The sequence below is a fragment of the Magnolia sinica genome, chromosome 18 (assembly GCF_029962835.1).
Source record: "Magnolia sinica isolate HGM2019 chromosome 18, MsV1, whole genome shotgun sequence".
In the NCBI taxonomy this organism is placed as follows: Eukaryota; Viridiplantae; Streptophyta; class Magnoliopsida; order Magnoliales; family Magnoliaceae; genus Magnolia; species Magnolia sinica.
This window is the reverse complement of record NC_080590.1, coordinates 20,450,084-20,522,172: the sequence shown is the minus strand read 5'-3', so window position 1 is coordinate 20,522,172 and position 72,089 is coordinate 20,450,084. Positions and strand designations below refer to the sequence as shown.

Genomic DNA, 72,089 nt, shown 5'->3' with positions numbered 1-72,089 from the left:
GTCTGATGTACTACAATAACATCATGGTAAGCTGCAAAGACGTATGATCTAGTGGGATAAGTGTATGGAAACTTTCCCATGCAAATCTGGACTCATTATCATTTACATGACCCATCTTGACCGTCCATTAACTCAAGACCAATCATTTTCCTCTCCAGCGCAGAAATCACAACAATCAAATGGTCCTAAACATCCCAAATTGAACTCATCTGTATCAATCAATGCCACCAAATGGACGATTTGGATTATCTGATTACGATGATTTATTATTTTTTTTTAAAAAAAAGGGATTCTAGGAAGAGCAGACAGGGCTTGGATGGTAACAAGCCCAAATACAACTACGTGCATGTGAAGGGCCGGCCCATTGAGAGGAAGAAATTAATTGTGTATTATGGTCTCTATACATCCACTGGAATCTTTGAGGGCCACCTTCAGTATAGAAAATATGTGACTGGATTGAGTAGGATTCGGTTAAGTGAATGTGTCACCTGGTTCGAGTGGGAGTAGGTTAAGTGAATATAAAAGCTTATGGATTTCGTTTCTATTATACTTTGTACTTTTGCTGCATATTCTCTGATTCTCTACTCTTCTGAACATGGACATGCACCGTGATCTTAAGCTGCAAAAAAAAAACATCCCACGTGCTCTTTTTTCTTTGTTTTTTTTTTTTTTTTGCATTTATTGCTTCTTGATTGCCTGTCAATCTAGACTATCAACTATTGTTTTTAATAGGTTAAGTTGGCTGAGATTATGGATGATAGAAATAACAAATTAATTATTTATCTCGTTGCAGTGAAGAAAAGGTAATTAAATGTTTCACTTATAAGCGAATACGATATCTTGATCAACGGATGCAAATTATGCAGTTACAGTGAGTGTTGATGGCTTTTCCAAATCTCAGCATTAATAGTTTAAACACATTTAGAAGCTCTCCATGTTTCTTTAAAATTGAAGTTGTTGGCTATGTCCAAAATACCTTTTTTTCTATTTTCTTTGCTTTTCCTTTCTTTTCTAACAATAGTCAATAGGCAAGTTGGCAGGATACCTGTTTTCTAAACATGGCCAACATGGCATTTAAAAATAGTTATGTAAAAGCACCGGTGGAGACATCATGCTATGCGGAGCTTTAAAGCCCGTTCTGTGAAAAAAGAATAAGTCTGTAACGGGCTGCATTGACGGTAACAGAAGATACATGTTTTGTTTAGTAACAATTTGACCATGGTAAGGATGTAATGACCAATATCTTAATGGCCATGAGACTATTCGCTATGGCTATTGTTGATGTAAAAATCTGATCCATCCTTTTTAGACTTTCGAGTACCTACATAGGAAGAAGACAAAGGAGACCCTGGTTAGAGTCGGGAACCCTCCGATGATAAAGTCAGGCTAGGAATCTAGGTCTGATAGTATTGAGGGGTTTTTGGTGAGAGATTTTACGTACCTTTATGTAATGGGGCCCTTATTTATAATGTAGGTGGGTTGGAGACGGTTCATGATCTTGGGCACAATCTTTGTGTAAGTTTATCAACCGTTACGTGGGATTTATGTAAGTGATAAATGTTGACATAGTTTACCCTAGAATCAAGCAACGGGTGGTCAAGGCTGACCTAAGCTGAACACTCGAAGGATGAAGCCAAGTTGAGCCATCGATTGATCGGGCAGATCTCCGCGCTTGGCTTGGAATTAGTTCCTACACTGATCGTCACTAGTCAACTCTTCGCGTATCCATCTAGGCTCTGAGCATAGGGACTTGACCCATCTCCTCGGTGATACTTGCCGTTCTTGATAAACCATCCCTTTGATCTTGCCAAGCCAATCGGTCTTCTGGTCATCCTCTGATCTTATATGTCTGAATGACTCTTAGAGATATCCAAATAAACTTGCTTGAAGCTCAAAAATACACAATACCGAGAACTATGCTTGGGAGAGCAAAGTCTACCCGCTGTCCAGAATGATCTGAGATGGTTGCTCAGGAACCCTTTGGTCGAGATGTATATGCTCGTGAGTCCGACCTGACCCCATGGTGTTGAGGGTCAAATATTGTATATCAGACCCCAGTTATTGACTGGATTTATGAACATGGTACTGTTTAACGGCCCGATTTAATCGTGTTTGTGATGCAGTGTGTATTTACGAGCTTGGATTGAAATAGGATGCTAAAAGTATGGATTTAACGCTCATGAGTCACCAAAGCAAGGGACGGACCCCAGGGGACCAAGACCAACAGATTTACATGCTAGAGATCCGAGAAAATCGAGAAACTAAAGTTTAAGTGGCCTAAAAGTTGTCTAGAATACAAGATCACAGGGTTACCACCATCCTTTCAGCTCGAAACTTCATACATGGTCTAAGGATCATAAGTTAACCGTACACATTAAATTTGAGCTATCGGATCCCTGTAAAAGTGGCCCAACGGATGAATCAGCCCATAAATCAGTGAGTTGGGCCCACCTGATATCTGGATATGGTTCAAATTTAGTATTTACCCCTTAAATATGGAGAAAAAACTGATGGATGAAACGGATTTCTTACAAACATCACAGTAGACCCCACGTGTACATCGCACGTACATGGGGTACACGTGCGCTGGACTCGCACCAGAATACAAGAGGTCGGTCAGCACTGACTCGCTGCTTCAAAAAGCTCATAACGCACAGTGTCTCACCGCGACCGCCGGTTCGTGCTTGTGGGCCCCACCCATCAGCCATTTTCATAATCTGGACCGTCCATTGTGTCCAGATAGAGGGAATGACCCTCGCTTAGGACTTTTGTCCCTATACACCTGTATGCACGTGAATTTTCGAAAAACGAAAGATTAACGGTGAGTTGGTTTGATACAGTGGACCACACCAAAACCCGACAAAAACCACTCTTACCTAGCTTTTTTTTCGCCAGGAATCTAATGAACGAGTCGGATTTCTCCGAAAATACCAATGTGAGGCCCACCGAGCATCTCAACGTACGAATTCCCCTGCTTTCGCACGTCACAAGATCCGGGATTTTCGGGCAGTTTTATGATCATGATCTTGGTCGGATCCACGATCTGGACCGTCCAAGTAGAGCTCAGGACATCCACGACCGTCCCAGAGAAGATTTTTTGGAAAAATATCAAGAAAAGACCACTCACCGTTCTCCAAAACGTGAGTAGTTTCGCATGGTTCTTGCGCACGCGGCTAGAGTGCGTAAGATCCTTACGCACGGTTTTTTCTGCGGAAACTCTCCACATAGCCACCGTCCTCCCTTGCCTATATAAAGGGGAGAGAAAGAGGGATTGAGGAAAATTTCTAGGGGCAGCCGTGAAGGCCAGAGACGTGAAGAGAGAGAGAGAAGTGGAGAGGCTGACGTTTCCTCTTTCTTTTTCTTTTTATGAGATTTTAACATGTACATGACAGGCTAGGATTAGAAGGGATTAGGTGGGATGGGATTCATCTGGTCTCGTGCCAATTTCACTCCATGTTTGGGAAAAATGGAAAAGCTTGGAATTAGATTAGGTGGAATTGCATTGCGTCCCGTGCCAATTTCACTCAATGTTAGCATTGTGTAGGTCTCACCATGATGTGTGTGCTATATGCACACCGTCCACCCATTTTTCGAGATTATTTTAGAGCATGTGCCAAAAAATTAGGTAAATCTAAAACTCAAGTGGACCCCACCATAGAAAGCAATGGGGATTGAATACTTACAGTTGAAAACTTCTTTGGAGCCACATAAGTTTTGGATCTACCTCATTTTTAGGCCCATGCCATAAAATGAGGTTATAAAAAAAAAATGAACGGTTTAGATATAACACGTGTGTTATTCTTAGTAATTTCAAATGACGATGGGTATATCTATTCAATGTACCACCATATTACCAACAAAGCATGGCATTAATCTTATCCCATGGCAACAGGGAACAATCCCACGACAGCGGACAATCCCTGCCATGGATAATAATTATGTTTTTTGAATCCCGTTTTTTGAATCCCATCCCACCTAATCCCTTCTAATCCCACCGCCCAAACATGCCAAGCTTGTAGCGTAATTAGGATAGTAGCTTTGCTTTGATTCATGGTTACTGAACTCTTATAGATTCTAGCTTGATTATTAAAAAATTCTTTTAGTTTTTAATGGTTTATTGTGACTCAAATTACAATAGATATGCAATAGCTTTGAATATATTTTTTCATTACGAGGTTGTGAACTTAGGAGGCCCTGTTGTTCACCATTGTCTCTTGGGCATGGTTGGGTGATGGAACTCTTCCTAACTTTCACAATTCTCTCATGATTGGCTGTGAGATTGGTAAATTGTTGTTGTTTGCCATAGTCTCCTGGGCATGGTTAGGTAACGGAATCATTTCCAAATCTACACAAATCGTATCTGTTGATTATTAGATCCATAAGACATTTAGATATCTGATAAATCTCTTATTACTAATTGGATAAGATAGAACTCTGATTCCAGTTGCGTCCTTGAATCAATGCAAGGTAGCTTCCCAATTGCTACAAGTGGATCCTTGGCACCCTGGTTCCCTACCTTTGAATTCTATATATTTTAGTTTACTATTTCACCATTATTCCCTCATATTAAATTAATTTAGATTTCATATTTATCTAGTTCTAATTCTGGTTAGTTTCAGATTACGTACAGGTTTTCAGTCCCTTGGGATTCGACCTCGGTCTCACCGAGTTTATTACTACATCACAACCCTATACTTGGAGAGTGAACACATGGGTAGTCAAACCATTTTTACCCACAATAGCCACTGTTACTATTATTAAATAATTGAATGGGAAAAATTTTAAAAATAAAAATAAAAATACATATACTTATCATGATGTTATTCATTTGTAAATTAGAATGGGCTCTTTTTAAAAAATTTATTTATTTTTAATTCAAAAGGCTATAAAATAGCAATAAAATAGTCAAGAACAATTTCATGATGGACGGCTTACATTCTAGTTAAAATGTTGGGTATAGCATGGAATGGTTCTAGTATTTTGAACAATGCTAAAAGAAATGCCAAACCCTAGAGACCTTTTACAAAATTCTCAGAAGATTAAAAAAAAAAAACACAAAAACCTGAGATGACATGAAATAGAAAATGTTAAAAGATCAATGCAACATTTCTTCTAATAAAAATGCTACCAAAACAGACTTCATTGTCTATGTTTCAAAAGCTTTCCAATACTCAATACTTCACTCCTCTCTCTTAGTCTTTTTTCATATTTCCTTCACATACAAGAAAAAGCAACGTGCCATAGAAAGATCAAACCAAACACTCCAGACCCAAGATGAAAACAACAACAAAACCACCTTTTCCTATCAACAAGAGCAAGAAGGAATCTTCCTCATCTCACTCATCTCACTCATCTCTAATTCAGAACCTTGTTGGCCCACCACAATCTTGGTCCCCTTAAGCATCACCACATCATTCCCATCCTTCTTTACTTCAACACATTCCATGGCCTTCTTAGAGATCACCCCATGTATCTCCTCTAACAGCCTAAAGAAGGCCTTCTCCACATTTTCGCCATTGAGGGCCGACGTCTCCGAGAAGAAAAGTTCTTGTTCCTCAGCGAACTCTACTGCATCCTCCGTCGGGACAACCCTCAGATCCGTCAGATCGGCCTTGTTGCCTATCAACATGATGACAATGGAGTTGTCGGCATGGGCCCGCAGCTCATCAACCCACCTTGCGACGTGATCAAATGATTGGCGTTTGGTGATGTCATAGACCAACATTGCACCGAGCGCTCCTCTATAGTATGCACTCGTAACAGCTCTGTACCTACAACCAAAAACAGATCAACCCATGCTAATGAGATGAATTGTACAGCTTACATCCCGGCAATGCAGAAGGTTGGCCACACCTCAATGATCACTGGGTGAAAGTTGGGCTTGTTCATTCATCAGGTGGTCACACTATCTGATTCAACATACAAGTGTAGTCCATATAATGAGTAGATAGGCCTGATTTTCACAGCGGATAACTCTTTTACCAGCACCTTGTTTAATGTGGTGGCTTTGATACCAAATAACCAGCAGGTGTGTATCACCTTCTTATTAAACATAGCCATTGGATATACAATAAAAGAAATCTTTAAAATGTAAAAAAGAAAATTGATATAGGAAAAATTAACATTGGACCCTAATTCAATTTGAAATTGGATACTTTCTTTAAATAGTAAAAGGATGTTTATTCTATCAAAGCCCATTTGGATTACTAAAATAAATACTTTGGATCATAATTAGACTCTGAACTCCCTAAATATAGAACAAAAGAACTTACTAGAAATAGTAAATATTAACTTAAAATCTTAATTTAATTCCTAAAATGAATGAATCTTAAGAAAATATTTTGGAACTAAGAACCTTGGGTTGTTGATTAAGAGTTCATCAATAGCTTTCCAATGACATAATATACACACCAAACGAATAACCAGTCATAAAATTACAGCTGTAACAAACTTGAGAACACGTTAAAGCTATTTTTCAGTATTTCAGGACTTCTAGCCTTATTTATTTTGAGCTTGACTATCCATGAAATCATCTTGATCGTTAATTAATCATATAACAGTTAAACTCTTATCCTACCATTTGACCTGACAATGCACCCATGGAACTCGCTTGAATCATTCATAGCTCAAAATCTATATGATGCGATGATATGCTGTGGCGGGGGTTGTAGAAGGCAGCAACCCAAACCCAATGTGACTGAAAACGATCCAAGTTCTTTAGGCCGAAGCCCGACACGACTGGAGATGGGCTGACAAATTAAAAGTTTGGAAAGGCCATCACTGGCTTGTTAACCAATTTCTACATGTAAATTAATGATATCTACTATCAGCATACATTTTTGTTATCATGGTCCCTTGGGGTCCGATAAACCAATGACCTCGATCCACTTGAGATAGGCCCAGTACTAATGGGGAGTGAACGTTCGACTCTTCCTGTGGAGTTTTGGCTTAGCGCCGACCCCATGGGATTACGAGTAAGGTTCGAGCCCAACTCGTAATGGGCTCAGACTGAGACAGGACGGGTGGCTGAATCAACTGAACCCTTGCAATTTGCCACCATACGCATTTCCGCTACTTCACCTTCTAATGGCTTATAACTAGGACTGTCAATGGACCTAGAATGCAAAATTTTGAATAGACCCATGCCTGACAATCCAGCCCAAACAGGTCAAAAACCGGGCCTAAGATTAGCATGAAGTCCTAGCCATTGATCTGTATGATAGCATTGACATTCCTATAAGAAAAAGAACACCTACGGGCAAGGGACCACAACTTGTGGTGAAATACCATCTTTCCAGCCAACATGTCACTTGTGTAGTATGCGAAACCAATACGTACGTGTCCCACTGTGAAGTTATCTGGCACAAAAATCAGGCCGATCTGCTCGTCACGTGGGCTACAGCGGTGGATCAATTGTTCTTAAAATATATACAAAATACTGAAAATTTTAAAAACAAAAGTAAAATTATGAAATACCAAAAATTTTAAAAATAAAAGTAAAATTATTATTTTTTTGTTTCACCATGCTGAATCATGTAAAAAAATTACACTACCCTTAAAGGGTGATTAAACTACTCGCACCATCTCACGTGAGGTCGCGAGAGAGCAATTACATGTAAAGTATAAAGTGCACCAATTAACGCCACTACAACTACACTGCTTACATCTCTGTCCAAGTATCTTAATCTATAAAACTTCAAGAATACTACACAAACCTTTAAACCATAACTTTTTTATTTTTTTTTCTCATTTATAATGTGAGATAGAAGCAAAACCCATACTTTTTCATTTAAAAATTTCAAAATCATTTTTACAGGAAAAGAAAAAATCTAAAATTTTGATTTTTGAAAAACCAAAATTCAATATCAATGGACAATGAACGGTATATTCAACGTACTAGGGTGTCCCACTTAATGAGACAATCAGCCTGAATTTCAAAAAGGGTGATCGTTGTGGTGGGGCGGTTGTTTTCATGAATGATGTTACACGAACACACTAGTTGTGCTCTATTGTACGCATATATTGAGCTGGATGTACTAATTCATCGAGCCATTGAAAAGGTGGGCCATACCAATTCATCAAGCCGCTTAAAGGTAGGCACACCTTGAAGATCGTCAGGTGCCAAATCAGGCCAATCTATTAGTTAGGTGGGACACATGTATACCGGTCCATTGTTATACACGGACGGAGATTGCCTGCAACCTTGACAGCACGAAGTTCCTGCGGTTGAAGGCTAGGTGGGCCCACCATGATGTTTTTGAGAAATCCACCCCATTCATCCGTTTGCCAGCTCATGATAGGACGAGCTCAAAAAGAAGGAAGATGCAAAACTCAAGTGGGCCACAATATAGGAAATATTCGAGATCGAATGCACGCGTTGAAACATTGGTGGGGCCACATAAGTTCTGGATCAGGCTAACATTTTTTTTGTTTTCAGTTCATCCCGGTGTGAATGACCTCACGAACGATTTGGATGGCATATAAACATCACGGGGGACCTAGGAAGGTTTCAACCGTAGGCATTTCCTTCCACACTTTTTTCTATTGTCTGGCCAACTCGAGATTTGAATCTACTCCATTTTTGGGTTCATATCTTAACATGAGATGGCAAAATGGATGGACGGGGTGGATTTCTCACAAACATCATGGTGGGCCTCCCCTGGCTTCTCAGCGCTGGAATCCCATCTTCTTCAAGGGGTGGCCTACCCTGGCCATAAATGATACATTTAAATACATAACTAAATCCTGATATAGGTGCCTAAGACATGCAATCCGTCCAAAAATTTTGGTCCGACATGTATATCACTTGACCCAAAAATCAATCCGATCCGTCCATCAAGTGAGCTAGGCATTTACAATCGTCCTTCCTTTCACGGAATGTGGCAGATCTGATCAGTGGATCGGCCTGAATTGCCGTGCATCATGTCTCCCATCTTTTGGACGGTCCGATTTCGCGCGACTTTTGTCATTTATTAGTAGGAGAGCACGTGGAGCGCAAGCGGATTGGCTGGTGTACCACACACTAGCCATACAGTTGCTGTTGGTACGTGTCGTGCGAAGACGAGCACTGACGCTACTCGAGCTCCGACTTGTACGAACGGTTCAAAGGAGATCAAAGTTACATGGGTTTTTATTATATCTACACCGTTCATCTATTTTTAGAGATCATTCTATAGCATTATCCAAAGACTGAATCATATCCAGAGATCATCTGGACCACACCACAAATAGCAGCGGAGATAATGATTTTCACCGTTAAACAATTCATAGGGCCCACCATAACGTTTATTTTCCACCCAATCTGTTCGTAAGGTCACGAAGGCCTGAATTAAGAGATAAAACAAATTTCATATTGATACAAAATTTCTGTGACCCCAAAAAAGGGTTTCAATGGTAGAGGTTCAATCCCCCACAGTTTTTTGCAGTGTGGTCCACTTGATAGTTAGATCTGTCTTATTTTTTGTCTCAAGACTTAATACGATCTCTCCAAATGGATGGACGGTTTGGATATAACACATGCCTCATGATTAGACCCACGGAACTTGCTAACATCAATACAGCAGCTATATAGCTGGTGTGAGGTACACTGGCCAATCCGCTTCCACGTTGAGCAGGTCTTGAAAGTTTCCGACGGATGTTGCATTCGTCACGATTCTGACCGTACAAGGCACGTGCTCTATTCTATGCGAGACTTAAAGACTGAAAATCGAACTGACAAAACGACTAAAACGCTTGATTATGCCGGTTGAATCTGGACCACTGATCACTTTATTTCTATCTATCCATTTAGTTAAGATCTTCTGACGAGTTTAATGCTGTGGCCCTATCCCTCCAGAACTGGGCCAAATGACACTCGGCATTGAAGTGGGGTTCATGCCACGTGTACGGTGGATGAGTTTCGAAAAACTCAGCAATTGAAGGCAAACGCACACTATAGGAGAGCGATTTTTTTTGGTTATTCCTACCGTTATATACAGATCACCGTCGATCGGCACGAGAGTAAGAGGCAGATACTTGCATGGCCTCGTTTTTTATTTAAACCCCCAAAGATTGAGATATTTACCTTTCCTGCCCTGCAGTGTCCCAGATCTGGGCTTTGATGACTTTGTTCTTGATAGTCAGCGTCCGAGTCTGGAACTCGACCCCTATCGTAGACTTGGAGTCGAAGCAGAACTCGTCCTTGGTGAACCGGCCGAGGAGTTGAGTCTTCCCCACCGCCGAATCGCCGATAACTACGATCTTGAAAACGTAGTCGATTTTCTCAGGATCGCCGAGATTTTCCGTTTCTTCCTGCATTTTCCCTCTTTTCTCCTTTCTTCTTTGGATTCTGCAGTTGTGCAGTGTGTAGTTAGTAAAGGAGGGGTGTCAGATGGTGGTTTTGTAAAGCGGGTTTCTGGAAACCACCGGCGGTTTTGATTTAAAGGAAAATGTCGCGAGCGGGGATTTTGGGCAAAGCGGTGTTGTTGCCATGATTGTCGATTTGCTGGCTGGTTGGGATCGGAGCCATTTGCGGAATTTGCGCGCATGCGCGAGTACGACTCGTTCTGCACGTGCCAACTTTCAGGCATGAGCCTACTTTCAGCCGGGAAAAATGACCGATGATGGGCATCCAAGTTACTTGTGTAATGGCCCTCTAAGTAGAATGGCATTGGTCCAGGGAATCTAACGGTGGGACCTGTTTTTGAGCCGTTTGGATGGTGCACACTAACGGTGTACAGACTGCGGGTTTGCAATACTGCGACATGCAAACTGACACGTGGGAGTCGAATGGCAAGGGAATTCGCCTTTCCTCGGTTGCGACTCAGGATCTTAGCATGTGTCACCTGACTCGGGCCCACATGCCTAAATGGTCCATGCTCTGAATTCTGTGGATACACAGACCAACATTGGATATTTATAGTGAACGGAGATGATTCTGCCTGTGCATGAAATGAATTTGGAACATTAATTTGAGGGCCCGTTTGGCCGGGTGGATTGGAAGGGATTGAATGGTATTAGGGTGGATGGCATGGATTTCTAGGTAATGATGGTGTTGTCAGTGGATTATCTTGAGATCTATGGGATTGCTATATACCTGAATTGCTATGTCCGTCTGTTTGGCAGGCCAGGCCAATCCTAGGATTAAACCTTCCCATCCCTTCCAATCCCTTGAACCAAGCAAATTTGAATGGATTAGGGTGGATTGGATGGGATTTAAAGGTAATGATGGTGTTGTCCGTGGATTGTCTCAAGATCCATGGAATTGGGATCAGATCACCGACTCTGTTTGGCACACCCGGCCAATCTCGGATTTAACTTCCAATCCCTTCCAATACCATCCAATCCCTTCCAATCTGACCGGCCAAACAGGGCAGACTGGATGGGATTATAAGGGATTGGAAGATAGATCCTAGGATTGGCCAGGCATGCGAAACAGACACGGGATTATGATCCCGGAATATAACAATCCCATGGATCTTAAGACAATCCACAGACATCACCATCATTACCTTTAAATCCCATCCAATCCACCCTAATCCCTTCAAAATTGCCTGGGGCGTGTTTGGTTAGAGGGATTGAAAGGGATTGGAAGGTTTAATCCCAGGATTAGTCGGGCGTGCCAAACAGACCGGATATAGCAATCCTGGAATTATAGCAATCCCATAGATCTTGCACCAATCCACTGACGTAGCTATCATTACCATGAAATCCGTGCAATCCACTCTAATACCATCCAATCCCACCCAATCTGCCCGGCCAAACAGGCCCTTAGGGTTTTAGCTGGTCGGATTCAATATATATAGGGGTGTACATGGAGTCGTACCGAGTTGAGCGGGCCTCGGCTCGGCCACTAGCTAACCTCAGCTCGAACTTGGCTCGACTCGGCTTGGTTCGGTCAGCAGCTTGGACCAATTCGAGCCAAGTTCGAGCCCAGTTTGTCTCTACTGCATTTCCATGAATACCTAAACTGTACCTTCAAAAACTTATTATATGTAAAATAGTAGCAAAGTTTTTCAAGTATTTTATGAAACAACTTTTAGGCAACATAAAAATCAAGAAAAAAAAAAGAATATTTGTTTCATATACATATCTTCCTAGCCACCGGCCACACTTTGTTGAGTCATTTCATCAAACACTTGATAAGCAACATCAATATCAAAGTAACTAAGTGACCGAACTGGTTCGATTCAAGCTAGGTTTGATCGTAGTCGAGTTGAGTTGGTATCAGCTCGAACTCGTTTTCAAGCTCAAAAAATCAGCTCGAACTCAACTTTGAACCGAGTCGAATCTAGCTTTTTCGAGTCGAGTCGAGTGACCTAATCGAGCTAGCTCGATTTGTGTACACCTCTATATATATAGATAGAGAAATAGTTCTATGCCACTGAGCTCATGGAAACTTCCCATGAGGTTGGGCTGTGTGGGCCTCACCAAGATGCCCGTCAAACATTTACCCCATCAGTCAGATGCACCATTCCATGGTTGGACTCACACTTAAAAATCAAGTCAATTAATGACTTTTGTTGGCCATGCCATGTACAAAGTTGAGAGGTGTTACCCTCCTATTAAAACATTCATAATCATTTGTTGGACCCATTGGGGTGTGGTTCACAAATCCAGCCCATCCATTATGTGTGTCCCATGTGGATTATGTGTCAAATCAAGTTTCAAATGCATCCAAATTTTAGGTGAGCCCCTCCAAGTGCTTTTATATGTTTTAGGCATGTCTTTACGTGATTTTAGATGGTATGGCCCACTTGAGTTCTATATACAACTGATTTTTGGAATATCACATCATTTAAAGGAGACTCATCAAATGCACAATGTTGAGCTTCGACACACATCTCAACCTCATGGGAAGTTCCCATGAGCTCGACCGCATAGAATCATTTTTACACACACACACGCTTCCAAAGGCAAAGTTGGTACACTGGGATATATCATACGGTCAGATTTTACTTTTTCTCACAGGCACTCAAACGCACATCCACGCCACACCCCATGGACACTTGATCTCAGGACCTCGTCACTCACTGTGCCATGGATCCAGACCCAATGCGGCAAGATTTTGATTCAAATGCAAGCGGTTATTAAAGATCTCTCTCCGACAACAGTCATCTAATCGTGGAGTTGAGATCAAGGCCAAACAAAGGCTGGCCTACCTAATGCATGGAGTTGATTCCATACACGTTGAATCATTTCCCCGCACCAGATAAAGGTTACTTGGTTATGCAGGCAGAGGAGGTACGCGAGAGTTTTCTGGGTCGAAACCATCGAACCATTCCGACATGTGGACCCGAATGGGACCTGAACAGAAACCTGAGTGACGAACTAACTGTACAATGCTTTCTTTGATAAAGGTCGATCGAGTTACAGAACCGTGATACACACGCACTTCGAAATGCACGTCTATCAATCGAAATTGTACAAACTAAAATGTGGAACTACGGGTACTATGGGTACATAAGCTACACTACACAAATCGGGTTTTTAATTGGTAGATACTCGTTCGCCGACCACTGAAAAAAAAAAAAAAAATCAATCTTAACCGCCCATTGAGTGTCCACCAACGTGATAGTGTCAGGTAACGAAATAAGCCTAATTTTTTGTTCCTATTACATCCAAACTGCACCCAAATTTTGGACAGTTTGATTTTAATTAATTCTATGCCATATATGCAATTTATAAATGCCCATATATCATCCGTCAGGCTAGAGAGTTTTTCTGTTGATAAAATTCTCCAGGCATGATAATGAATGCTGGTCAAAGAACATCATTAAAAGGTTTACTAAAGAAGACATGGTATTGTATAAAACCATAAGGATATCCCTCCTTTCTCCACACGAATCCTACGTTGTCATGGATATCTATCTTGCTAATTAAAATTGAAAGGGAAATAATGGTCAAACGTGGTCATAATATATTCTATTTTATTAAAATGCCTCTTCAGATAGGTCAATAGCCTTTAAAGCTGGAAATAATAGAAGTACCCATTAAAGGGACCATTTAGCTACTAGAGAATATAAAAAGGCCGGATGGTTGGGGAAGGCTACCCATCTTGGTGTTTGCCAAAAGTTAGCTCTGTTTGTCAAAAGTAAGCCACACGCAAGGTAGGGATGAAAATGTTCGCCATTGAAACCTTTCTAGGCGCACCATGATATTTATATGACATTTAAACAGTTGGTAAGATTAATATAACTCTAATATTCAATGTTCCCTCACATGTGTATATCTCTGACTTCTTCTCTTGCAAGTCATCTACGATACAAATGATATGACTACCATTTGACATCTACTAGATCGTTGGATTTAGCTGGGTTAAACCACATGTAAACTGTAATGAAATGCGCAAGTAAAATTCCACTCATGATTTAGTGGGTAATGTCCATACATGGTAACGCCTCATTAGTTCACGTACATGTGCTAAAAAGGAATATAAATAATATGGTCCACTTAAGTTCTGGATTTACTTTAGTTTCCATGGGGAAAATGAAGTGGTTCAGTTGATGGATGAATTAAATTTAGTGCATGGTCCTTAGGAGTAGCACTTAACTATGGAAGGTCACAGGCCTTCCATGCTTGTGCAAAGGAGGACAATTGGTCACAGGCTATAAATTTAATTATTTCCACCATGTCCTCCTCGTAGGAGTGAGTTCCACATACAACCACACGTGACTATATATAATACGTGTGTTAGATCTGAGCTTTCTATAAGATTGAAAATATTTAATACCCATTTTATCTAAAAAAATCATGCTGATATAAGCATTAAGTGGGAGTCAATGTACCATGCAATAAGACAATCAAAACAACTAATTTTAGCCAACCGCTTGCTTTGTATGTTGTAGCCCACTTAAGGCATGAAACGGCCCCAATTTTTAGGCTAAAAGATGCAAATCTTTTACTCATGTAATAGAAAAGTCAGATCTCATGTATGATTAGAGGTGTACACGAGTCAATCCAGGTCGAGCTTTGTCCAGCTCAGCTCGACTCGGCCAGCAAGATACCTCAGTTCAAACTCGGCTCGGCTCTTTCATCGAGCTTGGATTGGCAACTCGGCTCAGCTCGGTCCAGTTCAAGCCAAGTTCAAGTTCGACTTTGGAGGAGAGTACTTGAAAGAGGGTTGCGCAGTCGGACGCTGTAAGGTGTAGGTTGGAAAGAGGGCAGTCGCCTGGGTGAGCGGGTCCACCGGACAGGCGAGCAAGGCTGCAGGGGCGACCGAGCAAGGCAGGGTCCATCAAGAGTAGGTGAGCAGAGACGGCCGACCACTAGCTGAGAGAGAGAGAGAGAGAGAGAGAGAGAGAGAGAGAGAGAGAGCTTGGGTGGGGCGGCGTGGGTTCGTTTGAGTTGAGAAAGGGGGAGGGTTTAGGGGTTTTTAAAAAGAGTATTTATATACCTTAATCAAGTCGAGCCAATTCGAACTATATATCAAACCAAGTTGAGTCGAGCTCAGGCTAACTTGAACTCGACTCGAAAATTTTTCAAGCTCAAAAAACCAGCTCTACTTGGATTGAACTCAATTTCGAATTGAGCTTTTTCAAGCTGAGTCGAGCAAGTTGACCGAGCTTTTTCGGATCATGTACAGCCCTATATATGATCTTCACATCCATAGGGCAGGGATGACGCACAGATGTGCTCAAAGCATTTTAGAAAAGTATTAGCATTGTATAAACCAAAATTATCTCTTGATGCACTTTTATACTTTTCATATTAAAAAAACAAAAAAAAAGAAGAAAGAAGCTATTGACTCTAGTCAAGAGGATCCTATGTTCTCTTTTGATTTCTCTCCATTCCATCATGATGTATGTATGGGTTTTATCTACAGGAGTGAAAGGTTCCCATTAAAAACTTGTTGGGAGCCGCAGAAGTTTTGGATCAAGCTAATGTTTATGTTTTTCTTTCATCCAGGTAAGTGTGACTTTATTAAGTGTTGGATGGCAAATAAGCATCATGATAGACCCTAGAAAGGTTTCAACGGTGGGCATCACTTTCTCGGCTGCTTTATGTGGTATGGTCCACTTCAGCTTTAGATCCACCTCATTTTTGGTATCATATTATAAAATGATCTGAAAAATATGGATGGATGGAGTGTATAAAACCCATACATCATCGTGTGCCCCACAGCCGTCCAGGCAGGGGCAGGGCGATTAGCATCTATGATTCATCAAGATCGCAATCAGATTCAAGCCGGTCCCTCCTGTGGGCCACATGTGATTAGTTTAGTTTTATTTAATTAGTGGATTGTTATCTTAATTGGATAGGTGTTGTCTTAAGTTGGAATGAGAATAATAAAACTAGGATTATCTAAGAAATTGAATTAGGTTAGGATTTTGAACTCCCAACCAATACAACTCAATAAGCAGTAGTAGCCATAAAATTTCTCAATTAGTTAATGAATTGATTATATTTTCCAAGCCTGATGTGTCTTTTCTCATTCTACACGTTGAAGGAGATGACATGTTACGTGATCAGAACCATTGGGCTAGTGGGCCCTACCATGAATGGCCAACACCCCTAAGATATTCCAGATTCAACTGTCTTAGCCATCCAATGTGTTATCATGTCTCTTCTAACCTGCTAGATTTTTGGAGCAACGCCGAGTCAGGACAGTGAAGGGAGACATTAGATTGACAGTTTGGATCGCCTGAGATGGGCCCCAGTAGTACAAATCGACAGATCAGATACTATTCACGTTCTGAGACACTAGGACCTTAATAACATCCATCATTTCTACAAATGATCATATGGAAGAAATGTAAGGACATGGCATGTGATTTTTAATGTACAGCTCTGCTTCTCGCTAAGGTGTCCTTTCTGTAGAACATGCCAGCTGGGCAACAGGTGGGCCACACCATGAATATCAAATGGGCGAAAATAGAGTTGGTGTATTCATCAGGCAGGCCACACTGTCGGAAACAGTGGATAGACAAAGGTCAGAGTCATCATACAGGTGTGGCCTATTTAATGAGTGGATGGCTCTGACTTTCATGAAAATTAATCGACTGGTCTAATACTATGGGCCAATTGCTTGTTGTATATCACTATCTGATTGAACCAGGACCGTAGGGAGAGTTTTCTAACAAGAACCTTTAATGAGTGTCTTTAAATCATTACGACGGTGGCCTACTTAGTGATTTGGTTGGGCGAGGTAGGGCCATTCATCAGTGGCCCTGGCCTACCCTAGCTTGAGCATCAGGCCTAGATTTTGGGCTTGGGCCCAGCTTCGGAACAGGTTTAGGAGTCCAAACAAAAGCCCTATACGGCCTGACTGGGCCTTGCTGGTGGGAGCACTGGAGGTGCTAGGGTGCATGTGATTTGGTTCATTCAGTTCTACAGTTATGGGCTTTTTATTCCAGTCAAAATGCATGATTTGTTTTTATAATCCAGCCCAATTGCATAGGTTATTTGTAATCCAAGAGAGAGAGGCCGCAAAAGATGAAGAGAATAAAGAAAGATTAGGATTATTTTTAAAATATATATATATTTTTACTTCTTTTTTTTCTTTTTCTTTTTTTAAACTTTTTATGTTTTAAAAATTTTTAAATTAAAATATTTGGTTTGGATCCAAGGTTCGGCTCAACGGTCCGGTTCTTTGTTCAACTTGTTTTTATGGAGCCAAAACCTCAAACCAAACCGAACTTATAACCATTTTTTTTAAAAATGGGAACCAGTGCGCTTCAGAACTAGACCAAACCATGCGGTCTGGTCGGTTTCAGTCTGGTTTACCAGTTCCACCGGTTTTGTGTGCACCCCCAGGAGGTGCTGGTCCAGCTCTGGTTGCTTCACATAAACTGTTTATCCTAGTGGACCCCATCGTGGATGGGGGACACTGAACAAGACTCCCTTGTCAGAAAAAATAAACTGTCCAATGATATAGCTGCATATTATCCGTTAAAAATAAAATTTAGCAGACAGTTCGTACGTACACAACGATGAAATCCTCATACCCGATGGTCGAGAATATTATTCGAGAGCATTGATTTTTGGTCCATAAACGGGGGGAGCTGAATCATGATCAGCCTACATAAACAAAGCATGTGGTCCACTTATCCAAAATACTGGCTTCAGTGAGAACTCCCACAATCTGGGCCAGCAGCGTACCTCAGTTAGGAAATGGTATTGTCTTGAGGATGTTGACTGGGGTGACATGCCAACACATGTATGTATGGCTGGAGACCCAAGCTTAGCCCATTCACCCAAACATATATGTTTCCAAATTGTTCAAATAGTCCATTGAAGTGTGGTTCTCTACTGGTGGTTTCAGGCCGAAAAAGTGTGGCCACGATTCAATAATCCTCTGGGGCCATATAATAGTTGGATCATGCCTTAAATTCTTGGAAATAGAAAGACCTTAGCCATCATTCTAGATCATGCATCATTGGGGGCCACATTTGGTTGATAGTGCCTCTCTAAATATCATTTTTATTGGATGAACATAACCGTTTTATCAAAGACCATTGGATGTATTTAAATGATTAATAAGTGGCTTAAAAATAGATAGTTTGGATTAATCATACTAAAAAAAGGCTTTGATCATTAACTTAAACCGCCTCTCAGGTAGGCCACCCTTGAATAACCCTAACTATCAGGGGACGTGGTTTTGGCTGGTGACCCTAACACCAGCCACTCGGCTAGTGTCAAAGCTCCGTGGGCTCCATCATGATGTATCTATTTTATCCACGTAGTCCATCCATTTTTTTCATTTTCTTTTAGGGCATAGTCCCAAAAAAGAGGTGGATCCAAATCATAGGTGGACCACACCACAAGAAAACAATGTTGATCGAACATCCACCATTAAAAACTTCTTGAGGGCCATGTAATGTTTTTTTTTTTTTGTCATCCAACTTCTTTATAACGTCACAAAGACACAAATGAAGAAAAAATAAAAATATCAGATTGATCCAAAACTTCTGTGCTCCCCAAAATGTTTTCAAAGGAAAGCGTTCTGTTGAATCCCCACTCTTTCTTGTGGTGTGGCCCACCAGAGACTCAGTTTACTCATTTTATATCATATATCCTAAAATGAGCTGTAAAAATGGATAGACGGTGTGGATAAAGCACATACATCACGGTGGGGCCCACATAGCTTTGGCTGGCTCGTGTTTGGTCCACTAGCCAAAAAGTCTCCACTCTCTCAAGACACTTTTATCAAATCAACGACTATAAAAATGGGATGTCAAAATTGATTTGAAAAAGGTGTGACCATTGATCTGGGCCATCACCCATCCTTTAGCCTTCACTCGTGATTAACCATCTAATCAATGGCTAGAAAAAATGAAATCGGATTGCGTACAGTTAGCTCTCATTGTACTCAGTAAACTCTGTTGGGCCCACCGTGAATGTATCTGGTCTATCCACGCCGTGGATCCGTTTTTCCATCTTATTTTCGTGGTTGAGACCAAAATTTAAGCATACCTAAAGATCAAGTGGACCATACCATAGGAAACAGTTGGAATAATGACTTCCACCATTGAAACCTTTCTAGGGCCCACAGTGATTTTTATTTCTCATCCACCCTGTTCATAAGATCACACATACATGAATGAAGGGAAAACAAAAATACAAGATTGATCCAAAACTTCTGTAGCCCCTAAGAAATTTTCAATGATAGATGTTCAATTCATACTATTTCCTATGGTGCGGTTTACTTGAGGTTTGGATATACTTAATTTTTATGGTCAAGTTCTAAAATTATCTGCTAAAATGGATGGACGGAGGGGATAAAATACATAAGTCACGGTGGACCCCACAGAATTTACTCAGTACATAGCGTACTGAGTCACTACGCAATCCGCTTCGAGCAAAAAATGGTTTGGACAAAATCGGATTGCGTACTGAGTTCAGTAGGCTCTGTTGGGCCAGCTTGAATGTGTGTGCTTAATCCACACCGTCCATTTGTTTTTCCAGCTCATTTACGGGGTTGAAATCAAAATTGAAGCGCATACAAAGCTCAAACGGATCATTCAACGGGAAACAGTGGGAATAATGATTTTCACTGTTGAAACCTTGCCAAGCTCCTCGGTGATTTTTATTTGTCATCCAACCTGTTTATAAGATGAAAAAACATGGATGAAGGGAAAACAAAAATATATGCTTGATCCAAAACTTTAGTGGCCCTTAAGAAATTTTAAACAGTAGATGATCAATTCGCAATGTTTCCAGTGGTGTGGTCCATTTGAGATTTGGATATGCTTCATTTTTTGTCTCAAGCCTAAAATTACCTGATAAAATGGATAGAAGGAGTGGATAAAATATATAAATGACGATGGACCCCGCAGAGTTTACTCAGTATGCTTATCGCACTGAGTAACTCAGTACGCAATCCGCTTCCGGTCCGGACTGGTTATCCTAAAAATACTGGTAGGGAGCGGATCAGCAAGTTATGTGGGTCCCATCATGATGTATGTGTTATATCCAAACCGTCCATCCATTTGGAGAGCTCGTCTTAAGTTTTGGACGGAAAAATAAGATCAATTGGACCACACTTCAAAAGGCAGTGGGAGATTAAACGTCTACCATTGAAACCCTTTTAGGGGTCATAGAAGTTTAGGTTCAATATGAAATTGGATGTATTTGTGACCTTATTAACAGATTGATGGAAAACAAACGTTATGGTGGGCCCTACGAATTTTTCAACGGCGAAAATCATTATCCCTCTTCTATATTTGGTGTGATCCATTTGAGCTTTGGATATGACTCAGTTTTTGTCTAATGCTCTAAAATGATCTCAAAAAATGGATGAACGGTGTGGATATAATAAATACATCATTTTGGGCCCAATATAACTTTGATGTCCTTTGAACCGTTGGTACAACTCGGAGCTCGAGGACTGTCGGCGGTCGTCTTCACACGACACGTATCTACACCAGCTATGTACACCAGCCAATCCGCTTCCGATTCAACGAAGGGTGTCTCGTGTGAGGTGACCGAACACATGTTTTAGGGTACATTTTCCACATGCCAGGCATAAAAATAAATCCGACTGGTCAAAATTATACGGGAAAAACAGGTTGTTAGAAATGAATGTCCTACGGTCCAAATTCAAAGCAGGTTTGTGGCGTACTGAATGATTGTACTACCAGATTTTGGTACATGCATGCTCACAACGTGAGATACCTGACGAATGGCTAGAATCTTTCATGTGGGTGTCGTCTGGCAAAATGTCTGACACGTGTTCCATCATGTAAGATGACTTAGATGAGAGGCACTGGTTGAATCATGACTACAATTGAAATGCATCGCACGTGCATTACTAGTTTAATGTTAAAAAAATAAAAAAATAAAAAAATTTCAAAGAACTACTCAATTAATATAGAATTTACATTCCAATACCTTTTTCCAGATATTTCCGGAAAGCTGCCTTATTAATCACCCATGTTACGGCAAGAGGTCAAAAATCAGCACCATCTATAGTTCAGTTGAACCACATTACTGGAAATAGTGTACGAGTCAACGTTGACTTTCAAACTGTTCTTAATAGTATGTCCAGCTTGAATCAAGGGGAGTATGAGTCTTTGGACGTAGCTTAAATGTTTGTGTGGAATTTAATGGTTTTAGTGGATTTCATTTGATTATCATAACCGACCCCATAAAAATCAAGAGTGAGTGCTTTTCTTCCAACTATTTCATTTAATGTGGATCACCGTAATTACAAATCAGCCCAACTTTTGGCCTTACTAAATATCTAATGGTTGGAGTGAATCTCACGGAAACATCACGGTAGCCCGTCAAAATCACGAGCTGAGGCCAATGGGAGTCATTTTTTTTCTTAATAGTCTTTGTATACATAGGTATGCACGTCACTTTGATTTTCAAGAGAGCCACAGTGTTGTTTATGTAACATCTACTCCAATCATTGGATCTGTAATCTTAGTCTAGTCTTAGCTTCAAAAAATAGGGATGACTTGTGATTTAGGTGGTACACCCTTGATTTCTACTAGCCTAATGTGAGTATTATATGAAATCCACTATAACCATGAGATGCCACGCAAATATTTGGGCCTGGGACCTAAAATGCAGGCTCATCCGTAATTCAAATGGGATGTGACAAGGAAAATAGTTTGGAGGGTAACTGTTGCCTTGTACACTGTTTCCAATCACGTGGTTTACGTGAATTACGAATTTTACTGATTTTCGAGATCTTTATTTAACATGAGGTGACACACTTGGGGGTTACGGTAGATTTTACACAAACATCGTTGTAAGCAGCTGACCATTTGCTACCACCCAAACCCAAATTTAAAAAATGTAAGGGAAGGTGGTTGGATGATATTAACAAGGATTAATGAGGTAGATGTTTGAAAGTCGTTTTTAAAAAAAGGTACTAGAATGTGGGCCCTACCATGATGTATGCATGATGTATGTGTTGTATCTACACCGTCCATCAATTTAGAGAGATCATTTTAGGACATGAGCCAAAGAATGGGGTAGATCCAAAGCTCAAGTGGACCCCAACACAAAAATCATTGAGTATAGTGACACCCACCATTGAAACATTCCTAAGGCCCACCATGATGTTTACTTGCGATCCAACTTATTCGTAAGTTCACACGGACATGGAAGAAGGCAAAACACAACTATCAACTTGATTGATAACTTTTGTGGCCCCATGAATTTTTTAAGGATAGGTCAATCCCCATTATTTTATGTGGTGGGATGTACTTGAGCTTTGGACTTGCCTCATTCCTGGGTTCATTCTCTAAAATGATCTCTCCAAATGGACGGACAGCATGGATGCAGCACATACATCATACTAGGGCCCACATAACTTGGTGACTTCACTTCAATAGCTAATCATTCTAGTAAGTCAGTCTTTTTGTTTTTAATTTCCTTTTCTACACTTTCAGTGAGTCACGTGCAAATGAAATTTTCTGTTGCCTGTGAGATTAGGAGTGTATATATATATATATATATATATATATATATATATATATATATATATATATATATATATATATAGTACTACGAGGTTAACCTAATGGGAAGCTCCGGGAGGTCGACCTGTGTGGGCCCCACCATGATGTTTGGTAAACATGCATCAGATCAGTTAGTTAGATGCACCATTCAATGTTGGGCCACATACTAAAAAAATCTAGTCAATCCATGACTTGGGTGGGACATACCACGTACAACACTTAAGAAGGGTTAGCCTCCTAACCCTCCCATTAAAACATTCACAATCATTTATTAGGCCCAGCAAGATGTGGTTCACAAATCCATACCATCCATTGTGTGTCCCACTTGGATAAGGGGTTAGAAAAAGTTTCAGCCGCATCAAAACTTAGGTGAGCCCCACTAAGTACTTTTATTAGTTTTAGGCATGTCTTCACATGGTTTCAGATGATATGGCCCACCTGAGTTGCATATAAGGCTTATTTTTGGTATATTCCATAACCTAAAGGGGACCCATTAAATGCACCGTATTGATGTGCTACACACATCACAATGGGTAACACACAGCTTGACCTCATGGAAAGTTACCATGCGGTCTACCTCACAGTACCATTGTTACATATGTGTGTGTGAGAGAACTCATGCCAACTTTTTTGGGAACTCATAATACGTGATGTTACTCTAAAATCTAAACAGTCCATGTGAAGTAGCATCTCATGAAACCCCATGCCCAATTTGTGATTTGATCCAAAACTTTTGGGGGCCATGAAAAATGAAAACCGTTTCCTCCATTGATTTGCATTTTTCTTTGCGATGGCCCATCAGAATTTTAGATCAAGGTGAAAATTTATCCTTTGGGGTTTCATGGGATTCCGCATCACATGAACAATTCAGATTAGACGTTAATGACACGTGTGCAAAGATGCACATGTGTGTAGCTGTGCAGTTGAGCATGCCTATAGGTTCTATGGGAAAAGGTTCTATGCGGTGGAGCTCATGGGAACTTCCCATGAGGTCAAGTTGTGCCACCGAAATGCATTTTAAACATCTACCCCATCTAGGAGTGCACACGGGTCGGTTCAGTCTGATTTTGGGGTAAAACCGGAACCGAACCGTTCCTAACGGTTCTGGGATTTTCGGAACAGGAACCGGACCGTTAGCCCACTAGAACCAAACCAGAACCGGACTGTGAAAACCGGTTCGGTTCCGGATCGGTCCCACGGTTCCAAACTAATTCAATGTGGTTACTTCAACAACACGTACGCTGAGGGTGAAATCAGGCGTAGTTGCTGCTCATCAGTAGGTTGATGTTGAGGAGGCCTGATTGGCGTGCCATGGGTTAGCGTAGAGTCAGCAGCACTGAGAACATTGGGCAGAGACTAGGGGGAGAGACATTGCGGGTAGCATCAGAACTCCTGTACTGGAATTGCTGGAGAGGAAAAATAACTTGGGGAATATGAGATTGGACTTGCTGATCCAAGAAATGCACCCGCTTGGGCGTACTTTTGCTATTTGAATGCTCACACACGTGCTAACATAGAAAACATGCAAGAGATCTGATGGTTACTTTACATCTTCTGTGTAATTTTGAGTTCCCTCCGTGCGTAAATGGGTTCGTGGTTTGAATTTTGAAAGGCCTTTATTGGAACTTTAAACTCACACACACATTAAGTGCACTCGAGAAACTCACATGTGGAAATGAGGCACACATGATTGTTCGGATTCATTCACGAGACGTTCTAGTCTGTAGCTGTTTTGTCTGAAAAGCCATGAACATCTGGCTATCGTGTGGGACCTACCTGTCACGAAACAAATGGGTGGTTGGGATGAGATTGGCCAATTATCCATATTTATTGTGCACGTGAGGTACACAAGATTGTTACAGAGTTTTTTTTTTTTTTTTTTTTTCAAGAAAATGCGGCCAAATAGTGGGGAACACCTGACTGGCTTAGATTTTGCACATGTGTATCTAGTTGGGATCAACGGTTCGGATCCAAGGTTCAGATCCACGGTTCTGGGCCATGGTTTAATGGATCGGTTCCACGATTCGGGTCGGTTCTACATGCCCCTAAACCGGAACCGAACCGTATCCAACAGTTCTTGCAATTTTGGAACCGGAACCGGAATCGGTGCTGTTTAGAACCGGACCAAACCGGACCGATCCAATGGTTCCGGTCCGGTTCCACGGTTCTACCAGTTAAATGTGCACCCCTAACCCCATTAGTCAGATGCACCATTCCATGGTGGGCGTCGAGCTTAAAATTCAAGTTACTTCGTGACTTATGTGTGACACACCAGGTACAAAAGTTGAGAGGGGTTACCCTTCCATTAAAACATTCATAATCATTTGTTGGGCCCACTAAGATGGGGTTCACAAATACAGCCCATCCATTATGTGTGTCCCACTTGGATGACCGATCAGACTAAGTTTCAGCTGCATCCAAATTTCAGGTGGGCCCCACCAAGTGCTTTAATATGTTGTAGGCATGTCTTCACATGATTTTAGATGGTATGGCCCACCTGAGTTCTGCATACGACTGATTTTTGGGATATCCCATAATTTAAAAGGATACCCATCAAATGCACGATGTTGATGTTGGACACGCATCACAGTGGGGCCCATACATCTTGACCTCATGGGAAGTTCCCATGAGCTGACCACATAGAACCTTTTCCCTATATATATATATATATATATATATATATATATATATATATATATATATATATATATATATATTCATCGGGTAGTGAAAATTTTAAACAAACCGAAAATTTTTATGCTAAAAACCTTGCGCTAGAAACTTACGTGGGGCTTATTATGGTCTCTCTTTTCTTTTTTTTTTGAGAAATACACCTCGTCCATCCGTTTTTCCATATCATTTTAGGACAAGAGGCTAAAAATGAGCCGGATCCAAGACTCAAGTGGGCCAAAAATGTGAGGATTGAACGTCCACAGTAAAAATATTCGTGGGGCCACAGAAGTTTTAAATTAGGATAATATTTTTATTTTTAATTCATCACAGTAGGATTATTGTTATGAGCGGTATGAATGCAATTAAAACATCACTTTCGACCCAGGGAGGTTTTAATGGTAGGAAATTCCCTACCCACCTTTTCCTTTAGTGCGGCCCACTTGAGTCTTGGATCCGGCTCATTTTTGTCCATGTGTCCTAAAATGATCTCCATAAACTGATGGACGGGGTGGATTTCTCACAGACACTACGGTTGTACATGATAGAAAACAGTGCAACCTTGAAAATCAGATTGTTTCTCAACTATAGAAGTTCAATTTATACTATTGAGTAGCGAGACTCACTACTACTGAAGTGATGTTACCAAGTTCTGTAAGCCCCAGGTGATGTATATTTTGTAACCACACCTTTATTTTTGGGCAATGTCTAAAGAATGAGTTAAATCCAAAGCTCCAGTGGACCCAGCATAGAAAACAGTGGGGACAGTGACGCCCACCATTAAAAACCTCTAAAGGCCACGAAAGTTTTAGATCAAGCTTATATAAGTGTTTTCTCTTGTTTCATGTCTTTTTAACTTTTGAACCGGTTGGATTTCAAATAAACATTACGGTGAGCCTTGGGATAGTTTCAACGGTGGGAATCACTCTCCCCACTGTTTTCTGTAGTGGGGTCCACTACAGATTTTTACCTTCCCCATTCTTTGACTCATGCCCTAAAATTATATCTCAAAATGGATGGACGGTGTAGATACAACAAATACATCATAGTGGGGCCTACAGAACTTGGTGACGTAACTTCGGTAGCTGACTCGCCCTCAACCTGTCAGCATCTAATCGGACAAGATTGGCTACTCCCCCTGACACCAGCCCCGTGGCTGATGGTCAGTGCTCTGTGGGCCCCACCATGTTCTATTTGTTTCATCCGTTTCGTTCATCCAGTTTTATGGATCATTTTAGGGATTGATACAAAAAAAAAAGGGGATATAAATCTCAGGTGGAACACACCACAGGAAAACAATAATAATTGGATATCTACCATTAAAATCCTCTTAAGGCCCACTGTATTGTTTATTTGACATCCACTCTGTTGATTGGTTCATAAAGAACCAGATGAAGGGAAAAAATAAATATCAGCTTGATCCAAAGCTTTTATGGCGCCCAAAACGTTTTTAATGGTCAACGTTCATTCAACACTGTTTCCCGTAATGTGGTCCACTCTAGATTTCAATATACCTCATTTTTTCTCTCATAACATAAAATGATCTATAAAAATAGATGGACGGCATGAATGAAACACATAATTCATGGTGGGGCCCACAAAGCACCGACCACCATAATTGGCTGGTGGCAGGGGAGTAGCCAATCCGTTTCCTGCAATACGTCGGACGCGGATTTCCTACGAAAGGCTTTCGCAGGAAGTTCCTGCCGTGGAAACTTAGCTGGGGCCTACTGCGATGTTTGTGAAAAATCCACCCCGTCCATCCGTTTTGTGAGCTCATTTTAGGACTTGTGATCAAAATTGAGAAGGATCCAAGACTCAAGTAGGCTGCACTAAAGAAAAATGTGTGTAGGAAAATTTCTCCAATTCAAATGTCCTTAGAGTCGACAGTGTATTTTATATGCCATCTATACCGTTTTTAACGTCATTCTTATTAATGAAATGAAAAAAACAAATGTTATCCTGATTCATGGCTTTCGTGGCCACACGAATATTTAAACTGTTAAGGTTCAATACTCACGTTTTTGGCCCACCTGAGTATTGGATGCGGATAATTTTTGTCCTTACATCCTAAAAGGAGCTCAAAAAATGGATGAATGGAGTGGATTTCTCAAAAACATCACCTTGGGCCCCACCTAAGTTCCCAGCACAGGAACTTCCCGAAGGCTTTCGCAGGGAATCCCTCGTTCGGAGGATAATCTGTCCGGGTAGGGCTATGTGGGGCCAACGTGATGTAAGTGTTTTATTCACTCCGTTCAATGATTTTTTAGATCATTTTAATATATGAACCAAAAAATGAAGCAGGTCCAAGGCTTAAGTAGACCACAGGGTGGGGATTGAACGTCCACCATTAAAACTTCTTGTGAGCTGGAGAAGTTTCGGATAAGTTGATATTTGTGTTTTCAATTCATCCACGTCTACATAGCCTTATGAACAGGTTGGATGGTAAAAAAAACATAATGCTGGCACTTAGGAAAGTTTCAACGGTGAGTGTCATTATCAGTACAACCTTCTTTATTGTGGTCCACTGGAGCTATGGATCTTCCTCAATTTTAGGATAATAACTTAAAACAATCTGAGAAAATCTTTTAATAGCGTAGATAAAACACTTACATCACGGTGGGCCTCACCCGCCTGGACGACGCAATACCCATCCTATTAAAAGTCGTAATGAACTCCAATGCTATCTAGACGCCAATTAGCTACGTATAAGTTACATCACCAGACCCACCATGATGTATGTGTTATATCCATACTGTCCATTCACTTGGAGATATCAATCTAAGGCATGAGACAAAGAATGAGTAAGATCCAAAGCTAGAATGTACCCACCACAGAAAACAATGGATAGAGTGATGCCCACCATTAAAAATTTCTAAGGGGCACAAAAGTTTTAAATCAAGCTGAAATTGCATTTTCCCTCCCTTCTTTCATGTATGTCTTAACTTATGAATAAGTTGGATCTCAGATAAACATCATAGTGGGCCTTAGGAAGGTCAAGGCTTTCGCAGAAATTACGCATGAGAGAGGTGGAGTGATATTTTAATAATTTGTTGCACCGGTTTTGTTTCCCCAATTTCTCTGTAAAATCTCTTCATTTGTTTAAAATTTTTATCATCTGATGAATAACATGCCGCCAGCACTCGACCTTATGAAAAGTATAATGTGGTAGAGCGTATAGTACCTTTTCCATATATATATATATATATATATATATATATATATATGTGTGTGTGTGTGTGTGTGTGTGTGTGTGTGTGTGTGTGTATAGGAGGGAATCCTTGCTCTTGCTCGGGTGGTAGGCTCTGGGGAGTTTCAACACCCAGTCAAGGGTTGGAAAGGATGATAATGGTATTCGGCCACTCAGGAGGAAGGGTCCATTACAAAAGAAGTCAAAAGGTCCGCGGTTGCATTGGCTTGTGGAAACCTGTGGCTGGCCATCCGGGGGGTGGGAGGAAGAGTTTATATTTAATATTTATAGAAAAAGGAGGATGGTATTCGGCCACTCCGGAGGAAGTGTCCATTACAAAAGAAGTCAAAAGGTCTTGAATTGGCCTGTGGAAAGCTGTCCACAGTTGCATTGGCTTGTGGAAAGCTGTGGCTGGCCATCGGGTTCCGCATCATACCAAACAGTTTAGCATCTTCAGATTAATGGAATCACCTTCTATATTGTTGGGGGCGATTTTCCGTGGAAGGAATTGCATGGTTTGAATGGATTCGCCCTCAAATGTTAATAGAATTTTCGAGAGGCTAGCTTAACCATTATCAACTCTACATTACAAAGATGGATTTTGATCACATGCACTCAAATGCACACTTAGTGAAGGTTATGTGCAATCTAAACTATACATATGGTATTCAAAACCTCACATTCATTGTATCCCCAGAATCATCCTGCTCTAGAATTCAAATGGGACACATGCGAGAGAGCAATGTACAATCACACCAAAAACCTACTTATTCATTTTCCCTAGCCCACCTGAGTTGAATCCCTGCACGCTACTAGTTCACACCTGATGAATGGTTTAGATGACATATACAGAAGATAGTGGACGTACCATATTCTCTTGGTGTGGCCCACCTGATAAACCTATCAAGCTGGATTTGAGAATGTAGGCCTAACATGACTGGGTGCACCAGCTGCAAGGTGGGTGTTCCAGTAATCATCACGACGGTGGTGCATGAGGAATATGTGAAGACCAGTGGCTCATTCATATGATGACCTACCAGCTGAACGATTATTTGGAAATGCTGAAAATAAGTGAAGCTTCATGGCCCGCGAGCCTCCCTTCCGGCAAGCTTTACCTACCAAGTGCAATGACCCAGCGCAAAACACTGTTATATATAAGTTATCAATTGGTTCTTATGTATGTATTTGCCACACGTTTAGGTGAGAACTAGACCGTTCTTGTTTTTGGGACCTACGTGGATTACGCCATCTGCCAAAGTTTACACTGGTTAGAAAATCTTAGCCACCAATTGGAAGGCTTTGAGTCTTAACCATCAGTCTTTCTCTAACCACCTGTTCATAATCTCAAAAATCATTTTTTAATGAACAGCAGCGCCCAATTAACTGACGGTTTGGATCAGCTAGCATTTCGATGTGTGGCCTGCAATTGTACAGTTGAAAAGAGAGAATTCTGGCCACGTTCAGATGAAAAAGGTCCAAGATTTGTGGCCAGGATCTCCTTTTTAGATTCGTGGCACGGACCATCCTTTGTGGAATGCAATAGACCTACCATATCGATTAAAAAGCCATGGGCCCCACTATTTAGAAATGAAAACCTGTGTATACTGTCCAAGCCCTTTGGCGAGTGGCCATTGAAGTGGGGGTTCGGTGGTTACAGTGTCACCGTCATCAAAAGAAGGAAAATGACCCACCTTTTTCTTTCAAATAGATTAGTGGGGAAGTAACAAGTTTTCATTGACTTCCTCTCGGCGACATAATACGTACTGTCCATCATGTGGGGCCCACCTTGGACTCCCATCCCTTTCAAGTCAAGGATGGCCTAGCCAGTGTATCATTAGTGGTGGGAAAATTGATGCTCCATGTTAAGTATGCTATAGGAGTACGAGCATCGAATTGAGCCGGACCACGTTGGGGCTGACGTGACTCAATCTGGTTTTGAGATATACCTAACTTGAGCTCAACCCGACTTGGTACCGAGTCCAATATGCCTAACCTAATCTGATTCTATGTCTGGCCAGGACTAATCCAGATCAAGTCCGACCCAATCTTAAGTACTAAGTTGGGTTGAGTTGGCGTCGCCTCGATGGAGCGGGTATCCATGTGCTGAAATCACAACTCAAAACCTAGGTGCACTTGTCAGAATTGTAGCCTCTTCGTCAGCTATACCGCATCTCAATCTGGAACGTCAAATCTAAGTTTTATATATATATATATATATATATATATATATATATATAGATGGAAAAGGTTCTATGCAGTCAAGCTCATGGGAACTTCCCATGAGGTCGAGCTGTGGGAGCCCCACCATGATGTGCGTCAACCATCTACACCGTGCATTTGATAGGTCCCCTTTAAACTATGGGATATCCTAAAAATCAGTCGTATATGGAACTCAGTGGGCCATACCATCTAAAATCATGTGAAGGCATGCCTAAAACATATAAAAGCACTTGGTGGGGCCCACCTGAAATTCGAATGCATCTCAAACTTAATCTAACCCCTCATCCAAGTGGGACGCAAATAATGGATGGGCTGGATTTGTGAACCACATCTCAGCGGGCCCAACAAATGATTATGAATGTTTTAATGGAGGGTAACCCCTCTCAACTTTTGTATGTTGTGTGGCCCACACAAGTCACAGATTAACTTGATTTTTAAGCCTCAGGCCCACCATGGAATGGTGCATCTGACTGATGGGGTAGATGGTTGACACGCATCACAGTGGGGCCCACATAGCTCGACTTCATGGGAAGTTCCCATGAGCTTGAGTGCATAGAACCCCACCCCCCACAAGAGTTGAGTTTTAGACCGAGTCGAGTAAGTACTGAGTTGGATTTGGGGTCTAACTCAACTTGAATAACCGGGTGACTTGAACTGGACTAGGTTTGAGTTCGAATAGGACAAAGTCTACTTCAGATCAACTCACCCATTTGGATCGGATCGAGTCAAATTTCAACAAGTCCGATAAGTTGAGTTTATGGAGTCGACCCCAGCTCTATATAGGAGTATAAATATGGATGGACTGTCCATCACGTGGGATCCACTTTTGCCCTCCGATTGTATGATCCTAACCATCCAGTCAATGAATATGGAAATAGGCTAGCCATATTGATCACACTAAAAACGCAGATGGGCCATCCAGCCTGTAAAAACAAACGCACATGTGCCTTATATTTGAGAAGCTGATCAGGTGATATTTGTTATTGAGAACCATATCTGAAGCAAAATTACGGTGGTCCAGTCATCAACTGGGCCTCGTGTGTGCATAAATTGGATTGATCTTCAATTCATATCAGGCGTACATTCGTTTTGTACGCTTGTGGTCCACCTGATCCTGCAATGGCCTCTTTTTAAGGCATAGCAATTACATAGTGGAGGAATCACTTGATGTGCGGCTCGGATATCACACTTGTACCTGGTTTTATATGTGATCCTCCACCCCAATATAATAACATATAGAAACCCAGTGTCTGCCGCTTCTGTAGAAACAGAAATTTCAATGCCACTCTCTCCTCTCTCCATTTGCCTGGCCATGGGTTGCCCACCCACTTGTAATTTTATATGATATCTATGAAGATTGATGGGACACATCTTGATTGTTTTAAATGCACCAAAAAGACTCTTGAGTTGAATATTTCAACCTTTTTATATAATGCAAAGTTTATGATGATAGTTTATAGTAAAAAATAGTAAAATTACTGAAGGTTAAAATATAGTTAATTTGAGAACTTGATATTCCTTATTTTCCCATTTAAAGTGAGAATTGCCAGGTATAGGCAGTATGGATTACTGGAGATGAGCCAGATAGACTCTGAGGCTAAAATCACAACATAACCTACTGCAATAGCAGCCCTAGCTCAGTGCAGCACATGCCCATATATATCTAGCATATGTTATATTAGAGCTTTAAGTACACATGCTTTTGCAATAAAGCTCATGGACACACCACAAGATTTAGTGATTTGTTTTGGGTTAGGGTCGTAAATTTAATTAATTTTTTTTCATTTAATTTCAATTGAAATAACTTAAAATTTTCATTTTATTTTCACATTCGGCACACGCCGTCAACTTCGAATTTATATAGTAAATGAGCTACCATTACTTACTACTTATAATGTATTTACTGCAGCAGTCCCCAAGCTAACGTTGACTGGTATATCATATTTGGGTGCAAAATATAAGTAGGAAAACTTTTTTAGGCCTAGAGAACATAGGCATATATATATATATATATATATATATATATATATATCACATCCATGCCATTTATCCATTCCACACGCTCATTTTAGAGAATGAGCCAAAAAAAGAAAAAAGAAAAAAGAAAAAAGAAAAAAAGAAAAAAAAAGAAGAGGCGGATCAAAGACTCAAGTGAATCACACCACAGTAAATAGTGGGTTCAGACGGCAACCATCAATAACTTCCTGGGAGGCATAAAAGTCTTGGATTAAGCTAATATTTGTGTTTTATTTTTATCCTTGTCTGTATGATTTTATATACAGGTTGGATGACTAATAAACATCACTATGGGCCCGAGGATGGTTTTAGTGATCATCAGTTTAGGTATGTTTGACCGCTATTTCATGTGGTGTGGTCCACTCATGCTTGGATTTGCTTCATTTTTTGGACTAATGCCCTAAAATGAGTTGGCGGGACAGACGAACGGTACCTCAACCAAAAACCTGCAAGAAGCAATGATGGCCGAAAATCAAACAAGTCCTAAAGAGTTATTTGGATGCTTGTAAAATCCTTGAGTTGTAAAGAGGTTATAAGTAAGATTGTAAGGGTTGTTTGGATACCTGCATTTACATGTAGAAGATTTATAGGCTGTAAACATTGTCGTTCTTAGTTGTAATCTAAAACCTAGAAGATAATATTGATCGATAATCCAAAGATATATGTCATATCCATGCCATATATCTATTCCGCCAGCTCATATGCGCATGTTACAAATTCAATTTTCCAAACATATATCCAAGATGGAAACATCAACATCTCACATGATATTGATTGACAATCCAAAGTGCAGGACTTTAATGTAGGAATAATTCGGTGAGACCGAGATCATTCCACATAAATGTATGTGGTTGATAACACAACTAGAACTAAACGGATTTGAAAATTATGAATTCTAGCAAATTAAAAAGAGTTTAAACAAGGATCTAGGAATCTCTACTTAACAAATTCTTAAACTAATTCATCTTTTTTAAGTAGATAACTTAATTAGAATCGGATTTCAATTTCTTCTAATCAGAAGATAAATTTGTAAATTCAATGAACACATCTAATTAAGACATGAATCAAGATATATTGATCTCTGATGAAGATCTAAGCAATCAATCGTAGGGAATCAAAAGTATTTATTGTATCCGAACTTAAAAGTAGATCAATCGATTTTACATATTAATTCCTTCTCGAATCTAAGAGTTCAATCAACACAATCACAATTTAACATTAAAAACACATAAATTTGAATTAAATAAAAAAAATCTATCAGGAGGTTTATCCTTTAACTTTACTTAAGAGATTAACCTAGCATGACCAACATCTCCAAACAAAAACATAAGAAAACAAACTAAAATCGGAAGATTAAAGAAGAAGAACAACATTGGAGAAGCTTCACTTTCACTTTCTTTCCCTCCCAAGACTTAATTCTCGTATAGAAAAACCTAAAATCACTTGTTTATATAGAAAATTCCACACCAACTTTGAACTTACGTAGTTGTGCACACAGTCGATCGATCGCTTCAATTGATTGACCGAACATGCCCAAAAACATCCATTGAGTGAATTCAAAAATCCATTACACTATTATAGACACCTCATCTAAAATGAGGACAAGTCACTCTTTGAGCTTCAACTTGACTTCAATAAATTATCTCCCACTGACTTAGAAATCATTGAAAATTCAAACGGGTCAAACTGGGAGTATACTCAGCACGTCTCGAAGACAACCAATAGACCCGATCAACTAGTGTCAAATCCAATAGCGATTCAATTATGGTCGTGCATCCAAACTTCAAAACTCCGAAAACTCTCTATACGTAGCAACCGATGTGTGAAAAATGATAAAATGAACACTCTCTACCCAAGGATCGCTCTCTATACTACTTAGTCTTCCTAAATAATGTTGTGTTGAGGCATGAGAGGTCATATCTTCAATACAGAAAGTACGATTGTCTTTGTACATAATGATCATGGTATTATTAAGAGCAAATTCTGACCAATCAAGACGATTTATGGTTCATTTAAAAAGTGATCAAATAATCTTTCTAATGAACTTAAGTTTCCTCCAATCCGGATTATGATATGGAAGATTCGACTCATTTACCAAAATTACGCATTGCCGAGCTGCCAAAGCTGTAAAAACTCTAGCCGCACTTTAAACTAATCAAACGAGATCTGATTGAAATGATTTCGGTAAAAACTCTAGCCGCACTTTAGACTAATCAAACGGGATGATTGAAATGATTTCAGTTCCATTGAAAATTTTATCAGGCAATATTTCCAATGAGTCTAAGATCATCGAAAATATACAATCAGTTAAATTGCAGACAACTGATTTCATATACTGAACGGTCGTACTTTCAATAGTTTAAACAGAATCCGATCGAAGATATTCTAATCTTGTTAAGAAGTCTATCTGATTATCTTTCCAATGAGACTAAGATTCCTAAAAATAGACGGACAACAAATAAGATATAAGCATTTAAATAGTTGTAGAAAAAGACAAAAACTAATATACAACAATACATATAAAGTAATCATTGCCTTTATATAAATATAAGTAATTATTACATTTATATATATATATATATATATATATATATATATATATATATATATATATATATATATACAAGTAATAATTATATTTATATAAAATTAAATATATATAAATTAAAAAAGATAATCATATTACCTGTAGGGATGTCAAGAGTGAGGAAAGAAAATGTTGTTTTAATATTAAATGAGCCATAAAAAATTGTGGCTCCCCAGCACGTGAGAGTCGTCTATGATTGTGGTTGCGAGATATATAAAGAGACGCCTTTGCCATTCATAAAAAAGAGGGAGGGAGAGACGAGAAACAAGGGAAGTGAATCAGAGGAAGAGAAAATGAAAGAGAAAGAAATAGAAAGCGAGAGAGGAAAAAAATAGAGAGCATAAAGAGAAATAAAAAAATACAAAGATGGTTTAAGGGTTGGAGTTTATCTCAAAGTGCTACTCAAGGTACCTTAGAGATTTCAATATGCCAACATGTTGTCTAACATAGGAGAGAAGTTATCGAGGTTAAGAGTTTGTTTATCTATATTTAATTCGCATTTAACTCCACACACTTCAAGTGCATCAACTATATCCATATTTCCTTATTTGTCATTCTGTATTATTTTTCCTCTTCCATTTTCCTCTTACTTTATTTGTCTGCCCAGAATTTTAAATATTACGAAACAAGGATAGTTGGTGTTTCATTTTACTCACTTCATTTTTCCTTTATTTGCCTACCCGAGTCCACTTAGGTCTGTGATGTAAGGCTAAATAGTTTTTTCTTTATTTTCGTCCACCTAGCCCTTATGGGTTACGTGAATCATGATCAAATATAAAAATGTCGAAATTCCGTTGAATCTCCAAAAATTGTAAAATCTTGTGAAGTAAAAAACCGCACATTATTATGCGGGGGAAAAATGTTGGGATTTTGGCCTGTAGAATCACACAGATCTAGATCTAGGATAGTAATTCAATAGCACCAAGCACATACAAGAGAACACACAGATTTAACGTGGAAAATCCTTGTGGGAAAAAACCACGGCACAAAGTGACAGAATTTCACTATGAAAGCATCAATCACAAAGAGAGAGGATTTACCCGATTGAACAACCTCGAATCTCACCCTTGCTACACCCTTTAGAAATCCTAAAACCCTTTTAGGAACCCTTGGAATCCCTTAAAAAAGCCTTAAAATGCCCTAGAATAGCCCTAGGGACTCCTATTTATAGTTTAGGAAACTCCCCTTTCGCACATCCTTGAAACTGCCTCAAATTTACCCAGTCCGTGCAGAATCTGCACAAGAATCTGCGTAACTTCAACTAGTCAAAGGAGGGCCTCGACTGGTCGAGCAACCCACTCGACCGGTCAAGTAAGCCCCTCGATTGGTGGAGCAACACGGAATAGCGAAAGGACGAAGCCACTAGACTTCAAGTCGAGCTGGCCTCGACCGGTCGAGTGGACCCTTGACTAGTCGACCAGCCGGCTCAACAAGTCGAGCAGACTTGAAGGTTTTTTTTGACAATAATCTCCACCAAGTCTTTAATATTCAACCGTGTAACTCCTTGACCTCTTCTCTTATCTCTACATCACATCATAGCTTCTTGTGCACACTCCGTCTTCCTTTTACGCCATCGCTAAGCCCAAAGAAGTTGCACAGCACTTGAACTTCTCTTAAGGAATGATCTTGGTGAGCATGTCTGCCAAATCTGAATCCGCATACCCAACCAACTTTGTTTCTGTCTTCACAAAAATAAAGACGTATACTTCTTACCATCTCACCATTACCTATTCTTGCTTGCCGGGGTACTTGCTCACAACACTGGTGGCCAGTGAAATAACCGATCTAATCCAAACCATCGCATACACTGTCAAACGCTTTCGAATAAGGCTCATGAGATATCTTGCTTTTCCTCATCTGTTTTGGGACATGTCCTAAGAAAAACTTGAGGAAAGATGCATAGGGAACACTCTCCGGCTTTACCTGGCCCATCACATCCTTGATCAATACCTACACATAAGGTATTCCTCCTGTGATTACCAAAGCCTACTCCTCCTTTAGTCTCAATGCCGAGAACCATCTTTGCAGCCCCCCGATCCTTCATCCTGAATGTCCCACTTAACCGAGTTTTCAGTACATTGATTTCAGACATGTTATAATTGGCGATCTATATGTCATTAATTCCTAACTCACCATGAAAGAATCAAACCACTGCCTAGGCGACAAGTTGAACCACGACCTCGTGTAAAGTCTTTTCTCAGCCCCTTTAACTTCGAACCGCTCTAGTTGCTTCATGTAGATCTGCTCTTCCAATTTTCCTTACAGAAGTATAGACTCCACATCCATCCTTCCAGCTTAAGATCACATTGGCCAACTAGCGCTAATCACGGATCTAATAGACACCTGCTATACCATCGACAGGAATATCTCTGAGAAGCCGATCTCTTCTCTCTGAGCATAACCCTTCGCTACCAACTTCGCCTTGTATATATGTTGTATCCTTCTTAAGATCCACCTGCATCTAACCACTCTCCGGCCCACTGGAAGCCCCACCCGCTCACATGTGTCAGTCTGGTACAACGAATCCATCATATCGCCTATAGTCACCTTCCACTTCTCAGCACCAGGCTCACCTAGAGCCATTAGAATAGAAGACGGATCCTCCTGCGATATTGGAGTCGTCCATGTACCTTGCCGATGTCCTTAGATCATGTCGTGTGATTCTTCTTACAGGTGGCTGCTTCACCTACTCTGTATCCTTATCCGCACGTCTCAGCCTTCCTGCCCTGCCCGCTCATGTGGCCATGCCCAACATGCCACACATGTGTAGAGGTGGAATCCGCTACATCCACTGCAGCTTCACCTTTTGAAGTACTCACGATCAACCTGTATAAGTTACTGAGTCGTTGTGCTTTCATGATTATCCGTGCCCCTTTAGATACTTTAAGAGCACCATCAATACCTGTGTACTTGCATCCTTTTGCCTCAAGTACACCAAGAGAAATCAGATTCTGCTTCAAATCAGGAACGTGCCTGACATTGGTGAAGGTACACTCTACCCCATCAAACATCTTGATGCGCACCGTACCAACAACCATAACTTTACAGGCAAAGTCATTACCCATAAATACCTATCCATCATCACACTCCCTGTATCTGGCGAACCAACTCCGATAAGGAGTCATGTGAAAAGATGTCCATGTGTCTAGCATCCATTCGTCCTTACGATCATCGTATGACGGCCTGATAGTAGACACAGACAAAACATTACCATCACATCCACTCGATCTATCTGACGTGGCAGCATTGGCCTTCCTGTACGAAGCCTTAGAATCTTCTCTCTTCGATTTAGGATTTTCACAATCCTTCTTCACATGTCCTTCCTTCCCACAGTTCCAACACTTTACCTTTCATTTGCCTTTGTCATTGAATTTAGATCTAGAACCTGAAGAACCCGTACCTTGTTCAGAATTCTTACCCCTTGTAAATAGTGTATCAGAAGATGTCTCCATGTCACTGTTTAGCTGTCTCATAGTCTTCCCTTGAGGGGCTGAGATAATGGTGTCGACACTCAGGGTTTTATTCGTGCTGCACATAGTGTTCTTGAATAACTTATATGACGCCGGGAGAGAATTCAGCAACATACATGCTTGTTCTTCATCTTTCATCACTTCCTCCATATCCAGCAATTTGCAAACCAATTTATTAAAGTTGCTGATATGAGCCTCCAGATCTCCACCCTCTGTCATGTTAAAGTTATACTATTGCCGCTTCAAGTGCAGGCAATTTTCAGAGAATTTTTTCGCATAGACATCTTCTAACTTTGCCCATAACTTAGACGCAGTTTTTTCCCTCATGACGTTGTAGAGCACCTCATCCGTGAGACATAAACGGATCGATGATAAAGTCTTCTTATCAAAAGTATTCCATTCATCATTAGTCATAGTGGACTTTCGCTCCTCAAGAGCACCATCTTCTCCTTACTTGATTAAGGAACTCATCATCTTAATCTTCCATAACTCAAAATTATTTTTCCCTAAGTACTTCTCAATATCATACCTAGTACTTACCATTATTACTAACCCCTCAAATTTAGATCTGTGCCCCAACGATTGCTCTGATACCACTTGTTGGGATTTTGGCCTGCGGAATCACACAGATCTAGATCTAGGATAGCAATTCAATGACACCAAGTACATACAAGAGAACACACATATTGAACGTAGAAAACCCTTGTGGGAAAAAACCACGGCGCAAAGGGACAGAATTCCACTATGAAAGCTTCAATTACAAAGAGAGAGGACTTACCCGATTCGAACAACCTCGAATCTCACCCTTGCTACACCCTTTAGAAACCATAAAACCCTTTTAGGAACCCTTGAAACTCCTTTAGAAAGCCTTAGAATGCCCTAGAATATCCCTAGGGACTCCTATTTATAGTTTAGGAAATCCTCTTTCGCACATCCTTGAAACCGCCTCAAATTTACGCAGTCCGCGCAGAATCCGCGCAAGAATCTGCGTAACCTCGACTAGTCGAAGGAGGGCCTTGACTGGTCAAGCAACCCGCTCGACCGGTCGAGTAAGCCCCTCGACTGGTCAAGTAACACGGAATAGCGAAAGGATAAAGCCACTAGACTTCAAGTTGAGCTGGCCTCGATCGGTCGAGTGGACCCTCGACTGGTCGAGCAGCCCGCTCAACCAGTCGAGCAAACTTGAAAACTTTTTCTGACAACAGAAAAGGTTACTTAATCCATTCATTTTTCATCACCGAGACCCTTATTTAGAATATACGGTCACAGACTAACCACAGGAGTCACTTGAGTTACGAAATTGTGAGATTCCCAAACTCTTAAGTAATTATACAGTTTCTAGTTGAGTATAGATTTTAAGTTTCATTTGACTAATGGCAACTCTGAATCAAATGCATTTTACACCCGAGTCATTAACACACTTTAGCTACAGTAATAAATCAATACCAAAACGAAGGACGTGAGGGTACTACCACGCTTGCGTAAGGGAAAGGCATTCACAACTGTTGATTGATCGACCTTTAAACTTTGATCGATTGAACATACCAAAAAGTGTCCAAGGAGTTCTTCTCGTGATTTTGAATTTCCTCATTCTCATTCTTGATCAATTGAGATCGCTTAACAGTTTGTCAATCAATCGAGCTATCAGCTCGATCACTTGAACTCTGCTGATTTTCTTCAATGAGTGTGTTCTTAATCGTCATTTGATTTCTCAGCTTTAATACTTTGTTTCCTTGGATCTTTGGATCTTTAGGTCTTTACTACCATCATCCATTCTTCAATTCTTCAACTTGATCATTTTTTGGACTTTAAATAATCACTTTACACATATATTTTACTTAGATTTTAAAATCATCGTACATGTTGAAATTAAATACATTTAATTAAATCAATTTAACACTAGAATGCATGAAAAAACAATGCATAAATAGGGGATACATATGTAATATTTGAGTCTAATCAAATGTCATAAAATAAAATAAAATAAAAATTGAAAAAATCATCAAATTTACAAAGAATTCAAAAGGTATTGTTAGGGGCTTTGTGGGCCCACTATGATGTGTATGATTTTATCTACGCGATCCAGCTATTTTGAAAGATCATCTTAGTGCATCATCTGAAAAAGTAGGCAAATCAAAGGCTTAAGTTGACCACACCACATGAAGCACCGGGGATTGAACTCCTACCGTTGAAAACTTTTCAGGACCCACCGTCACATTTATTTGGCATCCAATCTGTTCATAAAGTCACGTAGACCTGGATGAAGGGAAAACATAAATATCAGCTTGATACAAAACTTCTGTGTCTCCCAGTAAATTTTCAACAGTAGAGTTTAGAGTTTAAGTCTCCAATGCTTCCTGTGGTGTGGTTCACTTGAGCTTCCATCGGTCTCCTTTTTGCTTCATGCCCTGTAATGATACGTAATAAATGAATGGACGGCGTGGATAGAACATATACAGCACTGTAGGCCCCACAGAGCCCCCTGCAGGATCATCCGTCTCTAGCTAGGTACTGGTGGGGGTAGCACCCAATCCGCGCGGCTGGATCCGCACGAAGGGTCCCAACGACCCAATTGTCAGTTTTACCGAGCGGTGGGCCCCGCTTGCAGAAAATAAAAACCCGAGTACGCGCATACTCGGGTTCGAGGGCAGATAGTTCCTCAACAGCATAAAAAGCACCTTCTATCTATCTCATAAAAAGAGAGAGAGGAAACAAGAGAGAAAACCGCTCTCCTTTTTCTTCTCGTTAGATCAGAGATCTCAGATCTTCTTCATCGTCTTCTGTAGCAATGGAGATTTTCTTCTTCCTTGTTTTTGGAGCTTTCTCTGCGGTCGTTGCAGTGCTGGAGTTCAGCAAGACCAACAAAGACCGCCTCATCACCTCTTCCGCCTTCAATTCCTTCAAGAACAACTACCTCTTCGTATACTCTCTTATGATGGGTACGCAAGATCTGATTTCTTCGTCCGAAATCCCTTTTTGGGTTCTTTTTATTTTTGCCGAAAATTAGATTATTTTTTTTTCGCATTTGTAGTGTTTGCTCATCTGGGTCGGATCTTGGTATTATCCGAAATGCGTTTTTTATCCTTCTTTTTTATGGGGTTTGATTTGATGGCATTGATGTTTTTCTTTTTCTCTGATCCTATTCTTTGAATTGCACATGTTGTTGTTTTTGAGATTTTTATCTCTTTTGGGTAATTTTTGGATCTGGATTTTAATGGGTTTTTCTGTAATAGTCGAAAATTTTTGGCGTTTTTGAAATGATTTTTAGAGTTATATGTTGTCGGGTTTCTGGTATTTGTATTCACTCATCCCATGATCGTTTTGTTAGTTTGTAATGTGGGTTTGATGTGGTTAGTTTTTAGAGCCTTTTCCGTCGATGGTTTTTGATTATTTCTGATTCTGAATGTTTTTTAGGTCCTGATTATGATTGGATTTATCAATCTGTGATGTTTGTTTCTGATAAATTAGAGACGATAATGCCTAAATATGTAAAATTATGTTAAATTGGAGATTGAGTTGTCTAAAAATGGTAAACATCTACTATCCGTAATTCTTGAAGCAAGGTTCAAACGATCTAATTACTGTTTATCTGGCAATAGCCGGGGATTGGTTGCAAGGTCCATACGTTTACTTCCTCTACAGCTCCTACGGTTACGGAAAAGGTGACATCGGGCGGCTGTTCATTGCTGGCTTCGGATCTTCTATGTTGTTTGGGACAATTGTTGGATCTTTGGCTGACAAACAGTGAGATCTCCTGCAGAACATGCTTTTACAATCAATTTTTAGTGATCGAATTGTTTGAGTTTTCGGGTTTGTTTACGATGCCAATGCATGCAAATGCAGGGGCCGGAAGAGGGCTTGTGTGACCTACTGCATATCTTACATTCTAAGTTGCATCACCAAGCATTCTCCTCATTATAAAGTTTTGATGTTGGGCCGAATATTGGGAGGTGTTGCTACGTCCCTCTTGTTTTCATCCTTCGAGTCATGGCTTGTTGCAGAACACAATAAGGTGAGGCGTCTCAGTTCTTTTTCAGCATTGTGAAGTATTTCGTGAAGCAATGGAATTTGGTTGTCCCACCATGATATGCATATCTAGGCATCCATGTTTTGAAGCCACAATATTGAATGATGTTCAACTTACCATAATGTATTAGGAAACTTTATTTCAGTTAAATATAAGAAGGAAGTTCACATATTTATTGGAATTATGCTTAATGGTGGTTTTCTCCTTATGCAAGAGTTTTATATATATATATATATATATATATATATATATATATATATATAACTGATGACACTGATGACAAAATTCATTAAGACAGAAGAGATGGGAAATGATCAAACACAAACAAAGCAGGAGTTGACCCTCTAGTTAAAACCAAAGGCAAAAACATCAAAAGGGAAATAGAGATGCAAGCGATCAAATAGCCAAAATCCAGGCAAGACTAGCTAGGATCACCAAAATCTCCACTCTGACCTCTTATAAAGCTGAAAATGAGAAACCACTGAAATCCATGCAAGTGCCCAGTTAATATTCAAAGACATGATTTTCCTTTTTAAAGCTACATGCCACTTTGTCATAGAAAATCCTGGCACTCTTTTCTCCAAAAGCCCCCATAGGACCCCAAAAGACACGAGTCCAAATAAACTTCTTGTGACCTTTAAAGGGCCCGTTGAACCATTCAAGCAACACTTCTCCAATATATGCATTGAAAACCCAATGTTTACCAAATTTCATCAGAAAAAAGGCCCAAATCTCCTCAGCCACATCGCAAGCGTTTTGATTTTTGGACAGCAATTCTTTTAATGAGCACAACCTTTTTTCCTGTACTCTGTTTCAAAGATCCATGTCCGAGTCTCAGTGTCAGGTTATAGATGCTAATAGAATTTTGCTGATTAGTGTTTTTTGCTGGTACAAATGTCTGAGAATCTGACTGATTGCCATCGTAGCATCTAAAATGTAGCTGAGCAGCTACACGCTTGACTCTTCCTCAAACCGACTCTTCCTCAAACCATTGGGAAATGCAGAGTTTGCATTCTTAAGATGTAAGTAGTGCAGTCAGAGGAAGTCTTGAAGCAGGAGATCCATTGATCTTACCAATCCAAGCGACATTTGAGTTCTATTCATCTAACACATGTATTAGTATTGAAACATGAAATTTTCATTATTTGCTCAAAAAAAAAGAAAAAAAAGTTTCAGCGCCTGTCTTGGGTGGCAACAGCATAGTTCAGTTGTATCACTGATACCGATACAACTTGGATGATTCATTCCAAAAATTCAAGTAAATTGATTCCTTTGTATCATTCGTTTTGTTTTTACTCCTTTTTGCTCTGTGCAGAGGGGCTTTGACCAACAGTGGCTGTCCCTAACGTTCTCCAAGGCAATATTTCTGGGCAATGGTCTCATTGCGATTGTTTCTGGGCTTGTTGCGAACTTACTGGCTGATACTTTGCACTTTGGTCCTGTTGCCCCCTTTGATGCTGCCGGATGCTGTCTCGCCATTGGCATGGCAATTATCTTATCATCATGGACTGAGAATTTTGGAGATCCTTCTGAGAACAAGGACTTGCTTGGCCAGTTCAAGGGTGCTGCAATAGCCATTGCTTCTGGTGAGGATCTTATCTCATTTGAGCCTGCTTCAACCTCCTAGCTATTTCTTAGAAGCCCTTTTTGTATTATTGTCATTCTATCTGATATGGTCAACTTCTGCAATCAGATGAAAAAATTGCTTTGCTGGGTGCAATACAGTCCCTGTTTGAAGGTTCCATGTACACGTTTGTATTCCTCTGGACTCCCGCTTTAAGCCCGAATGATGAGGAAATTCCTCATGGTTTCATTTTTGCTACGTTCATGTTGTCTTCAATGATGGGAAGCTCCTTTGCATCTCGGTTGATGGCCCGCCCATCCCTGAAAGTTGAAATGTATATGCAGATTGTTTTCGTAGTCTCTTCCTTCACTCTCTTGCTCCCCATCATTACAAATGTATGTCCAGTCTCTATTTCCCTTGCATTCCCTTTAACTGTATTTGTATCCATTATATTACTAAATCCATCTGTATAACTTGTACACTACCATGAAACAGTTCTTCATAGCACCGCCAACCAAGAGAGGTGGAAGTATGTCAATCAGAGGTTATATCCAGTTTCTTGGGTTTTGTATCTTTGAGGCTTGCGTGGGAATATTTTGGCCATCAATCATGAAGATGAGATCCCAGTACATTCCTGAGGAGGCCAGAAGTACAATCATGAACTTCTTCCGTATACCACTGAACCTTTTTGTGTGCATTGTGCTCTACAATGTAAGCAGTACAACATTTCTACTGTTTGATGTCCTTTCTATGTTTAATGCCCTGGAAAAGATAGATAGGATTGTTTTTGTTTCATCAAATGAAAATTGTAGATTTACAAGTAGTGGGTTTTTTAATGTTTGGAGAGTTTTCATGCTTCAGTAAGTGCAATTTCAATACCATGCAGTTGTTTTTACCTGCGGTTGCAGTAAACTAAGTGCTGATTTCTTGGTTCTTTTTACCCAGATAAACTTTGATATGCTTAGACTGCCAGTATCACGTTACTGAATGGTTACTTTGTAAGAAACAATTTAAAAAATAAAATAAATAAATAAATAACTGGTAAGATACAATTTAAACAGTATCCTATTGTATCAAGATTGATGTTTTCTGAAGTCTTATATTTTCATGCTGAGTATTAGACTGGATACCGCATATCTGAATCCATGTCCTAGATTTTGGGAATTTGGAGATGTATATGTGTTCTCCATATCTGTGTCTGTATCTTGGCATGGTGCTATATCGGCTCTTTCTTCTTCTTTTTTTCTTTTTTCTTTTTTCGTTTTTTTCTTTTTTTTCTTTTTTTTTTCGTGTACTTGTTACATTTTCTACTAGAGAGCTTTTCAGGAGAAAATGACCAAAATGCCCCTAAAGTCCATGCAATTTCATTTTATTAGTGCATTTTTGTTTCCAGCGAATTAGGGAAATAGGTGAGGCGAGGTTATTCTGTGGGACATCAGTAATTCTCCTTTTTCCTTACAACTGATTTGATTCTGGTGCTTTCTTGAAGGTTAATGCATTCCCTATCAGTATCATGTTTGGTATGTGCTCAATTTTTGTCTTCATGGCATCAGTCTTGCAGAGGCGACTGATGGTGGTCGCAGAGAGCCAGAAGCTAAGTAAGTTCTTTACACAAATGCTAGGCTCATAAAAACCGTAATTCCTACGAACTTCTCTCTTCCAGTCATGTTTTCTTAAGACTTTTCCACATGTGATGGGGATGTGTTTCTTTGTAGGACCACAAGATTGGACGGCGATGAAGGAGAGAGACTCAGAGGCAGAGCCACTAAACATTTGATGGGCAAGATGATAAAATAACCAAATTTCAGAGAGTTCAATTATTACCACCTCTTGCTGTGAATAAAGAGGAAGAATGGGTTTCAAAAGTGAGTATTTGGTGAAGGCCTCACGGCACAGAAATTGCATTCCACCTTACTTTTTGAGCCCTATTTTTGGAGTAATTCAATGAGAAACTTGTGCTAAAGTGCAAGTATATCTCCTTAGTCAATGATACAAAACTTACACACATTCCTGCTCGTGTTCTTGGCTGCTGCGTCCTTTCCCATTGCATTGAAGGGTGTGCAGCTTAAAGCATCGTTTTTTCTCCCCTTTCTTTTTTCTAGCTGTGATTTTATAGCATGTGGCCTTGCGGCAACGCATATTTTGTTCTTTTAGGGAAATAGGGAAAAATGGGTAGTCCAACAGTTCTAATGTGCAGTAATTTCTGTCTTCAAATCCATAATGAATGCCACTTCTCTTGATTTCTCACAAGGACTAAAGTTCTATTCATAGATATGTCTTAACTTGCATGGTTGTGTTTGTTTTCCATTTGACACAGTAAACCGAAGACAGGTTATCGGATTTAGGGTAGTTGAGCATCGTCCTTCATCGACAACCATGTAACCGATCATTTTAGAGGAAAAGGCATGCGCCGGTTAGCCTATGGTAGCCCTTTTTGGATGGCCCATATGCAGTTTCCAACTGTAGTAGATGTCTGCCTAAGCACACCCGTAGTTCCTGTAGATATTTACCTTATTAAAATAAAATAATTTTGTTAGGGCCTGTTTGGATTCATGGAAAGGAAAAGAAATACCATTCCCCATGAAACTTTCTTTTGTTTGTGAAGCATTTCTCCGTGGGAAACTCTTGGGGAAACACAATTTCCCACATTTTTTGTTGTTGAAAAATTAATAAATTTATTTTCCTACTTCCATCTCTAAGAATATGAGATTTTAAAACCATTGTATCTTTACAAAGAATATGAGATTTTAAAACCATTATATCTTTCAGTGCGTCACATGTTATATACATTAATGCACCAAGTGTCATTGTCCGCCTTTGGTTATGCCCCGGTTGGGCTCTATGCCACGCGCCTAATTACCACCATCCATCTTCTTTCGCACCCCACATGTGCAATCATCCATCTCTTGCGCCCCTAGTGCAAAACTAACGCATGAGCTATATCTTCTTGTGTATGACATGCACTAACAAGTCACATGTGCCATCATCCATCTCTTGCGCCCCACATTTGCCAATGTGACATATGCCTTCATCCATTCTCGGTCCCTCCATTATGCAAAATGTTCCGGCCATATGTGGAACCCAAACACCGCACATATGCTCTGTATGCCACATGCAGCTGTCCATTTTCTTGGGTTCCACGCTTACCAAATGTGCTCTTTTACTCATTTGGTGCATGCCAATAATTATTAAGAATTTTTACTTTTTTAATCTCACTGAACAAGAAATTTGAAATTAGGTTCAAAATATTTAGGAAAAACATTATTAGAAAAGAAAAATATGTTTCTTTACTTAAACAGTATCTGGAAATAGGGTTTGCTAAGAAACACTTTCTTTCCCAAGCTTTTAACAAGTCCAAAAGAGCCCTAGAAACTGCTTGCTGGGTTGAGTATAGCATACGCATAGTATCTTTGGCATTTTGTACAGGTGAGGCCCATGATTTGGATGTTCCACATTTTCGGCCTGACCCTACTTTGGACGGACCAAATACTGAAATATCTCCGCAATCATCGCCCTTTTACTGATGTACTAACAAGACTCGAAAAGAAAATACGACAGCCGCAATTTCTCCATCGACCTAAAAAAATGAAGAAGAAAAAGAAGAAGAAGAAGATCGGAATGTCCAGTAGTTCCAAGGTAAGAGGCTTTTGGATATGGTTCATCCATGGAATCAACGGTTGGATAATTGCATTTCATAAACCCCACTGGTAAATTTGCTGGAAATTTGAGGATGGTATGCTTATCCCAGGACAAAAGGGTCTCTCTCTCGCGCACACACACACACCTTGTTAACTATCTCGACCTAAGACCACCAAAAATTAAATGCCATCACGAAACTTCATCCTGAAAAGGCCAACCGAAGTGGTGATCACGACCGTTGATCTGGTAGGGCAGCTGTTAAGAGTCTGTTTGGGTGTTTGTAAGCCAATTGCTGTCTTGAGCCAACCGTTTATCATATTTCATCTATAATTTCCGATGTGATGGGACCCATTATCTGTTGGCAGCATGGTCCAATGCCTTTGCTTTTGCAGATATGTCCTATCCATTCGGTGGCCCACCAGATTATGCAATCCTGATCACCACATGTTTGTCACGTGTACTTTGAACGAACCATGCGGAATTTATGCCTCTCAAGCTGCGTAAAGAATGCTGCGAGGCTGATCCCGTTTTTAGATAACTCTCTTTGCGTGAATGATTACTTACGGGCGCACATCTCCTGCCATTTCCATAATAAAATGGACCGAGTGAAATTAATTATATCCGTTATATATGGCAACCCAACAATCATCAATCCGGAACATCCATTTAATCTGGCTGCCCAAAGAACAGTGATTAAATGATCTTAAGCATCCACCTGACAGGGGGCCTTCTCATCAGACGTTTTAGGATCATCCCTCCAATCTGCATGTCAGCCCATGAAGAGTGAGCTGGATTGCATGAATGGTCTAGATCAACATCTGGACACTCGGCCTTGTACCTTTCCCCTTCAAATGTCACCCCAGATTTCAGCCTAGCCTAATACTCATTCTCTCTTGCTGTTTACATCCTCTTGATACACGTGGACGCGTATCAGGTGGTGTTGCCAACACTAACTCAAACGGTGGTGTGTCCATGTGTTGGGCGCTGTGGGGTCCAACGTGATGTATGTGTTTTATATCCACGCTGTCCATCCGTTTTGCCTCCTCATTTAAAGACACGAATCCAAATATTAAGAAGATCCGAAGCTCAAGTGGACCACACCATAGGAAACAGTGGGGATAATGACACCCACCGTTAAAACCTTTCCTAGGTCCACCGTAATATTTATTTGCCATCCAACTTTTGAGAAGGTCACTCAGACCTGAAAAGGGAAAACACAAATATCAGCCGGATCCAATAACTTTTGCGGCTCTTAAGAAGTTTTTGATGGTGGGTGTTCAATCACCACTGTTTCCGGTGGTGTGGTCCACTTGAAGTTCGGATCTGCTCCATTTTTGAGTTCATGCCCTAAATTGAGAGGCAAAACGGATGGACGACGTGGATATAAAACAAATGAATCACGTTGGGTCCCACAGCGCCCAACACAGACACAGCACCTGAAGTCCTGATGCACAAACACCGTAGTTCTAATTTGGGAAATACACTACTACTGTACAAGTATCAATTCTCTAAATTATCATTAGTTTGGCTCTATCTACATGGGACATGCCAAGGAAACAACTGTATCTGTACTATGGTGCATTCTCCCACCTCATCTACATTTTAATTACTTCCCAAGATGCCCCACTAGATATGAACAGAGAATACAGATAAACGGTTTGGAACATTGGAAGATGAACCCCAGATTTTATTTTTTATTTTTTTAAGGTTCAAATCCTGATAAGGTGCATTCTAGCAGAACCTCTGGAATACAAATACCTTTTATACCGTTGACCTGCCAGATACCATTCTCCATCCCATTGCAAACAAATAAAACCAACCCCAGTTTATATCTACAATTTTATTGCAGATATACAACCTTACATTAGATTGCAGAATCTAAAATTCCCATTCATTTCTTCCCAAAATGCCCCACCAACTCCAAAACAAACAACACCATAGTAGAAGCTTCCTGCCATTAGAATAATAAATCAAATATCATATCCCATATAAATACAAAACATACAACATCTTCATGACCCAAATTTTCAAAATGTAAGCTTTGCATCGCAAATCACAAATATCGGGCTCTGTTTGGCATCTCTTGCTGCAAATCACAATATCCGGCTCCGTTTGGCATCTCTTGCTGCAACTTCCAAGTCCCCAATGAAGAAAAGTATCTTATCCAAAATCCCAAGACATGGTTCCTCTACCTCCAGAGATCCTTCCCCTGATAATCCTCTCTTTACACTGCAATGGCCATTCATTCCCTTTCCACCATTCCTTGAACCTAAGCAGCGTTGGATTACACCCTGGTGAACAAGATAATACTCATTGGCTTCTCTAATAATCTTTAATCCCCTGCAGCACAAACACACCCACAACAAAGCTTTCTAATAAAACTGGGTTGAATTGAAGAAAACAATTTGGAACTTTAAGATCCATATCGAATGCCATGAATCCAGCATGCATCCATTTGTCACCCAATGCAAGATGCACCTGCATGCATAGCTCATTGATTTCAGTTAACCTATGTAATAGACTACTACATAGCACTTGGGAGTTTTCTGCTCTCATTGTGGATCCCAAGCACGGATAAATGAGGGTTGCATTGGGTTGGCAGATGGCATGCAACTTTTGCCATGACTTTCATCTGAATCTTGATAATATGACATCAATACTTATGCTTTGGCGTCTGAACTTACGGCAAGTGGAATGGTGGAACAGGATGTGTGGCCGACCGCAATTAGTTGGGATAAAGCTTTAGATGATGATGATATCCATGTGTGGCTCATGCATGCAATTAGATTCCTTTTTAAAAATTCATCTAATATGAATGCATGGTTGTATATGCACCACAATGCATATCTAATAAATCACAGATTTTTCACAGGAATGAAACATGTGTGCTTGGGGAAATCCCAGCAAAATCCAGAGGACAGAAAATCATGGAGGATGAACTTCAGAAATCATTGGCTTGCTCCTTGGGATTGGAGTTGACTTAGGAATGTAATCTTCTGTTCGAGCAAGCAACTATGAATAAAAGGACCATTGGCTTGCTCCTTGGGATTGGAGTTAACTAGACTCAGGAACAAGGTGTCCCGTATCGGTATCGGTTGGCGTAACAGTGCCCTCCGAAACCGATACGGATACGGGGGCGTAACGGCGATACGGGAGCGTAACGGCCTGTAACGGCGCAATTTTTTTTTTTTGCCAAAAAAATATGAAAAAATATGGATTAAATCCAGAATATTCTAAGCATTCCAAATATGCATTCATTTATAAATTGGAACATGTTTATGGTGGTGTAACGGTCCACTCTTTGGTGAGAAGTTGTATCGGACTGTTTGATTAATTTTTTAACCAGGTAACTTGAATTTGACTACAAAATTCATATATTTAATTTTTTAAATATGTAATTTATATACTTAACATCTTGATATCATTTCTCCCAATACTTCTTTAAAAAAATAAAATTAAATTCAGGTAGATGGCGTTGCCAATTTGGGGCTGACTTGGAGGACCAATTTATTTTCCAAATTAGCCTCAAATTCATGCCATTTATTGTCATTATCCCACTAATAAATTGGTGGACATTTATTGGATAGTGAATCATAAAATAAAAATAAAAATCAAAAGGCCTTATTTTAAAAAATAAAAGTTCACAAATTAACAATTAAAACTATTCAAATAATTTGATTTTGGCATTGTGAGTTAGCAATTGCAGTCCATAATTTAATTGTCAAATTTCAAGTTAATATATGTCTCTTGTACAATTTTTTAAGGTTTGAATTAGGAGAGACTCGGATGTAAAGTGCAGCACACGTGTCAAAGTTTTTTGGGCCTCACCCGTGATGAATGTGTTATATCTACACCATTCATCTATTTTGCCAAATAATTTTAGGGCATCAGCCCAAAAATGAGGCACATCCAAAGCTCGAGTGGATTGCACCATAAGAAACAATAATAATTAAACGTTCACCATTAAAAATTTATTGAGGGCTAGAAAAGTTTTAGATCAAGCTGACATGGGTGTTTTCCTTTCATCCACGTCAATGTGACCCAATTAACAGGTTAGATTGAAAATAAACATTACAGTGGACTTTAGGAAATTTTTAATGGTGAGCATTCTATAACCACTATTTCCTATGGTGTGGTCCACCTGATATTTGGATATTACTAATTTTTTGAATCCTGCCTTAAAATGACGATGCAAAATGGATGGATGATATGGATAAAATATATACATTATGGTGAGGCCCACTCGGTTCTGATATGATTGAATGGAAAATAAACGTTACGTGCGCCCTAAATTTTTTAACCGTGAAAATCATTATCCCTGCTGCTGTTTTTGGTGTGGTCCAGATGATCTCTGGATATAATTCATTATTTGGCCGGTGCTCTAAAATGACTCTGAAAATAGGTGAACGGTGTAGATGTAATAAATACATCACCGTGGAGCCCATATAACTTTGATCTCATTTGAACCGTTCGTACAACTCGGAGCTCGAGGAGTGTCAGCGCTCGTCTTTGCGTGACACGTACCTACAGCATAAAAAAAAAACGGAGAGAGAGGGAAACGAAAAGAAAAAAAAAGAGGGAAAGAAAGAAAAGAAAAAAAGAGGGAAACGGGAAAGAAGAGATTGAGAGAGAGACAGAGAGAGAGTGAGAGAGAGAGGAAGAAGAAGAAGAAGAAAGGAAGCACGCAGCTCGAGAAGAAGAAGAAGAAGAAGAAGAAGAAAGAGAAGAAGAAGAAGAAAAGAAAGGAAAAAAAAAAAGGTAAGGTTTTTTTTTTTTTTTTGTTTTTTTTTTTTTCGGGGCTGAAAACGCCAGTGCATAACGGCCATTATGGCCCGTAACGTCCCCGTACCTACGGTCACAGAATTCCATAACGGCCGTTTCGACCCCGTATCGCGTAACGGGTCCCACCGTTACCGTTACGTATCGGCCGTTACGGCCGATACGTAACCGATTTGGGACACCCTGCTCAGGAATGTAATCTTCTGTTGGAGCAAGCAACCATCAATAGAAGGTCCAGCCAACAGGAAAATAGCAGCTGTTTTTATTGGAAAACAATGTTACATTCCACAATGTAACAGCATTATATTTCAAAAGATGTCTTATGCAAATAACGGCCATTACTCTGTTGTAAAACGACCTTTATTGTGAAAATAACGGCCATTTCAAAAATAATGGCTGTTATTTAACAGGCATTCTAACGCTGGGGCATTTTCACACCAGGCTCGAGTGGGGTGGGCGGCCCGTGTGAGGCAGGCCCCACCCGTATGAGGTGAGTGACTCGTGTGAAGCGAAACCCATGTGAAGTGGGGCCCACGAGGGGGGTTCGGCAGAGTCCCCCCGCCCCCCACACTCACATTTACCAATTCTCCTAGTTCAAATAACACAATGCAGAGTTACTGTCCCATTATAGCATGGGTTCATGACATTTTTGTGAGGTCGGAAAAGCAATTCAATTCAATTGAAAACAACAATCATTATTGACCGAGGGAAGTGAAACTAACAACTAACAACGAAATTAAACAAATCAAAGGAACCCAAATAGAAACAACAAACACAATCTAGTGCTCCTGCTATGGTATGATAACCATCATGGTTAAAATATACTCAAGTGTGTGCTAGTCACTTGTGTTTTGTGTTGAAGCTTTCAAGCTTTTGCATCCTTAATACTATCTTGTTCATAAAAGAAAAAGGGGAGAGAGAGAGAGAGAGAGAGAGAGAGAGAGAGAGAGAACAAAAGGTGTAGGAAATGGACTAGCTAACGTAGAATTTGACTTACAATCCAACTCGGTCGCACCGATCTTGGACTTCGTAGACATCCTTCCAGGATTTCGTGTGGAGGGGGGCAAAGAATGCAGCATGGCCTCCACCCCATCTCTCTCTAAACAGGTTGCACCATAGAATGTTGTCAGAGGCCAAGTCCTTCCACTTCCTGCAAACTAGTTTCCAATGCAACACCTGATTTGACTGTACATGGCAAAATGACTCACAAATGCAACAGTAATCTAGCACTAAATGATGTAAGATTCACAACATTGAGGTCATGGGTTCAATTTTCAAATCCAATATACCTACAATAAAAAGGTAAAGGTAATGAAAAGGGGGAATACCTACAAATCCATTTTTTCCTGGTTTTTCTTATCCTATTTTCATCAGCTAGGCCTGTTTGGATAAGAAGAATCCAAAATGTCGATATGGAAAACTAAAGACATAAAAATTGTGGAAAGGAATCCAAAGTACTTTTCCGACTAACTTTCCATGGAAATCATTTTTTTTTCTTTTGTCATTGTTTGGATAGCAGCTCTTTTTAGTGTGAAAAAACCAAAAAGAGCCCTGAACAGTTGGTCGGTGTACCCAATAAAGAGAGGAAATTCCCATGGATTAGGTTACTAAGGAGACATCAGTTCATTGTTTTCTGAGAAAAAAAAAAACATAACGAATAACAATGACAATTGATTTCCACACAGCTGCTATTACAATGCGAACAGTGGAAACACCATATCCATGGAAATGCAACCATGTCAATGGAACAATTGTGCTAAAAGCACGTGATATGATAGCTAAAAGAACCTACGAATTCTCACTTCCTATGTTTTTGGCGTTAGAGTTGAGGAGTAAAGAGTAATTATATGATCCTTGCTCCGAGCCTCCAAGATTTGTATAGTGTCCCTCAGGCTTTGATCATTTACAATTGAGATCCATGATTCGGTGATCTAGGCAATCAATCTAATGGACCCCACCATGGTTGGAAAATCACCGAATTTCACCCTGACAGGACTAACTTAGCCCGTGAATTAGTGACCTGCAGATGGATGGTTAAGGATCAATATTCTGAAGATTGGATACATATGATCAAATTTTGGGGTATGGTCGACTGATGGTGGACCCATCAAACGGCAGGATCACCAAACCATGGGCCCCACCCTCAATTCCCAAGAATACTATGATTGGCCACAGTCAAAGGATCATATAACATACCCTTGAGCTCTTTAGCTAACATGATTCAAGCAACCTACGAAAAACCAAAAACCACAAAAGGAATGCTTCTTCCAGACACACTCATCGAATGGCATCAAGGCATTTAATGTGGACCACTGCTCATCATTTCTCTAGCGTCCATTTCTTCATATGTGTGTGGCCAGCCTGATGAATTGACCAATCAGGATTGGGTAAAGTAAAATTTACTGTAGGGACCACTCACGCTACGTCGGCGTGTATGAGTGGCATGAACAATTAAAGGTCTAGATCGAATTTTCAACAACCAAACCCCAGAAACAAAGAAGATTCATTTTAAAAAATGACGAACAACACATCAGGAAGGAAGAACATTGCAGAAATTACATTAACGTTTTGAATTCGATTGAGATTCAGAACACGCAATTCAACTTTCAGTGGAGTGAAAAAGATCCAAAGGTTGAAGATCCATGAATCCAGATCTAGCTTAAGAATTCCGCAACTAGACCACAGAAAAATAATTTAAATTAAGAGCGAGCGAGAGAGAGAGAGAGAGAGAGAGAGAGAGAGAGAGAGAGAGAGAGAGAGAGAATAATCAGCATAAAAATTGCTAAATTAGTGAGATACTATCAATTTCAAGGCAAATCACGAAAACCCAATTCAATTTCCAGTGATATGAGAAAACCCAGATGCCGAAAATCCAAGAATCAAGATCTAGATAGAGAATTCAACAATCCAATCCTCGGAACTGAAAGAGAACACAAAACAGGAAAAATAAAATAAAATGAGAGAGAGATCAAAGAAGAAATAGGATCTGATTCAAACCTTGTTGGGCTTTTGCAAGATTCTGGTAATCTAACAGACAGAAGATCTTGAAAGAGATCTCCGCGGGCAATTTCTCCATTCAAATGGAAGATCTACTACTCAGGAGAGACGGGGAGAGGGAGGGTCTTTATCTTTGCTTTCTTTCACTATCGGTGATCGGAGTCAGATGAGAAGTAGCAGATACTGACACGTGTTAACCACGTGTCACGGCCATTACACCAAACGGCGACCTGATATGGTAGAGACTGTACGACCATCTCTCCACGGTACACGTGGAAGATTTGGCTATCAATCAGGATCGTCGTTTAAGTTAAGAATATAACGGATGGAGGATATTCCAAAAATCAAAACTATCGAAAAATCTCAGACGTTATTTTTCTTCAGTTTACCACACTAGATATCAACGGTAAAAATTTGTTTTCTACGATTGAAGAATAGGCCACTAATGATATGGATTAACGCATTATATCTCTTTTTTCTTTTCCAGATCACTTGACTTCCACAATATCCTAATTAGATTGACGGTATAAGATGATGAGTCTCTACGCCACGTGGCAATAGTAGAGATAGGTCTACCTGATTCCGATTCTACCATCTCTACCGAATTATCTCCCCCGCGAAAGTTGAATTTTCGTTGTAAAATTGCTTCTTCCCTCCGAAAACGGCGAATTCATTATTGTCTATAAAAATAATAATAATAATAATAATAACTTAAGATACTCTGGCAAAGCATGACCATCCATACTACGGCACAAAGATATGTGAAAATGAGACGTGACATTTTTCACCCAAACTGTTAAAAGTATGGCTCACTTTATATGAGACATAACTTTAAAATTAAATTAAATTACAACTATCCGGCTGGTGTAGTAGGAAGAGACGGTTAAGATTAAAAGGGTCAACGGTCCAAATTTAATTTTAAAAAAATGTTCACTTCTCGGGCATGTCTTTGAAACCAGATCGATTGCCATTCATTTGTTGTGCCTTTTGCTTGTTGAGTGTGGACCATTGATCTAATTGCGTTCCTCTGCAAGTGGGCCATTGCTCGGATGGCTACCATACTTCAGTCACCACCGCTTCGATCAGGCGTTGAAGAGATAACGGTTGGATATGGGCCCGTGAGGCCCACTTATTATGGCTACCATTATTGGGGTCCCACACTTTATTTATTTTTTTTCTTTTTTATTTTTAAATTTCCGCGCCCATCTTTCATATTCTTTTAGAGATTCGAATTTGAGCTTTAAATTCAAGTTTAAAAAACTCAAATTCCATGCCATCTTTCATGTTCCTTTGGAGATTTGAATTTTTCCTTTGGAGATTTGAATTTAAGCTTTTAATAAGTTAAAAAGATTAAACTCAAATTCAATTAAAAATAGGATGGCTGCTCTGCAGTTAAGTAAGAAAATGACGAATGAGAAATTATATATTCATTATCCATTTAGCTCATCTTATAGATAATCTAATCAATTGATTATAATTTAAAGGCCATTTTAACTATAAAATCAAGGAGATGATAAGACCCTTTGTGCTCGTGCAGTGGTTAAACCGTCATTTGGCCAACCACCGTCTATATTCATCTTCTGTGAAGGTCTCTAAATCATCAACAGTCCAAATTCAATAATAATAATAATAATAAAATATTTACTTTTCAGGCATGTTCTTGAAATGAAACCAGATCAATTGTCATTCATTTGTGCCTTTTGTTTGTTGAGTGTGGACCATTAATCTAATTGTACTTTTGCAAGCACACCATTACTCAGATGGTTACCACACTCCAGTCACCACCACTTCTGAGAACTGTTGGATATAGGCCTAGTACAAGTCATCCAAATGATAAAATTCCAGAAGAGAGTAGAGATTAGAGAATAAGAGATTATATATCCATTATCCATCTGGCCTATCCTATAAATGATCTATCCCATTAATTATAATTTAGAAGCCATCTTAACTTACAATTAGAGGGGTATAATAAAACCCTTTGTACTCCCATAGTATTTAAATGGATCTTTGGACGACCATCGTCTACTTTAACTTGAATGAAAGTCCTTAAACATCAACATTATAAATAAAATATTTAAAAAATAAAAATGTTCACTTTAAAGCATGTCCTTGGAACCAGATCGATTGCTATCCATTTCTTGTGCCTTTTGCTAAGAGTTTGGACCGATGATCTGATTGTTCCTCTCCAAGCAGATCGTTGCACGAACGGCTACCACCGGAGGAAATAATTATTGGATATGAGCCTGTAGGGCCCACTTGTGGTGATCGTTAATGGGGTCCCACACTTTTTTGCTTATCCTACCCATCTTTCTTATTCCTTATGGAGATTTGTGTTTAAGCTTTAAATTCAAGTTAAAAATTTTAAATTCAAATTGAAGTTGAAGAAAAAGAAGAGGATAATACAGGATGAGACGAGCCATTTGCAGTATAAGCTATTCAAATGATAAAATTCTAGGAAAATATAGAGGATGAGAGATTATATATCCATTGTCTATCTAACCCTTTTTATAGATGATCTAACACATCGATTATAATTTAAGGGCAATTTTAACTATAGAATCAGAGAAGCAATAAGGCCATTTCTACTCTAGTAGTGGTTGAACAGACATTTAGTCGATCACCATCTAAATTCACCTTCTGTGAAGGTCCCTAAATCATCCATTGTCCAAATTTAATTTTTTTAAAAATGTTCACTTCTCAGCCATGTCCTTGAAACCAGATCAGCCATCCTTTTGTTGTGCATTTGGCTTGTTGAGTGTGAACCATTGATTCCTCTGCAAGTATACCACTGCTTAGATGGCCACTGTACTCCAGTCACCACCACTTCTGATCACCGTACAATTTACCATACACTAAGGAAATAACTGTTGGATATGGGCTCCTGGGCCCACTTGTGGTGACCTTTAATGGGGTTCACACTTTTTTTTCTTCTGTGGCCCATCTTTCATATTCTTTCCTAGATTCGAATTAAAGTTTTAAATTCAAGTTTAAAAAACTCAAATTCAAATTCCTCTTTCATGTTATATCCATTATTCATCTAGCTTATTTTATATATGATTTAACTCATTGATTATAATTTAGGGGTCATCTTAACTATAAAATAAGAGGGATAATAAGACTTTCTGATCTCGTAGTGTGTTAAGTTGATATTTATTTTTTTCATTTCATTTAGGTTTGTATGACCTCATTAATAAATTGATATTTGTTTTTCCTAATTTATGCTTGCATGACCACTTTCTCAATAAGGTTGGATGGTAAATAAATATTATAAAAATATTTCAACGAGTCTTAAGAAGTTTTTAATAATGAAATATTCAATCACCACTATTTTCTATATTATAGTTTGATGTAGAGTGGGTCGCAGACATTTTCTTATCCAAGATAGATCAGAGAAGGCCTAATCAAAGACAAAAGTCATCAAGACCGTCATAGCCTTAAAATAGGCATATATCACAAACTGAAATGAGTTTGTCAACGTACCATATATGATTTTGGGTAGGACGAGCTACTTTAGCCAACCAATTCGGCTATGCCAGGTTGTCACGCCAAATTTGTGAGATTTCATTATATTGACGGCTTAATTTCATGTTTAATTCTGTTTTTAGTATAAATAGTAAGTTTTAGTTTGATTATAACTCTTGTACGCTTATTTATTTCATCTATCAATTATTTAAATTTCTTTCATATATTTGAAGATTATTTTTATTTATTTTCCTCGTGGATTTGAGAACTGTCTATGATGAGTTCGTGGATTCGAAGTAGTTATCCCTGAGGAAGACGGTGATCGACCCCATCAAGTTCGTCCTTGCATCATGTCCACCTAAGATTAGGACCTCCCTCAATTTTTAGTTCATGCCTTAAAATGATCTTACAAAATGTATGTACAAGGCAATATAAAATACATATATCAAGGTGGGCTCTACGATAAAGGTCGTTCTCTTTCACCCATACTCATACTTCACATGCATTAGTATGCCAATAAAATGACTCCATGTTGAGATAATACCTTGGTATGATTTAGCACAATGCAAAATAAAAATTCAGGGTCTCACATTCAAATCTAGAATTCAAAGTTATAATTAGTTATTATTAAAGCTTTGTTATAGGATCATAGCTGACTTATGGTAGTAACTAGACTATGGATGACTCAAATCTTCGGAGCATAAGCATGTGGGCCCCAATGGGTGGTGACATAGTAGCGCAATAGACGCGAAACGGACTCAATAAGCAAAAACCCAAATGAACCTAGTGCGTAATGTACACCATGCGCAACATATACATCCTCATACTTCCTCCCAGAGATTTTTGATTTCCAACTTATACATTTGTCCCTCTGCTCTTCCTCCACCAAACCCTTTTTGAAAATCACTTATAAGTGAAAGTCACTTATAGGGAAGCTGTTTGGATATAATTTGTAAGTCACTTACAAGTAAGTTAATTTTTCTATTTAGGTAATCTGTAAGTTACCTACATGTGAAAAACTGTATATTTGCACCGAGCAAATCTTGAATTAAGGAATTGTTTCAAAATGTTATGATCATATAAGAATGAATAAGATTAAATATGTCATTTTATTAAGCCCATCAAAATGAACATTTGAGCTAATTATTAGGTCAAACTACTCATCAAGTGGGTCATAAAAGTAGGCCCATAAATTCAAAATATATATAATATGAAGCAATAACTCAATTTAAACAATGAGAATAAACTTATAAACATTAATAACAAATATAATAATCAAAGTATATTAACAATGTCTTCTTTAACAAAAAAAAAGAAGTGTATTTTTGAACTAAAAGCTATTTCATTTTAGAATATATTTATATGAGCTAGGCTGACTATTTGATTTAAGACTATAGAAAGACATTCACCATGAAGTCATTCACTAAAAAGATTGTTAGCCCAGGAATCCTCTGAAATGAGACAGGAGAAGTCAGCAAACAAACCACAATAAGCATTAATGTACAAATTTGCAGATTGATCGGCATTGAATTCAACAGCAAACTGCACGATGGTTTGTTGATGGTTGGCCAACTGGATCAGGACGATCAAATGACCAACAATCTTATGAATCTAAACCCTGTACGATGAAAATAAAAAGAAATGATAAAATTGAGAGGTACCCATGTCTCAAAAACGCTCAGATATGAAACTCTTACAGCAAGTATCCGTGCTCCAAAGATAGGAATCAACGGCTCAATGTCTAATGGGGAGACATGAACCAAGAGACCAACAGCTGACCATTATATCCACGCTCCATCTGTTTTTATATCCAGGCTGACCATGAATATTTTTTATTTCCAGGCTGGCCATCTGTTTTTTAACTTCATTTTGAGGATGAAATCCCAAAACTCGAGCAGAGCCAAATCTCAGGTGGACCACACCATTAGAAACAGGCAACACAGCCAATGGCTCCATTAATTACTCAGCTGTGGTGGGGTCCACATGAGATTTGGATGTGCTTAATTTTTGGGACCACGTCCTAAAATGAGTTGGAGAAACGGATGTACGGAGTAGATATATAACACATCATCAAGGTGGGCCCCACGGCATGGGTAACACCCATTGAAGAACAGGCCTTTAACGAAATCAGATTGCCTGACTGGGTATACTTTTATTGTACTGAGTAAACTCATTTAGGCTCACTGTAAATGTTTTAAGCTTATCCAATCCATCCACTTGATGTAAAACTCCATGAAACCCCCAGGAGCCAACTTTTACTTTGATCCAAAACTTTTGTGGGCCATGAAAAAACTTACAGTTTCCTCCCTTGATTTTCATATCCATTTTTTATGGTCCACCATAGTTTTAATTTAGGATGAAAATCAGTCTCAGAGAGTTTCATGGTATTCTCCATCATATGGACCGTTCGGATTACAGTCAAATGACACGTGTGTAATGTTGTACACGTGCGCAGGTGCGCAGGCGAGCATGCCTCCACATTAGTAACACCTAACCACTCCCGTTTTTAAGGAAAAAAAAAAAAAGCAAAAAACAGGTTGCGATGAAAGCCCGACCGTCTTGGGGGAGGAGGAGAGAGGGAGAGCGGTAGTTGCAGAGAGGGAGAGGGAGAGATTGTAGAGGGAGAAAGAGAGAGAGATTGCAGAGAGGGGGAAAGAGAGACAGATTGCAGAGAGGGAGAGACAGTTGGGATGGAGAGACGAAAGCTTCAATACCCTCTTGGTGGGTTGGTGCGTTTCTCCCTCTTCCCCTCGTTTTAAAAATCCGACCGTTGTGCCTGTAAGTGACTTCTCACCCCCATCCCCCTGCAGGTTTTTGGTAGATTTGCCTGTAAGTGTCACTTACAGGTGAATTTTCTCTCGCAAACACCACCTGTAAGTGACTTCCCTGTAAGTCACTTCCCACTTACCCAAATTACAGGCATCCAAACAGGCCCTAAGAGTAATAATACAAGAAAATAAGCATGCTCCAACGTTACCACCTCAAAAGAAGACCAATCCCACCCCTCCATTCCCTGGTCCGCTCCTTCCACCATCTCACCCCCACCGTCGATCCCGCTCTGTCCCCACCTCACCCTTCACTCTCCACCATCAATTCCAAATCAGACCTCCTCAAATCCTACACCGTCACACCACCCATCAAGCCCTGGCCCACCCGCCTCCACCCAAAGCGCCTTGTCACCATGCTCTCCCGCCAGCAGAACCTTGACCTTGCTCTTCAAATCTTCGAACACGCTGGCAAATTCCACCCTAACTTCTCCCATAATTATGACACCTACCACACCATGATCGAGAAGCTCGCCCGCGCCCGCGCCTTCTCCCCCATGGAGACTCTCCTCTCTGACCTCCAGCGCTCCCGCATCCGCTGCGGTGAGAACGTCTTCGTCGCGGTCATCCGAAACTACGGCCTGGCAGGCCGCCCGAAATTGGCCTTGAAGACTTTCATTCGTATCAGGGAATTCGGTGTCGAGACGTCGGTACGTTCTTTCAATACCCTTCTCAATGCCATGATACAAAACAAGCGCTTCGATACAGTCTATGCACTTTTCAAGAGCTGTAAGAAGAGATTCGGCATTGTTCCAAATGTCTTCACCTGCAATATTCTGATAAAAGGGCTCTGTAAAAAGAACGATATCGGAGCTGCCTTCCAGGTGCTCGATGAAATGCCTGGCATGGGGATGGTCCCAAATGTTGTGACCTACACTACGATTCTTGGGGGTCTCTGTGCTGGAGGCGATCTTGTCGGTGCCCGGAAGGTTTTCGATGAAATTCTTGATAGAGGATGGATCCCAGATGCGATCACGTACACAATCTTGATCGATGGGTATTGTAGGCAGGGAAGATTGATTGACGGTGTTAAGGTCATGGACGAGATGGAAGAGAATGGTGTCGCTCCAAATGATGTTACCTATAGTGTTTTGATCGAGGCATATTGTAAAGAAAAGAAAGCAGGAGAGGCTTTGAATTTACTCGATGATATGCTTGAGGAGAAGTATATACCAAGCTCGGCACTTGCTTGTAGACTAATAGACGTTCTTTGTGAGGAGGGCAAGGTTGAAGATGCATGTGAAATATGGAAGAAGCTCTTGAAGAAGAATTGCACTCCGGATAATGCAATCTCGAGCGCGCTCATATATTGGCTTTGTAAGAAGGGGAAAGTATGGGATGCGAGGAAGTTGTTTGATGAGTTTGAGAAAGGATCTATACCGAGCGCTTCGACATACAACACTCTTATATCGGGGATGTGCGAGCACGGGGAGTTGCAGGAGGCTGGGCGGTTGTGGGACGACATGGTGGAGAAAGGATGTGTGCCAAATGCATTTACGTATAACTTGTTGATTAAAGGGTTTTGTAAGTTGGGGAAGGCTGGGGAGGGTGTTAAGGTTTTGGAGGAGATGTTAGAAAAAGGGTGCACACCGAATAAGTTTACATACTCAATGTTGGTTGATGGGCTTTACCTGGCAGGAATGGAAGAGGAGGTTGTGAAGGTTCTTTCCATATCTATGTTGAGTGGAGGGTTTTTACTTGATGCTGATTCTTGGGCCGTGTTTGTTATAAAGGTTGCCAGTGATTTAGATAGCTGGAGGGTTGAACTCAACAGAATATTGGAGGATGCTGGTTAGTGTGAATTGAGGGTGGTTTTGTTATCCATTGTGTACATAAAACAAGCGATGCTATTGGATTTTAACCACTATATCGTGATATTAAGCTTCCTCATCTTTGGCAGCACGTCTGCGACTGTGAAGGTTGTTATTCACTCACCCTGCTTTCTCAGTCATGAAAAAAGGACCCTATTTCTGAAAAAAAAGAATCATAGTGTTGTGCTTTGGGATTTGTTTTTGATGCACGCCTAGCGAATTAAGAGGCAAATTGGTATATCATATCAGTTCAAAGCTTGTCGGTGAATTGGCATGTATTTAGTGACTCTGAACTGAACATCCCCAAGCAGAATGAGGAAGGCTGGTCTTTGCATTTAGTACCTGCAGGTTGCGATTCAGGAACTCCATGAATTTATTTCACCGCTCAGTATCAACTGTAAGCTAAAGCTTCAACATTGACTACAGGAACCGCAGGGCACATCATACAGAGCAAGCAAGCCTAAGGTATGAGATGCCAAAGCAAGGAGTTCAAATGAAGACCTGCAGAATTCAGGGCTACCCTTTCCCTGTGTCAATGCAACAATCTCCTGACGTAGGGTAGGGCAGTGGGAAATACCGACACGGGCTGGTTAATTACTAATGTCGAAGGTTTTCCAAGCAAACAGGGATTCTACATGGATTCAACTGAGCTAACACACTCCTATGAGTAAGATTTGGTATGTGGGTCATAATGTAAGCCACTTGAATAAGATATGGTTGTGAAATCCTCGCAACAAAATGGAAGCAGTGTCTAGTTTAACTTAGTAAAATCTTTAAAGTGTATGTAGTAAATTATAATAAGAATAATGAGCTATTGGGTTAACAATGATTTTTGGATTCTTTAATTATAATTAACATTTCAATGGTTTCCGATTGGAAAAAGAATACTCTTTCGATGGTGGTTATATTGCAATGCATGATTCTCAATGCTGTCAAATATCTTCATTTGCTGGCACTGGCATGGTCTCTTGCTGCAGCACTCTTATCCTGAGAAGGTTTCTGGAAGCTTCTCTATATTTCTCTGTAGTGTCTTTTTGCCCTGCTTCTACTTCCGGTCAGATCACAACACTATGACACTGGCTGGTTCCATTTATGCAATTCAATTAGTGTTTAGAAGGCCTGACCTGTTCCTAGGGATGTCAACTGGCCAGATCAGGGTCAGCTGAGGCAGATGGAAGAACACAAGACCCAAGCCCGACCCAGTTAAAAGGTTGTGAAGCCTAAGCCTGGCCTGTTAAGCCATTCATGCATGTATATTATTGGTATGTAATCTCTACTACATTTAAAACGACTGGCCAGGGGCAATTTTTCCATGCAATTAGTTTTTGAGAGTCCTAAACTAGAGTTTTTAATGACATGGGAAGGGATTCGAACCAAAGGCAGGGGTGTTTAGATAATTTGGAGGTGTTTAGTTGCTTTGTGTGTGTGTGTGTGTTTTGCTTCCCAAGCGGTCTCATTATTTTGAATGGATATTTGCGCGTGTGTAGATGATTTATGTGTGTGCATGTGTTATGTAAACAATTTTGGTCTTAGAAAAGGACCCAAATTTTGGTCCTAGAAAAGGATCCAACTGTAGATGATTTTGGTCTTAGAAAAGGACCCAATTCCAACGACTAAGCTTCCGACATATCCTACCAATTGTGCCTGACAGGCGTGACCCGCTGACAACCTTAATTTTACCTTTTGCTTCCCAAGTGGGTCTTGTTATTTTGAATGGATATTTGGTGGAGTTCAACATGGCTTGTTATTTTGAATGGATATTTGGTGGAGTTCAAGATAGCCTTCTATGAAGCGCCTCCAATAGATTTGCGTGGTTGGGACCAAATAGCATATGGTATGTGAATCTTCTTCAACGTAACTTTTGTTGCTTTCCTTTTTTGTCATTCTGTGTGTTCAGTAAGGTGTCCCGTATCGATATCGGTTAGCGTAACAGTGATCTCCAAAACCGATACGGATACCGGGTCGTAACGGCGATACGGGGGCGTAACGGCCCGTAACGGCGTAAATGTTTTTTTTTTACCAAAAAAATCTAAAAAAATATGCATTAAATCCGGAATATTCTAAGCATTCCAAATATGCATTCATTTATAAATTGGAACATGTTTATGTTGGTGTAACGGTCCACTCTTTGGTGAGAAGCTGTATCGAACTGTCTAATTAAATTTTGAACCAGGTAACCTGAATTTGACTATAAAATGTATATATTTAATTTTCTAAATATCTAATTTATATACTTAACAATTTAATATCTTTCTCCCAGTAGTTCTTTAAAAAAATGAAATTAAATTCAGGTAGATGGCGTTGCCAATTTCGGGCTGACTTGGAGGACCAATTTATGCCCCAAATTAGCCTCAAATTCATGTAATTTATTGTCATTATCCCACTTATGTATTAGTGGATATTTATTGGATAGTGAATCATGAAAAAAATCAAAAGGCCCTATTTTAAAAAATAAGAGTACACAAAATAACAATTAAAACTATTCAAATAATTTGATTTTGGCATTGTGAGTTAGCAATTGCAGTTTATAATTTAATTGGTAAATTTTAATTTAATATATGTCTTTCCTACAATTTTTTAAGGGCTCAAATTAGGCGGGACTCAGATTGTGAAGTGTTGCACACATGTCAAAGTTTTTTGGGCCCCACCCATAATGAATGTGTTATTTCTAAACCGTTCATTCATTTGACGAGATCGTCTTAAGGCTTGACACGAAAAATAATACTGATCTAATTATCAAGTGGACCACACTGCAAAAAGCAGTGGGGGATTGAACGTCTACCATTGAAAACATTTTTGGGATCACGGAACTTTTAGATCAATATGAAATTTGTTTTTCCTCTTCATTCAGGTCTTTTTGACCTTATGAACAGATTGGATGGAAAATAAATGTTACGGTGGGCCTACGAATTGTTTAACGGTGAAAATCATCATCTCCGCTGCTATTTTTGGTGTGGTCCAGACGATCTTTGGATACAACTCATTTTTTAGTAATGCTCTAAAATAATATTTAAAAATAGATGAACGGTGTAGATATAATAAATACATCACTGTGGAGCACATAAAACTTTGATCTCCTTTGATCCGTTCGTACAACTCGGAGCTCGAGGAGTGTCAGCGCTTGTCTCAGCATGACACATACCTACAGCAGCTTACGCCTGCAAAAAAAAAAAAAAATGAAGAGAGAGGGAAACTGAAAAGAAAAAAGAGGGAAAGAAGAGAAGAAAAAAGAGGGAAAGAGGGAAAGAGGGAAAGAACAGAGAGAGAGAGAGAGAGGGAGAGAGAGAGAGAAGAAGGAGGAGGAGGCCGCAGCCGCAGTCGCAGCAGGGTTGCAGCCGCAGCAGGGCCGTAGCAGGCCGAGAAGAGGAAGAAGAAGAAGAAGAAGAAAGAGAAGAAGAAGAGGAAAAGAAAGGAAAAAGGTAAGGTTTTTTTTTTTTTTTTTTCCAAGGCCCGTAACAGCCGTTACACCCGTAACGGGCCTGTAACGGCCGTTACGTGTTCAAAAATGGGACTCGGCCGATACGCCCCGTATCGCGTAATGGGTACCACTGTTACCATTACGTATCGGCTGTTACGGCCGATACGTAACCATTTTGGGACACCCTGGTGTTCAGCCTGGCTCCATTTCTCATGTTTACCATGTCACGTTTGATTCTTCCATTGATGGGTGAAAATATACTTTGTTTTTCATGTTAATTTCATTGCATAATTCCTCCATTTGCATATGGAAAATGTCTTGAATATCATGCGATGATCAGCAGTTTTCCCTGCACGATGTATGAACATTTCCGACTGCAATTCACATCAGGTTGAAGTGTTTTGTGCTTGTAACTCTTGAACTACAAATTCTCGTTTGAAGTAAATATGCTTTCGGTTATTTGATGCAATTTTAGGATTTTAGTTCTTTAGAAACTGATGCAAAGAACTTCAGATAGAAAGAAAGAGAAGGATGTCACTCATTAATAGTTTTGGTGGCGTTGGAACGGCTTGTCACGATTATTTTGTTTATAAAATGCATTCATTGGTTCCTTTGATTTTCATTGCGAACTCAGATATAAAGGACTTGGCCACTTACGAGCCTGATATCTTGGTGTTGGTCTGATTCCTAGTGTCATTGCATTGTTTGGGCAGTTCAATTCAACCCTCTCATGATGCACAGAGCAGATGGCAAGCTATGGCCCACTTCCCTAACCTGAAGCATCATTTTGCAATCAGTTTGTGCTCTCATCATGTCCAACTTTTAATCAACACCTGATCGCATTCACATCCACAGTAACAAGCAGATATTTTTAGGCTGCTGCTTGTGGCACTCTCGAGCACTGTAGCTGGATTTGTTTATATAGTGTCTACTGTCTACGCTTGGTCTGAGTCTGGAACAGTGCGCAAGGCATTTTATGAGTTTTAGAGCATATCAATCTCTGCTTATTTCTGCAATAGAGAGGTGGACTGAGTTGCTTCCCTGATTGCACTAGACCATTAGTTCCTGTCACCAGATGATTAAGGATGCGATTTTGCTATTCTACCTGTAGTCTAAAATCTCATAGAGTCAACTCAAAACTTGATTATGTTGACTTCACTTGGTTGGATTTCAAATCAAGCTGATGAGAATCTCACTTTCGTTGATTTTATCTTGTCTTTTCTTTTCTTTTCCTTGAGTCTAGTTTTGACTGGGTTTTCTCTGTTTTCTATTGATTTTTCATACGTTTAATTTTCACTTTATAATACATTTTTTGTATATTTTAAAATGATTGCTGGTGATTCGGTTTTTAATTTTGGGTAGAGTCTGATTTTGGGCTGAGTCATTACTGAATCTGATTGACTTTTGAGTTGAACATTTGCGCCATGAGTCTACTTGCATAATCCTTTATTTTGTACAAGATATGGATATAGATCTGCCGTGCATGATTCAAGAACTGTAGAGGACTATTTCGGCTGCCGGAACTGAAAATATTGTTCAGTGCTGCTACATCCATATGCAGAGAAAAAGATCGTTGCATGAATCCAATATGCATCAGGCTTCCTAAGGCTGTCCAATCAGAACTCAGAACACTCACATTATCTTCCTCCATTGTCGAGTTGGGTGATGAACTCATGAATCATCAAGACCTGTCCAATCAGAACTCAGAACACTCACATACTCTTCCTCCATTGTCGAGTTCGATGATGAACTCATGGATCATCATGACCTGGTTAACTCAGCCATCGGAGAGTCGCATTGATAAACCAGTCTGGGCTAGTTGAGGCAACATTTAATACTGGATATCATGAGCCCACTGGTGTGAATTCAAAGCATCATAAACCATACGGTTGCTGAGTCAGGGCCTGCATTTCTTTCTAAAAAGAAACATGGGAAAGATGGCAATGGGTGGTGGGTGCAAAGCCAGAGAAAAAGGTCAGTCGCTTTTAAACAATGGCTATGATTGTCTAATCCTCAGGCGGCCTGGAAAAGGGTGGGCCCCATGATAAAACAAATAGCCCTTACTTCACGTGGGAAATCTAGCATTACACTAAACAAACATGATTCTCATCACCTTTGCTTTATTTCCCTCCTTTTAGTCAGTAGTCTCCACCTCATTTTTAAAAGAAAAGAAAAGTGGGGGAGCCATTAACATCCTTCTAGCTTCCCAATCACACAGAAGTCTCTATAGAATGACCCAAATCGCATTTGAAACTTCTTTCAGTTATAGGCTTCTATATATAGGCAAAACAGTGCAACGACAGTCAAACTGCTGCAAAACTAGCTTAGTTTTTAGTGTGTTTGGATGCTCAATTGAAATGAACCACAAAGGTGTGGTGCCAGCAACATTTTAGTTTGCAGGGACAAGACGAACCCTGACTGGTTTCATGTATTTTAGATTAGACTTGAAGCAATAGTAATTGACATTTGAGAGCCGGTTCTTCACTTTGCTCTTCATTATATTTAGCTATTGCAAATTCAATCCAATTGAACATCCAAACATACTCTTAAATGTTGCTAGGCGAAAATGGTGAATCCGTATATGACCAAGAAACTCAATCATGCCATGGAGTGACACATCTACCCTGCATTCATACTAGTACGGTGGCACAGAGTGCATTACATGTGCATTCCTACGGCTGCCTGATGTCATGGGCCAAAGTCTGTAGTCCACATCAGATGACAATTAGAGGATCCCCCACCGAGCACTTTAATAAGCGATTGGAGATAAGAGATAAGAGGTTCGAAAGTGGGATTCCATACTCCTGATCAGAATTTTTATTCCATATTCTCAGCAATAATAATGTCACGCCTTGTCTATCAAATCTTGCTAATCAGAGCCATCTATAGGAACAGTCATCGACGGCTCTTTCTGCTTCGAGTAGAATAAATTCAAAATATGCTTGATTCCTATATTTGTATAGGACTTCCCACTATCTCTTTCTTTTTGCTCCATCTTCTACTTCTTGCTATTTATACTGATGAGTTTGCATTCGGTTCCACGTAGAAGATTTGAGCGTTGGCAAAGTTAGAATACCAATTGAAGAGGAAGACAAGGCGTGATGTTGGTCCGGCTCATCTCTTTCCAGTCATTGGAAGTTAGACGAGCCGAATCAATATCACTCTTGTATCATCCTTCATTGCCTGTGAAGCTGCTTTTTTTTTTGTGGCTTGGAAGAAAACAAAGGATAATTGTCTCAATGTGTTGTGGTTTGCTTTGGTTTGTAGCTTGTTTGAATCACACCCTCGTTGAGGTAGATGGGCCATTTGCCTTTCAGTTCTCTTTATCTCTAAGGAACTAACTAGTCTGCTCAAGAATCTTCTTTTTGCAGTTTGTTCATGCTTAGAATGTATCTTCTTCATCCGTTTTCATTTACGCATGTTTTGTTAAGATGATGACATTGTTAGTGTGTGGTTTGTTTCTGCTTGTGTAGTTCAATCCTGGTACACATGCTGATGTATTGAAGAAAGCTGGATCGAGTGCTTGACGACTATCATCGGATGGTGATGAACGGTGTGCCCTCCATATCGCATTGCTATGGGTCCCACATGATCCATCACTTAACCTTCTTCAAAAGCATAAACCAACCATCTTGAGTATATTTGGATAATTCCCTAGCCCTAGAACACATTCAAGTTTCCTAAGCTGCTCGAATCATGATTTTAAGGGACTGTTTGGATGTACCCCAGATATCAGTTGGGTAGGATTGTTAAACAGGCTCACATGCCTTGTACATACCTTGTATAGTTCGTTTCCATAGCTAAAGGATTCTGATTTTATTATTTTCCTTATATAGATGACTGTAATCTCTATATATTCAACCCCTTTGGTTTGTCTCAAATACAGAAAATCTTTCAGCTCCTTTTTATTTTTTCACTGTTTACATGGTATCAGAGCTTCACTGATCCAAAACCGGCACCATCTATCAGATCCGACCATCTCCGCGTCCTGTCACCATCTCTTGATTAGCCAGATGCCAACCAACGTTCTGAACAGTAAATCTCCATACTTTGTTCTTACCGGTTTACCTCCTGCATATTCTACATTTTGTGTTTTTGGTTGTGTTTATTATGTTCACCTGACTTCACGTGAGCGTAACAAACTATCTCCAAAATCTATCAAATGTATGTACTTGGGATTTGGAGAAACTCATAAGGGTTTTCGATGTTATGATCCGGTTTCTCATCGTGTTCGGGTTTCACGACATGTTGTTTTTCTTGAACATATTGCATTTCATTCATCTCTTCCTCATCCACACGCCCCAAAATCTCCTGGTCTAACCACCTTTCCTGATATTCCTTTTGCCTCGAGTACTCTCCTTCGTCTGTTGTAGGTTTACTTGCGTCGACTACGTACAGGTCCACCACTAATTACTCAACCCGAACCTACTATACCTATTGCAGATCCTGAACCTACGTCGATACGTCATTCCGCTCGTGTACATCGAGAGCTCGATCGCTTGATATGCTTGTAACGCCCTGG

General features: G+C 39.9%; 4 protein-coding genes across 4 annotated transcripts; 2 read left to right on the top strand and 2 right to left on the bottom strand.

The window, feature by feature from the left end:
• Positions 1 to 5,087: 5,087 nt before the first annotated feature.
• On the bottom strand, positions 5,088 to 10,429 carry LOC131233533 (ras-related protein RABA3-like). Its single transcript, XM_058230290.1, has 2 exons — positions 10,064 to 10,429; positions 5,088 to 5,771 (listed from the first exon to the last, which is right to left on the bottom strand). The coding sequence occupies exons 1-2, from the start codon at positions 10,294 to 10,296 to the stop codon at positions 5,306 to 5,308; spliced, it is 699 nt and encodes a 232-aa protein (XP_058086273.1). The 5' UTR covers positions 10,297 to 10,429; the 3' UTR covers positions 5,088 to 5,305.
• A 31,259-nt stretch (positions 10,430 to 41,688) lies between these two features.
• LOC131233027 (uncharacterized) lies at positions 41,689 to 46,886 on the top strand. The gene is made up of 8 exons (XM_058229591.1): positions 41,689 to 41,984; positions 42,645 to 42,789; positions 42,889 to 43,057; positions 44,388 to 44,658; positions 44,766 to 45,031; positions 45,132 to 45,347; positions 46,126 to 46,234; positions 46,352 to 46,886. The coding sequence occupies exons 1-8, from the start codon at positions 41,834 to 41,836 to the stop codon at positions 46,411 to 46,413; spliced, it is 1,389 nt and encodes a 462-aa protein (XP_058085574.1). The 5' UTR covers positions 41,689 to 41,833; the 3' UTR covers positions 46,414 to 46,886.
• A 3,327-nt stretch (positions 46,887 to 50,213) lies between these two features.
• On the bottom strand, positions 50,214 to 56,211 carry LOC131233297 (uncharacterized). Its single transcript, XM_058229950.1, has 3 exons — positions 56,052 to 56,211; positions 54,052 to 54,211; positions 50,214 to 50,615 (listed from the first exon to the last, which is right to left on the bottom strand). Exons 1-3 carry the CDS (start codon positions 56,128 to 56,130, stop codon positions 50,369 to 50,371), a joined length of 486 nt encoding a protein of 161 aa, XP_058085933.1. The 5' UTR covers positions 56,131 to 56,211; the 3' UTR covers positions 50,214 to 50,368.
• A 6,026-nt stretch (positions 56,212 to 62,237) lies between these two features.
• LOC131232880 (pentatricopeptide repeat-containing protein At5g16420, mitochondrial) lies at positions 62,238 to 65,017 on the top strand. The gene is made up of 2 exons (XM_058229394.1): positions 62,238 to 64,497; positions 64,576 to 65,017. Exon 1 carries the CDS (start codon positions 62,476 to 62,478, stop codon positions 64,132 to 64,134), a length of 1,659 nt encoding a protein of 552 aa, XP_058085377.1. The 5' UTR covers positions 62,238 to 62,475; the 3' UTR covers positions 64,135 to 64,497; positions 64,576 to 65,017.
• Positions 65,018 to 72,089: the final 7,072 nt, after the last annotated feature.

What these genes read in the sequence shown, in the direction of transcription:
- LOC131232880 (XM_058229394.1), top strand. Translation starts at nt 62,476, where the DNA reads ATGCTCCAACGTTACCACCTCAAAAGAAGACCAATCCCACCCCTCCAT.
- LOC131233533 (XM_058230290.1), bottom strand. Translation starts at nt 10,296, where the DNA reads ATGCAGGAAGAAACGGAAAATCTCGGCGATCCTGAGAAAATCGACTAC. An exon ending in GACACTGCAGGGCAGGAAAG is followed by an intron (nt 5,772 to 10,063) that starts GTAAATATCTCA and finishes TTTTGGTTGTAG; the next exon opens with GTACAGAGCTGTTACGAGTG.
- LOC131233297 (XM_058229950.1), bottom strand. Translation starts at nt 56,130, where the DNA reads ATGGAGAAATTGCCCGCGGAGATCTCTTTCAAGATCTTCTGTCTGTTA. An exon ending in TCTTGCAAAAGCCCAACAAG is followed by an intron (nt 54,212 to 56,051) that starts GTTTGAATCAGA and finishes ATTGGAAACTAG; the next exon opens with TTTGCAGGAAGTGGAAGGAC. An exon ending in CGGTGCGACCGAGTTGGATT is followed by an intron (nt 50,616 to 54,051) that starts GTAAGTCAAATT and finishes TTTGTGCTGCAG; the next exon opens with GGGATTAAAGATTATTAGAG.
- LOC131233027 (XM_058229591.1), top strand. Translation starts at nt 41,834, where the DNA reads ATGGAGATTTTCTTCTTCCTTGTTTTTGGAGCTTTCTCTGCGGTCGTT. An exon ending in GGATCTTTGGCTGACAAACA is followed by an intron (nt 42,790 to 42,888) that starts GTGAGATCTCCT and finishes ATGCAAATGCAG; the next exon opens with GGGCCGGAAGAGGGCTTGTG. An exon ending in TTGTTGCAGAACACAATAAG is followed by an intron (nt 43,058 to 44,387) that starts GTGAGGCGTCTC and finishes TGCTCTGTGCAG; the next exon opens with AGGGGCTTTGACCAACAGTG.